Source organism: Eubalaena glacialis, chromosome 1 (assembly GCF_028564815.1).
Source record: "Eubalaena glacialis isolate mEubGla1 chromosome 1, mEubGla1.1.hap2.+ XY, whole genome shotgun sequence".
NCBI classification, from domain to species: Eukaryota; Metazoa; Chordata; class Mammalia; order Artiodactyla; family Balaenidae; genus Eubalaena; species Eubalaena glacialis.
In genome coordinates, this window is record NC_083716.1 from 36591052 (window position 1) to 36663140 (window position 72089).

The following is a 72089-nucleotide window of genomic DNA, read 5'->3' on the forward strand; positions in this document are numbered from 1 at the left end:
TACTTCTACAGCTTCGTCTTAAACCACTTTTTTTTTTTTTTTAACATCTTTATTGGAGTATAATTGCTTTACACTGGTGTGTTAGCTTCTGTTGTATAACAAAGTGAATCAGCTATACATATACATATATCCCCATATCTCCTCCCTCTTGCGTCTCCCTCCCACCCTCCCTATCCCACCCCTCTAACCACATTTTTACCTCTTGACCCTGTTTCAGCTGCACTGATCTCCTTTGAGCTCCTTTAGTTCACAGGTCCTTTCCTCCCTTGGTACATCCTCTGCGCTTGCCCTCAGTCTGGACTGTCCTGCCTCCAGCTCTTCACATGGCTGCCTGGCCCTTCTCATCTATCAGGTGTCAGTTTACCTTCCCTCCTCAGCCAGGTCTTCCCTGAAAATCTCACCTAAGCTGGTCTCTGTCACAGGATTCTCTCTACCACGTTCATAGCACTTTTCTGAATTTGCAATTCAATATGTGTATTGCTTATTAAAAATCTGTATTTACTATAATGTTTAATACAATGCTGATATTAAATATAAGTATTGCATATTGAATATTTTCAGCTGAAGGAGTTTGAGAAAATGGCAGAGGCAGGAAGGTCACTGACCTTCTCCCCCCATCCCCTCTTTCCCTTCTCCCCTGAAGTAGGTCATAAAACCCTTGTGTGAGGATTGACTTCCCTATAACCTCCCTATAACATCCATATCTACAAAGACAGAGGGACGCCCCAGGGGAATCCAAAGAGGCTTCCCTAAGTTTCCCCTGGTCTGCTACACTTACCTCATACTCTTGGCCCTATCATATTTCTCTGTGCCTGTCCATTCTTCATCAACCCTAGCATAAAAATACCCCATTTAACCATTACTTCAGGTCTTCAGTTCCTTATGAAGGTTCTCACTCATAAAACTTAAATAAATTTTATACTTAAATAATGCAAGCTTTTCTCCTATTAATCTTTGTCAGACCCAGCCAGGAACCCTAAAAGGGTTGAGGGAAACTTTTTCTTCCCCTACAATACCATAAACTGAGTGGCTTACAAACAACAGAAATTTTTGTTTTGGAGACTTGAAGTCTGAGATCTGGGTGCCAGCATAGTCGTGTTCTCATAAGAACCTTTTTTGGGTTGTTGACTGCCGCCTTGTGTCCCCACGTGGTGGAGAGCAGAGAGGAGCAAGCTCTCAGGACTTTTATAAGAGCACTAATCCCATTCACGAGGATTCCATTCTCATGAATTCATCTAATCCTAGCTACTTTGCAATGGCCCCAACTCCCAATACCATCACATGGGAGGGTGGGCTTTCTGACATGAATTTTGGGGGGACACAAGCATTCAACCCATAACACACTATCTTTTTAAAGGGCAAAAATGAGAGCAGCTTCCTCAGTGGGGGAGTAATCAGATGATTTGGCCACCGGGCAGTCTGGATTTTAGTGCTGGCTATTTTAAAGGAGTTGTCTGGGAAAGCCAAGTGATCAGTTCCTGAGGATCTTGCAGCCCATGGGAGGTTATAGCATCCTCTACTGCAAAAGGAAGCCCCTGGTACCATAAGGAGTTAAGTTCAGGTGTAACCCCTTCTGGGGAAGCAGACTCTTTTGTCTCAATTTGCTTATTGTCCAGACAACCTAGAATGAGCTCCCTGGATCACTTGGTTGATTCTGCTCATTGCATCAATGTATTAGAGTGACTGGGATATAGAAATATTACACAATTTTTTTTCCAATACATGAAACAACTAATGAAGGAGCCTGGAGACTGCACGGAAATTAGAGTTTTGGATTACTCATAAACCAACAACGTATCATTCCAGAGTATCCACTAAGTAAGGATCCTAATTTATATCTCTGCAGGAAGATCTGTTTATGGCACATGGCCTGAACATGATGGAATTTCATGGTTTCCTGGGAACTCATGGTAACAATCTCTTCTCCCCAGGGATCAGGAGGCATCCTGGAAGCCATGTTATGATACGGAATCTAGAGAAGTAGGGCCTTGAGATATTTGGCCCAAAGTATCCACACTTCCCAGAATGCATATGATGAAAAGGATGTGTGGAAGACCTCATTTACTTTCTGAATATTGCCTCTTTGGCCCTTAGAATCCACATGGCTTCCAGATCCTCTCAGGGCTGGCAGGATTGGTAGATAAGGCATACTTTGCCTAAGGGCACCTCAGAAATGGATCACTGGAAACTTGGAGATGCATAGAATCCTTTCACCCTCAGCTCAGCCTCCTAAAGACAAAACAGCAGAGCTTCCCAGAGCCAATGATAGGATACTGCCAAGTTAGCACTTAGGGGGAACAGGAGACAGGGAGCCAGGGAACTAGAAAGACATGGGAGATAAGTATCCATGGTGAGGGAGGGGAGTAGAGAGGAGGGAGTAGGGGAGTGCATTTAGTCAAGGGGAGTGATTTCTAAGGAGGAGACAACAATTCTAGCCAACATGAACAAAAGGAGGAAGAGACAGGGGTATTTCATGGACAGAAATGGCTGAAAATAGAAATTAGTAATTCAACCGGGAATCTCTCCAGCTCGTTCTCTGTACATCCTTTTTCATTCTCCTCTCAGCTCATCAGCTTTCTCTACTTCCTAGTCTGCATGGAGGAGTAGGATTGTCCCGTAGTGACTTAGTTTTTGGTTTTTAACTTAACACTTCAAGCTACAGCTAAGACTGCCTAGCTCTTTAACTTGCTCTTCAGATCCCTTCAGTAGGATAGAGGACTCGTCCACCTTGGGTCAGAGGTCCAACTCCAGTCCAATCACAAAAGGTTAGAGATCTGGCTCATGTAGTAAACAGCTCCTAAAAGTCCATCCCTGTGGGTGGGCAATTGGGGTGTAGGGGGGGTTGGTGGGGAATATTGGGTCTCATCAAGCCCTGGATATCTACCTCTAGGAGTGTCATTTCAGGCAGAAGATAGACTTCCGCAGGGGTTGGAGTAGGGAAGGAGGGGAACTAGAGGGAACTTGATAGATGAGCTGGTATGCTCCCCAAGTTCTAGCTGTCTTTATTCATCACCTGTTTTTTATAAGAGTTAGTCTTTGAGTGAAACTTTCCTAGAGATTAGGAGAGGAAGCAACTGGAAATGGCTGGCTAGGGTGAAAAAGCTGGAGTAAGAGACTGGACAAGAGTTTCTTTTCCCTTTTTTTTTTTAAACTACTTTATTGAGGTATGAGTGACATAGAAAAAGCTGTACAGATTTTTTTAAAATTAATTTATTTTTATTTACTTTTGGCTGTGTTGGGTCCTCGTTTCTGCATGTGCGCTTTCTCTAGTTGCAGCAAGCGGGGCCTACTCTTCATTGCGGTGCGCGGGCTACTCCTTGCGGTGGTTTCTCTTGTTGCACAGTACGGGCTCTAGGTGCATGGGCTCAGTAGTTGTGGCTCACGGGCTTAGTTACTCCGTAGCATGTGGGATCTTCCTGGACCAGGGCACGAACCCATGTCTTCAGCATTGGCAGGCGGATTCTTAACCACAGTGCCACCAGGGAAGTCCTGTACAGATTTAATCTACACAACTGGATGAATGTAGAGAGAAGTATATACCTCTGAAACCATCACCACAATCTGTGCCATAAACACATCCATCACCTCCAAAAGTTGCCTCCCACCCTCTTATTTTGTGATAAGAACACCTAATATAAGGGCTACCCTCTTAGTAATTTTTTTTGTAATACAATACAATATTGTTAATTATCTGATATAGATTCATTTACTGGTTTAGGCAAAGACATGGTTTTAGACTGTCCTGTGTACCCTTTTTCATTCTTTCCTATCCTTTCCTGTCCTCTGTGACCAAAGGAACACACTTGAAGATGGTTTGGGTGGGATTAGAGTCGTCTTCCCAGAAATAGAAATTGTTCCTTCAGGAGCTTGAATGTGATCTTTCTCCTGACCTCATTAAGGATGGGCTGTGCCGACCATGTTAGGCGAATCCTGGAGTTACATGGGACTTTCTTTAATCTCCTGGCCCTGGGTCTTTTCTACATAAAACTTTATTTTATCCTTTATTCTGTGACATTTGCTTTGGATATTATCTCCAGAAGTTAAACTACGTCAAAAGGTTTTTGAAAAATGAGTGTATTGCCCTCACTGACTCATTGTCATGAGAATAGACAACTTCAAAGGCTGCAGCAGGTATTAAGACAAGGCCTTTTTTTCCCCCCCTGAATCTAGGCTGGTGAATCTTAATCAAAATGTTCTTCTTTTTCATAACCTCCACCCATGTTTCTGAAGTGCCTATCAAACAATTTATTTTAGAATCTTTGTGTTTTATTAGGTCACTATGGACATCACGCATTAAATTTAGAGAAGTACTCTTCTTTCATGCCCTCCCCAAGGCAGTTTGAATTCCTCTCCTCATACTCAAATTTCCCCAACACAGTTTTCTCCATTCCCTTGTTTAGTGTTGTTTTCCACTAGGGTTTTCCCTTAAGACCTAAAGAAAATACGGAAGTAAGTGGATGTATTGGCTTGTTGGTTATTTAAGGGGGTAGGGAGTTCCCTAGAAGGTTTCTTCTCTAGGAATAAAGATCCGGATGTGATGTCCACTTAATTTCTTCCTCTTAAACCATCTGAACTAGGCTTCCCTACTTTTGTGAGTAAAAAGGGGATTTATTATTAGAACAGAAAAAGATAAAATAAAAAAAGAAAAAGGGCATATGTAAACTGTAATCATGGTGATATTTGAACTTATCTGGTACTCATCTTGGCTTTCCTCAGCGGCTCTTTCCAGCCCTTGTGGTCTGGCACCTATCCTTGGGATGCAGTCAAAGTAGGATCAGAAGTAGAGTCCCTACTGGGCAAAGTGAAGGTATCTGTTCCCCAACCTTGGATCTTGCCTGAAGAATTTGTGGGACACTGTTTCACAGTTAGAGATGTGAAGTTTTTGAGCCCATTATTGACTAGAGAGCTTGGACCATGTTTGCCTTAAGTGGAAAATAAATTGCAATTGCAACATATTTTGGTATCGCAAGCAGGAACGATGTAACAGAGGCATGTGGGTGTCAAAAGCAATCATCTTCAATGGCCAGGACATTTTTGCAAGGGAGGAAAATATATGGGAGGCACCAGGGGGCAAAATCAGAGATGAGGTAGGCCTAAGGAAAAGTCTCAGGATGCATGGAGTCTCCTTCCTCTAAGATTGCTGATTACTTTCTGTCTGATGTTGAGCTAGTTTTCCAGGTTTGATCTGGAACAAAGGAAGCTGTGATAATATTATGCTAACGTGAATGTATAAAATACGAAAGGTCTCCTGCCAAAAACATCATTCATACTTCCTTAGACACCTTCCATGTTCTTCTCCCTTTTATACCTCCTTCCGTAAGTTTATGGAGGTCTGTGCTTTCACCCATCCCTATCAAATATTACTCCCAAGAAAGGAGCTTATCAACTTGATTATACTGAAGACAAAAGTCTTGCCTCTCCCCTATCCCCTACCCCAGGGCATTTGTCATTCAACAGAAAAATTTAAGCCAGAGAACCATGGAACATTAGAGTCTCCATATTTCAAGTTTTCTTTGGCTGCCTTTTTCTGTTTTCCATGTGCCAATATGGAAAAATCTGCTGTCTAAAGTTTTAGCTTTTTTTCTTAGCAATTAACTTACGTCTTTGGTCTACCTTTTTTATCCCATTAGATGGCAACTAACAGTTTAATTAAAAGAGACTACAAAGTTAGAATTTGATAGGTCAAAAAAAAAGCCTGCTTTTACACATAGTAGCAATTCTTCTACACAGCTGCCACCCTAAAGATAATGAGCGCCTCTTTACATACCTAACTCCTCTTACTGCCATATCTACCTGCTTAGTCTTGTGGGAGAGACTCAGCATCTCCTTGGGTTGTGTGGTCAGTGCCTTCTCCCAATTCCAGACCTCTCCCCTAGTGGCCTAGTGCACTCTGCATTTCTAAGTAGGGAATTGTCAACAGGGCAGTGCTGTTTATAGGTAAATATTGGATAGTTCTCTCTTCTAAAAAGTGATTTGAGGGTTCTATGTTATAAAGATAAAATACCAAAGAGGAGACAGGCATCCAAGATGGGAGGAGGCTGACTGATTGCTAGGGTAAGAGAAGGGAAGCAGCTAGATATTAATGGAAATTTAAAGGAATGATAGAATTTTCTGGTAGCTGAGTAAGTAAGGTAGAAACCAGTGGCCCTCATCTCTGGCTGCACTAAGTCACCTGGTACTTCTTGAAATACTTATGCCTGGGCCGCATGCTCGGGGGTTCTGATTTAAGTAGTCTGAGTAGAGGCCTGAGCATCTGTATTATGAAATGTACAGCCAGAGTTGAGAAACACTGATCTAGGACCAGAAGAGTCTTCAGATTTTTCAGTGTTTTCAGAAATGGCTTCTCAAACTGAGGGATATATTAAGATTGTGTCTCCTGCTATACAAATCTGGATTCTCAATGGAGGGGGTCCTAGAACCTGATTTTTTTTTGTAGAAGCCTCTCTGATACTAATTCAGGTGGTTCATGGACCATCCTTGGAAAAATACTTTAGAATGGAAAGAGAAGAGAGTGTTTCCTTTCTATATACTAATTGTTTATGACGAATATGTTTTATTTCAGCTTCATACGGATCCTATGAGGAAAGCAATATTATCCCATTTTACAGTTAAAGAACTGGTAAAAGAGATGAAGTAACTTGTCCAACAACACAGAGCTAGTAAATAGCAAAGTCTGAAATCACTCATGACTGTTGAGTTGAAGTGCTAAGGACAACAAAAGCTTTAACCATGAATTAATTTTCCTACACTTTGCTGTGCTTCCTGTTGGTACACTAACTGAGCCCCAAGGGTCATCAGCTCTTGGCTCAAAGAGGATGGATGAAAGGACCTGGCTAGGAAGCAGAAGCACAGCTGTTGACATAACTTGGCCCAGGCAGGGAGAGGTTCTAGGGAAGTGCTAGGGTCAGAAAGATGTTCCAGTGCTGCAAATTCTGAGAAATTGTAAGCTTGGCCAGCCTTGCATGTAAGAAAAAGACAATAGTTTTAGAGAAAATTAGAAAGCCTCACTGCTTTAATTCTTGTTTTTTCCTGTTGTCTGTCAAATGCCAACACTTTTTGTCCCCCTAAGGAAATAAGCCCTCTACCAGTAAAGAAGGTCTGAAAGCTCCGTTGACAGCCATTTGTGGCTATAAATGTAATGGGCAGAAGGGCAGCATTGTCAGAGCTGTGAAGGTTTATGAATGGAGAAGGGAGTGAACTCACGGTAGTGATCTGGTCTTTGCTGAATCTGGCTTCTGAGGAGGAGAGAAGCCCATTTTCTATTAGTTATTCTCTCTCCCTCATCAGAAGGGACCATCTCCCCTGAGTTCTACACATTTTAGCCTAAAACAAATACAGCTCAGATGTGGTTCAAGGTTCTCTGTATTCTGGACTCTGTATACCACTGCTTGCTCAATACTTCCATGTGGATTCCTCAGTTGGTTAAACATGTTCGTCTTCTAGCACATTCTCAATGTCAGAGACTCACTCCATTGTCTTCCTAGTTACTCCAAGCGGAAACAGAGCGTCTTCCCCTCTCACCCGAGAGCTAATCTAGCACCAAGTTCTAGGGCTATATCCTCACAAATACGTCTTGGATCTGTCTACTTCTCACTATCCTCGTTGTCACCTGCTCCTTCAAACTGCCATTATAACCCGCCTGGACCACGATAGGAGCCCTCCCTTTCACTGCTTTTCCTGCATCCATGCATGCCCCTTGAATGCATTCTTCCATTGTGTCAGATGAGTGATCTTTTCAAAATGTTAATTTTTATTTTAAACCTGTAGATTTTTAACATACTGTTTTTAGAATAAAGATCACAACCTCTGACTTGGCTGGTCAGGCTTGGCCCCTGTCCACTTCCCCAGCTGCCTCCCCCTTGCTTTCTCAGTCCCATTCACGCTCATCTCCTTTGGTCTCTTGAATGTTTCATATTTGTTCCTTCTTTGGGGTCTTTGTACTAGTGTTCCTGCTGCTGGGATTCCCTCCCCTTTGCACGTTAATGCTTTCTCACCCTTCAGATCTCTACTTTAAATATTATTTCCATGGGTGTCCTTTCCTGCCCCTCCTAATCCTCTAGCAGTGCACCCTGCCTTCCTACATACACCTTCCAACTGCTTATACGAGCATGCAGGGCCAGGGCAGGGGCTCAGCCTGTTCTGTCTACACTCTATCCCCACCATAACTTGAGTGACTAGCACATAGCAAGTACTCGATTTGTAAGTGAAGAAATAAAGGCATAATAAATAATGGGCATGACAACACCCACCTTCCCCTATTCCCCCCCCCCCCAATTCTTATATATAAACACTTTTACATTTCCTCTATCTGAGCTACAGAGGATTCCAGGATTTCACTTCTTAAAAACTTCAGTTGCTCAACTCACATTTTTAATATGATCACCTGGCTAGAGTTGAAAAGACTATGATCAAAGACTATTTACTAAACACCCTCTACTATTCTATCCCACTTGATCCTGTTAAGGACTTGGTGAATTGGGTAGGGCTGCTGTAACTGTCTGCAGAAGAGGAACCTGGAGCCCAGTGATGTGGACAGTTGAGCACAAGGTCAGACTGAGATGAGGCATGAAAGGGAAAAGAGTCCTTGTTAGGATTTCTTTCTAGCGCAAGTGATGATAATGTTAGTAAGAATAATAGCTAACTTACTGAGTGTTGGAAATATTTTGACACCGTGCTCCTAGCTTTGTATAAACTGTCTTACAGGTACCATAAAACCCTGTGAGGTAGTATGATGGAAGCTGAGCCTTAGAGGGGGTAAAATGACCCACTGTCAGTGAGGTACAGAGAGAACTACGCCCTGTGGCACCAGCTCTCTGCTCCTCTGTCTCACCGACATTCACAGGGGCTCCTGGCTTCCTAGATGCCATTTCTATCATGTGAAAAAAAAACAAAAACAAAACCTTCAGTTAAAAAGTCTTGTTGTTGTTTTTCTTTTTGCTATTCATTGGTTCATTGGCCTTCCTTTAGTGGTTCCCTGTTTCCTTTGTACCACATCCTGTTTTCTCCTGGGACTCTTCATTCTTCATGGAATGTAGGAAGTTGGGTTGTTGCTGAAGTAGCAGCCACAACAAAAAACAAAGCTTGCTGAAGAATGCCTCCGAAATATACATCCACATATTTTTCTTGTTGAGGATGTGATGGTCTTTTGCCAAAAAAAAAAAAAAAAAAAAAATTGCTCAGTTTTTCTCATTTCCAATCTTGGGTGAGAGAAACTGCCAATGATGATATTATGTGTGCTGGGTTGAAGCCTTTGTAGTTGCTCAGGTAAACTCATTGGTGGAGTGAAAAATGTTCTGAATTTCAAATTCAGAAGACTTGGCTTTTAGGCCCTGCTTTGTCATTTAGTCGTGTGATACATGGCAAGTCACTTAACCTCTCTGAATCCAAGTCTCTTCATCTATAAAGTGAGATAATAGCTTTGTCTTGTGGACAGTCATCTTGAATTGTAAAGCATCTTTCTATAATAAGGGAATTACTGTGTTGTACTTCTTTTAGGAAAAGGAAAGAACATGAAATAGAACACTTTCATTAATACTTTAAAGTAGAGTACTAAAGAAACAGACTCTTTTCTCAAATTAGCCAGCTGGTGCCATTGAATACCCTGAGTAAGTTGCCAAATGGCCAATGTGTGATGGGGCTCAGGGAAAGGAGGGGTGGGGGTGGGGTGAAGGAGGAGGAGGAAAAAGTGAATAATGTCTCTTCTTTAGGCTTTGAGTTGAACACGCTGGCATGGCCAGAGTTGAGGGGTCACGTAAAGATTGTTACTCTTTCTCTGTTCTCAACAATCCTTAGGGATAGGAAATTGATTTTTTTTCTTATGTTTCAATTTAATGCCTGCCAGGAACACTTTGTTGAGGCCATATCAGGGCTCTCTGGGAAATGGGCCACGATGGATCTGCAAGCTTAGGAGGGCAAGGTGGCCTCACTTAACACGAATTTGCTATCTCTTCCCTAGATCTAAGTTAGGATGATGGGAAAGATATCCAGTGTAAGGGGGATTTAGAAATCTTAGCTTGGGGACTCTCCCTGCCCACCTGTGTTTATGCAGTACAAAGCGCCAGGGTTGAAAGATGGCTTTTCATGGTTAGGGACAAAAGTTATAACCAGCTAACTCACAATGCATACTCACCAGCTTATATTAGGTATAGCAATTTGTAAAACAGGCCCTGTTCTTCACGATTATTTCTACACCTGCCTTTCAGGGGCTTATTGACTTTGGAACTCAGAAGCACCAAGGGCCTTTGGAGATAACCCTTTGAACTGTCGGATGTTGAACAAAATCTGGCTCCTTGGTCATCTTGGTGACGTGGCTGTCTGGGAATAGGCTGGACCCAGGTGAAGGTCTTTAGGACAGAGATGGACCTGCTAGTAAATTCTCCCTTGCACTAGTACAGATTTATTTTCAATTTACACCATACACAGGCCTGTGAGACAGCTTCACTGGTAGCTGACTTTTTTTGTTTATTTCCATTCATCATCTAGTACTGTGATTCTTTCTTGCTCTAGGTCTAAGATGAAGGTTTGGTAGTTTGGACCTTGCTGCCTCTGAGACCAGATTCACGTTCATCTAACATTTGCTTAGCCTTTATAATGTCTTGGGCCCTTCCATATGTATCAGCTCATTAAATTTGTTTCATGCAGTCCTGCAAGGTGCCTATTACCATTTTGCTCTTTCTACTGAGAAAACTGAGGCAGAGAGGGGATTAACTAACTGCCTAAGCCCTACAGCCAATGACTGGCTGATTGGGGCTTATGCCCAAGTGTTCTCAGGCTCATTCCTGTGCTCTCTCCTTAAGCCCCAACTGCCCAGTGGATGATGCTGCTGACCTTGTCGCCAGGATGTCCTGTGCAATTCAACTTTGTGCAGCCGAAGATGGGGGGCTCTCCACTCTCATCTGAGTCCCTTTCTCAGGACTTGTTCACTGACCTTTTGACTATGAGGTGCCCTTGAGGTGGTCATATCCCAGAGCCTGTCATCTCCTGGCCCTTTAAACATGCTGTTCTTGTGAGAAGTTACTTTCTATGCATCTGTTGCCTTCCGACTCCAGCACTGCACTGAGGATTGAACAGTGAACAGAAGTCAAAGTTCATGCTCTTGGGAAGCTTTTTCTAGTATAGGAGACAGCAAAGAAATACTATCACGTCAGATAGTGATAATCCCTCCAGGATAAGCAAAGTAGGACATGAGGATTATGAATAATGGGGATACTATGTTAGATGGAGAGATAGAGGAGAAGAGGCAGCATTTGAGATTAAACTTGAATAATATGAGCAGTGAGTCTTATGGATATCTGGAAGGAAAGTGTCAGAGGAAACAGGCAGTGCAAAGGCCCTGAGGTAGAAACACACTAGATGTGCTCACGGATGAACAAGAAGCCTGACTGACTGGGGTGGGTGAGGGAAGAGTGAAAGGAAATGATAGGATTGGTATCTGGGAGAAGTGGGCACAGCAATTAGACTGTGGTAGGGGCTTTGGATATTCAGTGTGATGGGAATCTACTGGAGGGTTTTTGAGCTGGGATGTGATACACTGTTTTTAAAAGATGCTGTATTGGTAAAAGACTATGGGGGGGTGTGGGGGGACAGTAGAGCTGACAACCCAATTAGGAGGCTGTCACCAGGTTAGGCATGTTGGTGGACTTGGGTGGTCAGAAGTGGCTGAATTTAAAATGTATTTTGATGGCAGACAAGATGAGATTTGCATGTGTATTAGATGTTGGGGTTAGTTCACTCACTCTGGCCCAAGGCCAACACTCTCATATACATGCTTGGAACTGGTGGCTACCACCGTGAGAACTGTCAAAGAGGCAGAATGGTGGGCACTTGTTCTCAGCCTCTTACCTTCATCCTGGGGTATTCGATCCTTCCATTATGGAGGGGTGTCCTCTAGAGGTACATGTAATTTTGCTGTGTCTTCTGTTATGCATTGCTGTCTCCTGTACCTGGGAAGCTGAGATGATTAAAATATACATCAACTGTTTACTGTCCTCAAGGAGCTCTTAATCCAATGAGAGAGGTTACATTATAAGATGGAGTGAAAAAAATGCTATAAAGAGGTAAAAAGTGCTCTGAGGGAACAGGGATGTGAGTGACCGATTCTAACTTTGGTCAGAAGACTAAAAATCAGGGTTTGATAAGGGGAAGTGGCAAGGGATCTGAGCTTTAAAAGAGATCCTCCAATTTCATGTTCATGTCTGTTCATGGTCAGTTTCCTAAATTTTTCCCCTTACCCTTTCTCCCTCTGTGACTATTTGCTCCTTTGTATTTATTGTTCCATAAATGAGTAATCCTCCTTCAGTCTGGAGGCAGGGGTGGAAGAAGTGTGCATTTGTCTCAGTGACTAAGACCACACGCCAAATTAGAATGGAGACCCAAGGCTATTTTGTCCTGTGGTCATAGTCATCAGGTTTCAGAGTGAGCCTTGATTGCCCAGTGACCCATCAAAGCCGGGACAGTGAGGGAGCTTGTTAGAACTTTGTAACATGAAACTTGTGAAATCCTCTACCCCAGGGAGCTTGTGCCTCCGGGCCTAGAGAAGGCCTATTAACCTTGCTCTGCGGGCCACCTGATAGCTTTCTGACCTGCTAGGGAAGAGCATTTCCAGTCATTACCCATCTCAGGCTGAGGCAAGTTCTGTGAGGGTTTGCTTCTGTCCTGCAGAGCTCTTTTTCTCTGGCTTGACCAAGTATTCTTTCGTAATACAGATGCAAACATCATCATGACAAAAGGCCTAAGGGCCTTTTGGCCTAAGGCCTAACGGCCTAAGGGCCTGACGCTGTCAGGGCGCTGATAGATTCTCATGCAGAATTATTGTAGATCTGTTTATAATGTCCATGCTTCCTGAGGAGTATGAATATGTCACTATATTGTCAAGTGTTATTAGCTGACACTGATAGGAGAGACTCCTATTATTGGGGGGGGGGGGTGTGGGGGGGAAAAACAGTCTGTCTGGACTTTCTCTGGAGCACTTGCCAGCTAAGCTTGTGAGTTGTATACATGTGTCTCCCGTACTGAACTCTAAGCTCTTGGAGGACAGTGTGTCTTACTCATTTTTTTTTCCTGCCAGGATTAGAATAGTCATGAGCAGACCATGCTTCAAATTGAATATTAGTCAAGTTGTTGAAATCTTCTGTGCCTTAGGTCCTTTAGGTAGGAAATGGAAAACATAAATAGTTACAAAGTTATTGAAATATTAAACAAGAGGATGCAACTATAAACACAGTACTGTGCGGAATTCACAGTAAGCACTCAATAAGCAGGACTACTGCTGTAGTATGGTAAGTGCTCAGTACTTTATACTGAATGGCTGGAGGCTGTTGGAGATGAGAGGGGTCTGCTGGAGGAAGTGAAGTCCTATGACTGGCACAGGGGAACAGGCAAGAGCTAGTGGCCCTCGTCCCAGGCCCGCTCCTTTCCTAATAGGTCAGAGCTGGGACTGTGGTTGGTGAAAGATGTCACAGTTTGTTTTGGGTGTGCCCTAGTAAACCAGGACACTAGCCTATGGAAGGCATTTGCCAAAGGTTGAGGACCCCCTCCTTCGAGTAGCATAAGGAATGTCAAAGGCTGGAACTGGACTAATGTTTGGGCCACTTGTCTGGGAGGCAGCCCGACTCATGGGATGGAGCGGAATGGATTGACACCCGGTTCTAATCCATTTCTATTTCACCGACTTACACCTTCGTTTAATGTTGACTTTTGCTGAGTAATATCTATCTAATGACATGGGATGAAGTGTCATGAGCAACCGTATGGGACAGAACACACCTCTTCTGGTGTGAGGGGTGGGTCTTCGGGGTAGACCTCTAGTGACTCTGGGGTGTGTTTGGGGAATTCTGGATCAAAATAAACCAACTCCTGTGGTTGCCTCTCTAAGCATCCCAGGTACTACACATGTTCTAAGTGTGTGTGAGTGCTTGCCTATCTTGACAGGACCAGAACCCAAGAGTTTCCAGATAGCTTCTCATATCAGCTTTACTCTAGGCACAATTGAATTGGAGATAAAGATGATTCCCAATTGTAGATTTCCTTCTTGATACCTTATCTTGTTTAATCCTCACCAAAAGCCTGAAATAAGTATTGTTATCTCCATTATTCACATGAAAGTAGAGATTTAAGTAACTTTCCCAAAGTCATAGGATAGGAAGGATTTAAATCTAATCTTTTAAGCTTCAGCTATACCACTCACCTCCCAGTAGGTGTCTCACTTACTAAAAAGTGAGCTTGCAGTGTTACGTGAAAATAATTTTAACTTATTAGTAGAATGTTGAGCCTATTCTAGTGCTTTAACCATTCTCTGGTCACTAATTTAATAGCTTTTGTTAATAAAGGAAATAAAGTGTTAATAATTTCAGAACAATTTTCTTAGACTCGTCTGGTAAACTGAGTAGTTTTTTCTTTTGTACCATGCAATACTGAAACATTCTCTAGTAATATAGGTAGGTACTTGTAGAAGTATTTTAAAAATTCAGTGCCTTTCACCCTTTTTGAGCTGTGATAAAAGAATTTTTATGTATGTGAGCATGTATTGTCCTTCAAAGTATACACTGTAGGAGGTCAAATATTTATTTCAACTTATGTCACCATTGGTCCCTCACTTTGGGAATTATTTTCAGACTGAGTTAACAAGCTGTGAAAGAATCTGTCCCATTTAAAAAATTTCTTCTACTATTGAGATTACAAATACATGTGTAACATTCACTAAATTAAAGATCTGTTGCCCAGCTCATTTATATTCAAGATCATATGCTTTAGAGATGATGTGGGAAATTGAGATCTGTTGTTTAAGATTTCTTCATTTACTACATACGGAGTGCCCAATTAAAAATTGGAAATATTTTTATCCGTTGAAACCCACCCACCTTCCATTTTTCATGACATTGTCAAGGGTGCTTCACCTTCAGACATGTCTAAATATAGTTTAATTGGACCCAGTGTGGAAATCTACAATCTGCACTACCGCTTATGAGCAGTGCTCCAAATCCTACTTTTGAATTTTTATAAACATCATTAATATTAGTTCAATTTTGTATTTGCTAAAAGACACACATATGGTTTTTCTCAAAATTGCAGTTCTTGAATTATTGAGAGAAATAAGATTTTTTTCTTCTTTATAAAGATGAGATAAAGACAACTGTCTAGGATATTATTCAGAAAGGGGCACTGTAGTGTTGACAAATGTGAAGTCAGATGTCTAATTCCTGACTGTGCCACTACTGGTTATCAGTCTTTATGGAGCAGACCTGACCTCTCTGTGACTCAATTTCCTCATCTCTTTCCTAGTGTCTGTTTTGCTGTCGAGAACTCTATCAGTGTATTCCTTTGCTGGGTAATCTGTCTTTTTCTCTTCTGGTAACTTCTAAGTCTTTATTTTCAATATCTTTGATATTCTGCTATTTCTCTACTATGAATGTAGATGTAGATATTTTGTTTAATTTGCTCAGGACTTCTGGTGCTTATTCAATCTGAGATTTCACATATTTTTATTAATTCGGGAAGTTTCACAGCCATTACCTCTTTGAATATTGCTCTCCTTCATTCTCATTTTCTAATATTCCTAATAGACAAATGTTGGATGCTCTCCTTCTGTTCTCCATATCTTTCAACATTTCTTAAAATTGCATCACTATCATTCAGTGATACCTCTTGGGTTATTTCCTCAGCTCTTTGTTAATTGATTCTCCCATTGACTATATTAGTTTTCTCAATCAATTGGATTTTAAATATCAATGAAAAATATATTCATTTCTAGAAGTCCCATCTTTTCTAGATTTCTTGGTTTTTTTATGGTTCTTTACATTTCTTATTTCCATTCTTTTATCTCTTTAGGCATTTAAAATATTCTAAGCTTGTTCAGATTATTTGTCATTCTTAGGGGCTATTAATCTTACTTATTCTGTCTGCTGATTATTTTCTAACATGTCTCATAATTTTTGACTGGGAACCTCTTGTATGTCATTTTTCCCTCTTTAGACATTTCACATGGCACTGGTTCAGCCCAGTTTTTCATTTTCTTGTGCTGTGTGTCTCAGTGGTGTCAGCTTGGATTTTCATCACTCATGGGCATTGTAAACTGTACTCAAAACCCCAGATGATGTCGGCTTGAGGTTTTGACTGAGGTAATTTTTTTTTTTTCTTATCCAGAATCCAAGATAGTGAAAATATTATTGAGATCTCACTGTGAAAGTAGGCACATTTTTATCTGTTCCCCATTTTCTTAGGGTGTAGCACTTTGAGGGTCCTGGCTTTATCCAGGGATTTACATTTCAATTCCTGATCTCACACAGGTCGGATCACCCACATGGGCATTAGGATCTGAACCCCTAGCAATTAGAGGAGACCTCCTGGGTTCTGTATCCTCCTGCATACCACTCATGTTGACCCCCTGGCTATTGCAGTGTCAACTTGTGTACTTTCCACTATTTTAGTTCCTGATGCCCACGGCTTCTGCTGCTTTTTCTAGCTACCTCAATAGTGTATTTAAACATGCTTTTTAAAAAATGCTTTTCTTTTATTCAGAATTTCTAAGCATTTGCAGTGGGAGTAGTTATTTATTAGTTCAGTCCATCAAGGTTACACCATATGGGTTTTTGTTTTTTTTTTTAAACATCTTTATTGAAGTATAATTGCTTTACAATCGTGTGTTAGTTTCTGCTTTATAACAAAGTGAATCAGTTATACATATACATATGTTCCCATATCTCTTCCCTCTTGCATCTCCCTCCCTCCCACCCTCCCTATCCCACCCCTCTAGGTGGTCACAAAGCACCGAGCTGATCTCCCTGTGCTATGCGGCTGTTTCCCACTAGCTATCTATTTTACATTTGGTAGTGTATATATGTCCATGACACTCTCTCACCCTGTCACATCTCACCCCTCCCCCTCCCCATATCCTCAAGTCCATTCTCTAGTAGATCTGTGTCTTTATTCCCGTCTTGCCACTAGGTTCTTCATGGCCTTTTTTTTTCCCCTTAGATTCCATATATATGTGTTAGCATACTGTATTTGTTTTTCTCTTTCTGACTTACTTCACTCTGTATGACAGACTCTAACTCCATCCACCTCATTACAAATACCTCCATTTCATTTCTTTTTATGGCTCAGTAATATTCCATTGTATATATGTGCCACATCTTCTTTATCCATTCATCTGATGATGGACACTTAGGTTGCTTCCATGTCCTGGCTATTGTGAATAGAGCTGCAATGAACATTTTGGTACATTATTCTTTTTGAACTATGGTTTTCTCAGGGTATATGCCCAGTAGTGGGATTGCTGGGTCGTATGGTAGTTCTATTTTTAGTTTTTTAAGGAACCTTCATACTGTTCTCCATAGTGGCTGTATCAATTTACATTCCCACCAACAGTGCAAGAGTGTTCCCTTTCCTCCACACCCTCTCCAGCATTTATTGTTTCTAGATTTTTTGATGATGGCCATTCTGACCGGTGTGAGATGATATCTCATTGTAGTTTTGATTTGCATTTCTCTAATGATTAATGATGTTGAGCATTCTTTCATGTGTCTGTTGGCAATCTGTATATCTTCTTGGGAGAAATGTCTATTTAGGTCTTTGCCCATTTTTGGATTGGGTTCGTTTTTTTGTTATTGAGCTGCTTGTAAATCTTGGAGATTAATCCTTTGTCAGTTGTCTCATTTGCAAATATTTTCTCCCATTCTGAGGGTTGTCTTTTTGTCTTGTTCATGGTTTCCTTTGCTGTGCAAAGCTTTTAAGTTTCATTAGGTCCCATTTGTTTATTTGTGTTTTTATTTCCATTTCTCTAGGAGCTGGGTCAAAAAGAATCTTGCTGTGATTTATGTCATAGAGTGTTCTGCCTATATTTTCCTCTAACAGTTTGATAGTGTCTGGCCTTACACTTAGGTCTTTAATCCATTTTGAGTTTATTTTTGTGTATGGTGTCAGGGAGTGTTCTAATTTCATACTTTTACATGTATCTGTCCAATTTTCCCAGCACCACTTATTGAAGAGGCTGTCTTTTCTCCACTGTATATGCTTACCTCCTTTATCAAACATAAGGTGACTGTATGTGCGTGGGTTTATCTCTGGGCTTTCTATCCTGTTCCATTGATCTATATTTCTGTTTTTGTGCCAGTACCAAACTGTCTTGATTACTGTAGCTTTGTAATATAGTCTGAAGTCAGGGAGCCTGATTCCTCCAGCTCCATTTTTCGTTCTCAAGATTGCTTTGGCTATTCGGGGTCTTTTGTGTTTCCATACAAATTGTGAAATTTTTTGTTCTAGTTCTGTGAAAAATGCCAGTGGTAGGTTGATAGGGATTGCATTGAATCTGTAGATTGCTTTGGGTAGTAGAGTCATCTTCACAATGTTGATTCTTCCAATCCAAGAACATGGTATATCTCTCCACCTATTTGTATCATCTTTAATTTCTTTCATCAGTGTCTTATAATTTTCTGCATGCAGGTCTTTTGTCTCCTTAGGTAGGTTTATTCCTAGATATTTTATTCTTTTTGTTGCAATGGTAAACGGGAGTGTTTTCTTAATTTCACTTTCAGATTTTTCATCATTAGTGTATAGAAATGCAAGAGATTTCTGTGCATTAATTTTGTATCCTGCTACTTTACCAAATTCATTGATTAGCTCTAGTAGTTTTCTGGTGGCATCTTTAGGATTCTCTATGTGTAGTATCATGTCATCTGCAAACAGTGACAGCTTTACTTCTTCTTTTCCGATTTGGATTCCTTTTATTTCTTTTTCTTCTCTGATTGCTGTGGCTAACACTTCCAAAACTATGTTGAATAATAGTGGTGAGAGTGGGCAACCTTGTCTTGTTCCTGATCTTAGTGGAAATGGTTTCAGTTTTTCACCATTGAGGACAATGTTGGCTGTGGGTTTGTCATATACGGCCTTTATTATGTTGAGGAAAGTTCCCTCTATGCCTACTTTCTGCAGGGCTTTTATCATAAATGGGTGTTGAATTTTGTCGAAAGCTTTCTCTGCATCTATTGAGATGATCATATGGTTTTTCTCCTTCAATTTGTTAATATGGTGTATCACATTGATTGATTTGCATATATTGAAGTATCCTTGCATTCCTGGGATAAATCCCTCTTGATCATGGTGTATGATCCTTTTAATGTGCTGTTGGATTCTGTTTGCTAGTATTTTGTTGAGGATTTTTGCATCTATGTTCATCAGTGATATTGGCCTGTAGTTTTCTTTCTTTGTGACATCTTTGTCTGGTTTTGGTATCAGGGTGATGGTGGCCTCGTAGAATGAGTTGGGGAGTGTTCCTCCCTCTGCAATATTTTGGAAGAGTTTGAGAAGGGTAGGTGTTAGCTCTTCTCTAAATGTTTGATAGAATTCGCCTGTGAAGCCATCTGGTCCTGGGCTTTTGTTTGTTGGAAGATTTTTAATCACAGTTTCAATTTCAGTGCTTGTGATTGGTCTGTTCATATTTTCTATTTCTTCCTGGTTCAGTCTCGGAAGGTTGTGCATTTCTAAGAATTTGTCCATTTCTTCCAGGTTGTCCATTTTATTGGCATATAGTTGCTTGTAGTAATCACTCATGATCCTTTGTATTTCTGCAGTGTCAGTTGTTACCTTTCCTTTTTCATTTCTAATTCTATTGATTTGAGTCTTCTCCCTTTATCTCTTGATGAGTCTGGCTAATGGCTTATCAATTTTGTTTATCTTCTCAAAGAACCAGCTTTTAGTTTCATTGATTTTTGCTATTGTTTCCTTCATTTCTTTTTCATTTATTTCTGATCTGATCTTTATGATTTCTTTCCTTCTGCTAGCTTTGGGGTTTTTTTGTTCTTCTTTCTCTAATTGCTTCAGGTGCAAGGTTAGGTTGTTTATTCGAGATGTTTCCTGTTTCTTGAGGTAGGCTTGTATTGCTATAAACTTCCCTCTTAGCACTGCTTTTGCTGCGTCCCATAGGTTTTGGGTCGTCGTGTCTCCATTGTCATTTGTTTCTAGGTATTTTTTGATTTCCCCTTTGATTTCTTCAGTGATCACTTCGTTATTAAGTAGTGTATTGTGTAGCCTCCATGTGTTTGTATTTTTTACAGATCTTTTCCTGTAATTGCTATCTAGTCTCATAGCATTGTGGTTGAAAAAGATACTTGATACGATTTCAATTTTCTTAAATTTACCAAGGCTTGATTTGTGGCCAAAGATATGATCTATCCTGGAGAATGTTCCATGAGCACTTGAGAAAAATGTGTATTCTGTTGTTTTTGGGTGGAATGTCTTATAAATATCAATTAAGTCCATCTTGTTTAATGTATCATTTAAAGCTTGTGTTTCCTTATTTATTTTCATTTTGGATGATCTGTCCATTGGTGAAAGTGGGGTGTTAAAGTTCCCTACTATGATTGTGTTGCTGTCGATTTCCCCTTTTATGGCTGTTAGTATTTGCCTTATGTATTGAGGTGCTCCTATGTTGGGTGCATAAATATTTACAATTGTTATACCTTCCTCTTGGATCGATCCCTTGATCATTATATAGTGTCCTTCTTTGTCTCTTGTAATAGTCTTTATTTTAAAGTCTATTTTGTCTGATATGAGAATTGCTACTCCAGCCTTCTTTTGATTTCCATTTGCATGGAATATCTTTTTCCATCCCCTCACTTTCAGTCTGTATGTGTCTCTAGGTCTGAAGTGGGTCTCTTGTAGACAGCATATATATGGGTCTTGGTTTTGTATCCATTCAGCCAGTCTGTGTCTTTTGGTGGGAGCATTTAATCCATTTACATTTAAGGTAATTATCGATATGTATGTTCCTATTCCCATTTTCTTAAATGTTTTGGGTTTGTTATTGTAGGTGTTTTCCTTCCCTTGTGTTTCTTGCCTAGAGAAGTTCCTTTAGCATTTGTTGTAAAGCTGGTTTGGTGGTGCTGACCTCTCTCAGCTTTTGCTTGTCTGTAAAGGTTTTAATTTCTCCATCAAATCTGAATGAGATCCTTGCTGGGTAGAGTAATCTTGGTTGTAGGTTTTTCTCCTTCATCACTTTAAGTATATCCTGCCACTCCCTTCTGGCTTGCAGAGTTTCTGCTGAAAGATCAGCTGTTAACCTTATGGGGATTCCCTTGTGTGTTATTTGTTGTTTTTCCCTTGCTGCTTTTAATATGTTTTCTTTATATTTAATTTTTGATAGTTTGATTAATATGTGTCTTGGTGTGTTTCTCCTTGGATTTATCCTGTATGGGACTCTCTGTGCTTCCAGGACTTGATTAACTATTTCCTTTCCCATATTAGGGAAGTTTTCAACTATAATCTCTTCAAATATTTTCTCAGTCCCTTTCTTTTTCTCTTCTTCTTCTGGGACCCCTATAATTCGAATGTTGATGCGTTTAATGTTGTCCCAGAGGTCTCTGAGATTGTCCTCAGTTCTTTTCATTCTTTTTTCTTTATTCTGCTCTGCAGTAGTTATTTCCACCATTTTATCTTCCAGGTCACTTATCCGTTCTTCTGCCTCAGTTATTCTGCTATTGATCCCATCTAGAGTATTTTTAATTTCATTTATTGTGTTTTTCATTGTTGCTTGGTTCCTCTTTAGTTCTTCTACGTCCTTGTTAAATGTTTCTTGCATTTTGTCTATTTCCAAGATTTTGGATCATCCTTACTATCATTATTCTGAATTCTTTTTCAGGTAAACTACCTATTTCCTCTTCATTTGTTAGGTCTGGTGTGTTTTGACCCTGCTCCTTCATCTGCTGTGTGTTTTTCTGTCTTCTCATTTTGCTTATCTTACTGTGTTTGGGGTCTCCTTTTCACAGGCTGCAGGTTCGTAGTTCCCATTGTTTTCTGTATCTGTCCCCAGTGGCTAAGGTTGGTTCAGTGGGTTGTGTAGGCTTCCTGGTGGAGGGAACTAGTGCCTGTGTTCTGGTGGATGAGGCTGGATCTTGTCTTTCTGGTGGGCACGTCCACGTCTGGTGGTGTATTTTGGGGTGTCTGTGGCCTTATTATGATTTTAGGCAGCCTCTCTGCTAATGGATGGGGCTGTGTTCCTGTCTTGCTAGTTGTTTGGCATAGGGTGTCCAGCACTGTAGCTTGCTGGTCGTTGAGTGAAGCTGGGTCTTGATGTTGAGATGGAGATCTCTGAGAGATTTTTGCTGTTTGGTATTACGTGGAGCTGGGAGGTCTCTTGTGGACCAGTGCCCTGAAGTTGGCTCTCCCACCTCAGAGGCACAGCCCTGATGCCTGGCTGGAGCACCAAGAGCCTTTCATCCACACGGCTCAGAGTAAAAGGGAGAAAAAATAGAAAGAAAGAAAGAAAGAGGATAAAATATAGTGAAGTAAAATAAAGCTATTATAAAGCAAAGCTATACAGACAAAATCTCACCCAGAAGCATATACATATACACTCACAAAAAAAGGAAATGGGAAAAAATTAATATATCCTGCTCCCAAAGTCCACCTCCTGAATTTGGGATGATTCGTTGTCTGTTCAGGTATTCCACAGATGCAGGTGCATCACGTTGATTGTGGAGTTTTAATCCGCTGCTTCTGAGGCTGCTGGGAGAGATTTCCCTTTCTCTTCTTTGTTCGCCACAGCTCCCGGGGTTCAGCTTTGGATTTGGACCCGCCTCTGCGTGTAGGTCGCCTGAGGGCGTCTGTTCCCCGCCCAGACAGAACGGGGTTAAAGGAGCAGCTGCTTCGGGGGCTCTGGCTCACTCAGGCTTGGGGAGGGAGGGGTACGGATGCGGGGCGAGCCTGCGGCGGCAGAGGCCGGCGTGACGTTGCACCAGCCCGAGGCGCGCCGTGCGTTCTCCTGGGGAAGTTGTCCCCGGATCATGGGAGCCTGGCCGTGGCGGGCTGCACCGGCTCCCGGGAGGGGCGGTGTGGAGAGTGACCTGTGCCCTCACACAGGCTTCTTGGTGGCGGCAGCAGCAGCCTTAGCGTCTCATGCCCGTCTCTGGGGTCCGCGCTGATGGCTGCGGCTCGCGCCCGTCTCTGGAGTTCGTTTAGGCGGCGCTCTGAATCCCCTCTCCTTGCGCGCCGCGAAACAAAGAGGCAAGAAAAAGTCTCTTGCCTCTTCGGCAGCTCCAGACCTTTTCCCGGACTCCCTCCCGGCTAGCCGTGGTGCGCTAACCCCTTCAGGCTGTGTTCACGCCGCCAACCCCAGTCCTCTCCCTGGGATCCGACCGAAGCCGGAGCCTCAGCTCCCAGCCCCCGCCCGCCCCGGCGGGTGAGCAGACAAGCCTCTCGGGCTGGTGAGTGCTGGTCGGCGCCGAGCCTCTGTGCGGGAATCTCTCCTCTTTGCCCTCCGCACCCCTGTGGCTGCGCTCTCCTCCGTGGCTCCGAAGCGTCCCCCCTCTGCCACCCGCAGTCTCCGCCCGCGAAGGGGCTTCCTAGTGCGTGGGAACCTTTCCTCCTTCACGGCTCCCTCCCACTGGTGCAGGTCCCGTCCGTATTCTTTTGTCTCTGTTATTTCTTTTTTCTTTTGCCCTACCCAAGTACGTGGGGATTTTCTTGCCTTTTGGGAGGTCTGACATCTTCTGCCAGCGTTCAGTGGGTATTCTGTAGGAGCAGTTCCACGTGTAGATGTATTTCTAATGTATCTGTGGGAAGGAAGGTGATCTCCGCGTCTTACTCTTCCACCATCTTGCCCTATCACACCATATGGTTTTATTAATATGAAGATTAAATGAGATTTTGCATGTATGGAATTTAGTACCTGATGGTAAACTTGACATTTTCAGTATTAGCAAACTGACAGGACAGTTTTCATAGAGTCAGAATGAACCTCAGGCTACTAATGAGAGGAGGAAGAAGTAACTTGAACATATATTTTTGGTTATTTCCACATGAAATCCTTTGATAAATCATAGGATTTGGTATTGATAAGCATATATCAATTTGCTAGCACTGTTCTTGGAAGATCTCCATTTCCTCATCATAGCCTCCCAATAGAGAGCTCTCTAGTGGCTTCTTGTTTTTGTCAGCCTTCTTTTAACCATTTCACCATCGTTTTCACAAGAGTTTTATGGAGAACATGGTTTAATTCTTTGCCTACAATGATACATAATGCCAAGTATATCCTTCACTAGGCTACTAGTAAAAGTAACATGATTTGCAAAGGTGACAGAGTTTTTTCCAATAAAATGAAACCCGAGACCATCTCAGGGCAATGAACAAAGAAAAGCATTAATGTTAGCCCTTCTTGACCAAGTCTGTCATTGACCACAGTTAGTGTCCCAGGTCTTTGATGCTAAACAGATGGTGATATTTTTCTTTGGCAATTAATGAAAACATACTACAAATAACATGAAAATAGTATTTAACTCTGTAAGTCTGGGGGCATTAAGAAATGTATTCTAGAGTCTTTAGTGCAAAGTGTCCTTTTAGCTTTTATGAATTTTTCTGGTTTTTATAATATGTATTACTATACCCACTAAAGTCATATTTTTAACAAAATAGAATTATTTATAATTAACCAAAAAAATTGAACTAACCTACAAGCAAAACTGAGAATAGTTAATATGTTTAGTCTTTTCAAAGCATAGAATATTTCATACTCATTAAATAATTATGCAAACAAAAATGATGTAGTATCACCAAGCTATATTCAGAGCAATATGATTCACTGCAAATGGTTTATTAACAGCAAAGAATAAAAATCAGGTATTCTATTCAAGAATATAGACAAACTAAAAGCTAAGGAAAATAGGAGATGGAATCAATAAGGATAAAAACATAAAAATAAAGCCATGAATAGGCTTTTGGAAAGACCAGTAAATAGCTCAAACCCTGGCAATGCAAATAATGGAGAGACCACACATACATAGTATTAGAATGAGAGGATATAACCAGAAACCTTAAGGCAATTAAAAATATAGGTAAAAAAATAGAAAATGGATAAAATAGAAAATCTCAGTGAAATTTTAAAAACATCAACTAATAAAAAATCTTGAGTAGAACATATAAACAGTGTAATGATCATGCTAGATTTTATAATTTATTAAGGATGCACTATTAGGCTTCAGACTGGAGTACCTCACAGGTTAGTTCCTTCAGATCATTCTTAAACAGTTAAAACTATTCCAGATTTCTGGTAGAAATATTCAAGTTAAAACATGTTTATTCCCCTCATCTTCTTAAAACCTGCCAGAAACAGCAAGAAAAAAGCATAACTCATCTACAATGATAGAAGGCAATGATGTCTATTACAACCTCAAAGTACAAAGCACTGGCCAGAGATACTCACATATCTCAGGGAAGAGACTTTGCTGAGAGCTGAGAGGTGCTCTTGACCTTCTGCAAGATAAGGAATGGAACACTCATGGGAGATATAGAATGTCCCTGAAGAGACTTGGTTCAAAACCACAAAAAGTCAAGGAAGTACAATTGAACAATATACCTTGTTATGGCATTTCTACTGTCTCTGACCAGCCCTTTTAATTGAAGTGGGTACTTGGGGTAGGGTAGAGTGACCCAAGAAAAGGAAGATAGCAGTTGCAGATTGAAGCAGAGAGGTCATAGAGCCATATAATAGTTAATAATGTTAACATTTAATCTAGAGCAGCTCCTATCACATACTAATTATTATATAAAGGTTATCTTGCTTAATTTTCATAACCTATCAGAGTTTACTATCCTCATGTTACAGATGAAAAAAACAAAGACAGATTTAAAATTACTAGTTCTTGGATCTTAAGCTAGTAAGTGGCAGCACTGAGATTTTAATCCAGTGAGTGGCTTCAGAACCTATGTTTTTAATTATAATCCTCTGTGCCTTGCCTCCTCCTCCCTGCCAATTTTACTACTTGTTTTTCCCTAGGTCAATAAAATATTTAGTGAGAAGGTAAAGGAGATCAAAGAGGAGGCTGCAGGTTGCCACATCACATCCTCTTCCTCCATAGAATGTTCTTCATCTGGAATGTGACAGATGAATCATACAAAGATGGGTAAAAGTATTAAACAAAAGGAAATCAACAATATACGTTGTAAAATGAATTGCCCAAAGAAACATAGGGTTCAGTTCAGTAATTCTCTATATTCTCTTTTGTTATTCCAACAAAGTATAGATAATACAATTCTAAAAATAAGAAAAGCTCAGGGAGAAGGTTTTATGATAACAGGATAATCTGAAACCCCAGTAGGAAAAGCTAAGAAAAGAAATGGAAGTGAAACTTTAGATATTACAGAATGAAAGCAACAAAAACTAGAAAAATAACAAACTCTAGCAAAGATACAATGGATGGCTTGGAAGATCATCTAAAATGAAAAAAACTAAAAGAGTAAAGGTTTTATAATATATACAGAAGGTAAATAAGGGAGGTCTAATATATGTACAGCTGGTATTTTTGAAAATGAGAACAGAGCAGATGGAACAGATTCAAACATTCAATGCCAAGGAGGGTGAGTTTCAAGAATGCCAAGAGCTTCAATATTAGAAAAAATAGCTAGATGTTATATTATCAATAAAAATATATTGGTAGATGCTAAAAAGGCACTTAAAGTATGAAACACATCTTGATTTAAGTATTAAGTTTAGTAAAATAGGATTAGATGAAATTGATATGGTTAAAAGCTCAAACTACCAGACGTGTTTAGTTATTGGAAGACTAGATTTATTCTCATTAAAACCAGGATAAGAACAAAGGTTCTGTTATTAATTACTATTTAACTTCACTCTTTAATGTTAGCCAGTTCAATTAGATGAGAAAAATAAATACCAATATTAAAAATATGGAAGATAAAGGAGTAATATAAACTCATATTTTTAAATGGTTACAATAACAAATAAGCATATCAATAAAAGTTAAGCCTAGAAATAGAAGAAAAATATAGTCAGTAATTCTATGAAAACTTATTTCGCCTTGATAGTAATCAAAGGGATTCAAATTAAGACAATGAGAAATAATGTTTTTCCTACTGGATTAGAAAGTTAAACTTAGTAATGGTATTCAAAATTGCTAAGAGTGTGTGAAACAAACATTCTTAGGTACTTTCAGTACAACTGCATATTTGTACAACCTTCCAGAAATCTTGGAAATAGTTTTTAAAATGTTACTACAGTTTCACTCGGCAATTTCACCTCTAGACATTTCTCCTGAGGAAACAATTGGACACATGTCCAATATAAACAAGGATATACCTTAAAACATTTTAATTTCAGTTTTTTAATAACAAAAAATTAGAGATACCTAGCATGTTTATGATCTATTGTTAAATAAGAAACTGGTCAGAAGGTTTTGTATAACTTTTTTAAAAAGCTTGGATGTACATAGAACAAAAATTTGTATACTAGGTGGCAGGATGAGTTTTTATTATTTCTTCAATGATCGTCTATTTGTATGATATAAAAGTTCATAAGAACTTTTCAATATCACATTACATGGAGAAAACATTTCTTATTCAGTTTGATTCCAAGTGCTAACCAAAATGCTTAGAAAAAAACGTGAAATTAAACTAAAATGTTAATGGCAGTTGCTTCTGGGAAATGAAATTATGAATGATAATTTTTCCTCATGTATTTTTCTCTACTTTTCCAAAAATTTTTTTGTAACTTATTAAAAAAAAAAAAAAGCAGAATGCCAAAAACAGGAAGAAACATGAAGGAAAGTAACCCTTATCCTATTGATTAAATTAAAATTTGCTCTTCCTTTGCCTTATTTCGTTAATAAGGGGCTTCAAGTGTGGCCCCAGTAGGGGGCTCATTTGAATTGCACCACTTTCGCATCCATATTTTACATTTCCTCCAGGCGGCTTCTTTTGAGGAAATATACAAATTAAGACTATAAATGAAGAAATGGAAGTAAAAAGAGCCCTACCTCATAGTCCCATGCTTCTGACCATTTCAATTTTCTGTTCTTTTGGCTCAGACACAGGACTGTCTCTGTTCATGGGTTTCATTTCATTACCTTGAGGTTGAAGTAATTAAACGGGGACAAAAAGATAATCTGTTTATACTGAAATAAAGTTTAAAGGAGCTCCACATTCTTTCTCCTCTATTTTCTTCTTAAATTGTAATGTTATCATTTATCTTAGTTTTATAAAAATAAGCTTATTTAAAATTCAAGCAATAGAAAAACATGGGAGATGTAAAATATCATTTAAAATTCCAACACAGAAGTATATTGAGTGATGTTCACCAATTGTTAATGATACCTTCTCTGGATGTACTCAGAGGGGAAGATGACTAGATCAATAGCAAGAAGTAATTTAAGAAAAAAGGCATCAGTCGATACTCCTTAAAAAAATAAAAATAAATTACTGAATTTACCTTGAACTAAACCAAAAGAAGAAAATGAAATGGAGTTAATTTGTAGTTTAGAAATTATTATTTCACCAGCAGAAGACATCATAGGTCCTTAAAAGACAATGCTAAAGTTAAGGAAAAACAGATTAAGAGAAACTTTATAAGAATAAAGTCACACATATATAAATATATTCATATATGTATGCATGAATATATATATACATCGTTTAAATATTTTTATATTTTAAAATGTATATTTTTAAAAATTTAACTTTTTTCTTATGAGTGCCTTTTTATCCTTTGTTTATCTATCCCACTAAAATGTGTAGAGTTTGGAGTTGAGCTGAAGGAAGCCACTGTAATATTAACCATTGGAGGCCAACAGATTAATTTATATCAACAGTGAAAAGGATGAAAAACAGGAAAGATGTGCCCATCAGTACGCACCACCACTGCTGGATTCCAATATTCCTGTTTCTGCAATTCACAGGGATACCAGTCAGCAACTCAGTGTTCACACCACACGTGACAGTTGTCAGGGCTGACCTTACAATACATCAGAGGTGGCTTACACTTATTTGCACATGAAATCTTAGGGAAAAGAAAAGTAAGAAATCTCCCATTCCTCTCACCCTCTTTCATGGTCTCAAACTAGCCAAACAGATGTAGGTTTCCCACCTGCAACTCCAGTGTGGTCATTCATCACTTTCCAGGCAGACCCAGATTTCTCTAGTAATTCATAGTCAAGGACTGCGTTTGTAAATGAAAGCTGGTAGGCTGGTGGAGCAATAATGGGAGACCTTGCTTGCATTCATGGAGTCTTTGTAAAAGACAGAATTGAAGCATTGCCTAGACAGTAGTTTCTCATGTTAATACTTTGACGGACTGTGCTTCACATGATGTAATGTATACTGAGATTCTTTGCTGGTTCCTCTCATCACTTTCCCTCAGTACTGGAAATATGGCTTCAAATGGATCATAGATATGCCTTCCACTGAAATTGCCCTCAGCTGCAGGAAACTGCCTCACCCAAGGTTATACTCCTTGGAAGACAAGGCCTGTGGTCTATGACTGAGGCAGGACGTGAAGACGCAGCCCCAAGGCTCAATTTGGGATAACTCTGAAGAGTCATTCCAGGTCCATTGCTCCTTGTAGGATTGAATGAGCTCAACTACAATCCTTTTTTTTTTTTGGTCAGCAACTGGACTTTAATGAGTAAGAAAGTATTTTTGCAGATATGCAGGTATAAAACACATATAAAAAAATGAACAAAAATTCCTTCTCTCCTTAAGTGTGTCTTAGAACAGCCATGACTAAGTTTAACGTGATGTATATTTCAGAGCTTAAAACCCAAGAGACTAATTTTTGCACAGTTTAACTTGAGGCACATGCATTTATTGTCCTAACACTGGAAATACTTTCTTGACATTTGATGTGATGCTCTTAATGGTAAGCTTTTGCCTTTTAAAAGTTTTCCTAGGAGAAAATATAAAAAATAAAAAAATGAGGTCAGCATTGTAAGTCAACTTCACCCAGTCTTGCCTTCCTCACTTTATTACAGCTGTATCTTTTGAGGGGGTTCCCCAAAATACCTCTGCAGAAATTGTAAGACAACATTCTCACTATGAGAGGCAAAAGGTGGAAAATAAATATAATATATAGTAAGTTTTTCATAAAGCTAAAATTTAAAGGATATCTTTTAACCTTTCTGGTGTGGGTTAAAATGTTCTTTTTAGAAAAACAAATCCATAGTGATGATAGATGGTAATTACAATGTATGACCTCAGGTCTGGAGTTTGCTTCCAAGCAGTAATGCCAACAGGCAGACAGGGAGTGCAATGAAATCATAAGTTCACATTTTTTTGTCCTGGCTGTGACCATGCCAGAGGGAATAATGACAGGTAACTATGTGTCCAAGATGATCTCAGCACCCAGTCTAGGGGTTTCCCTTTGAGCGACCAGCTAATCTCTTCCCCTCATGATTTTACTCTATGCCCCTCCCCCAAAGCTCATTATACTGTCATCCGCATGGTAGAGTTACCATGTAAGCGGGGATGGGGAGGGCAAACTGGAGGGGTCCTGTGAGTCTCTGTTCACCTGGCCAAATGCCAACTGAGTTGGTTGCACAGGTGACTATTAGAGCTGAATCCAGAACAGACCCTTCTGCCTTCTCCTTCCTGTGTCTTCATATATAATTGTGAGTCTGGCATGGTCTACCAAAACACGCACTTCGTACATTCTAGTTCAATTGACATAGCGTACAACGTATTTTCAAGCACATAAAGTAACAATTGAACACACAAATTTTTCAGTGACTGTATTTTATGCATATATTAACGAATACATTTCTTCCCAGGCCAACAGGCTGCCAGATCTGCTCCTTTCCACTAGGCCACTGTCTTTGTGCAGACAATCTCTTCCAAGCTCACCCCATCTCTCCCAGCCCAGGTCACCCTCACTTAGTCTGGGGAGTCGATGCCTTCCACTGTCTTCCCAATCTATTGTTCTGCCCTGCCTCTTTCAGAGCTTTCTCTTTGATTCTTAGAGTCTTTACTTCTTTCAGCCAAGCCCTCTCGTGATTGAAAACTTTCACAACTATTGCTTCTGTTAATAGATAAGAAAATCTATTTTAGGAATAAAAATATCTTAATATTTACTGTTTTTCTTGGTTATCTTGCTGTAAGGAATTTAATTCTTCTAGAGACAATGTGAATGCTCTGACCCACCAGGAGAGAGACCATCGGATCTAAAGGAGTACAGAAAACAATTGTAAGGTACGTTGGGCAGAAGAAATCAAGCATTTACAAGGCTATAATGTATCCCTGTTCTCATTGCTGAGTCTTGTGCTTGAAGAGACTGCTGCCAGGTGTTAAGTCACTACCTGTGATGCCACTACTCACCCCTCTCATAGCTTATTTATCAAAATCTTTCCCAATACTTTTCCCCATTGTGCCGAGACACATCTTCTCACAATCCCATTCTTTTCAGTCCCTATCATTTGATCAGTGTTAAGCTTAATCAAGATTAAATCTATTACCTGTCACCTTGGTCTTCTGGGTGTATGTTTTAAATAGGGTTTGGGAAGGGAAGCATGAATACAAATGCAGGGGCTCTCTTGGGATATCTCTCTCCAATATCGCCTAGGGGTGGTGATTCGTGGAACCCACGGGTTTTGCAGAATGGATTCAAAATCACTATCTTCCTTAACTCAGCACATAGAGGGTTTAAAAAAAATCTATAACAAAGATGTAGATGAAGTTTTGTAACTAGCTACAGAAAGCCTTGTTCCAACTAAGCTGCTTTCTATTTCTAATTAAACCCTAATTAGAACTCATAATTTAACTGAGCTGCGTTAACATTCCTTAAGATATGAAAGCTTACTATGGTTGTTTAAAACCCATGGGTCTTGAAATAACAGCAAAGCTGTCTCACCTGGTTGTGGAGAGATTTATATATAGAATAAACGCCTCCATTTGGTAGTAATTTCAAGACATGTTTCGTAAAATGTGCTTCCCATAGGCTATCAGTTCTTTCCCCTCTTTAATCCATCTTTCACTCTGTTCAGTTACCATTTTAACACATAGCTCTGATCTCACACCTTTGCCTCCATCCATGTCTTAAAACCTCTGTTGGCTACAAGATATGTATTGTCCAAAGTTGTCACCTGACACATGGGACCCTGCCTAACCTCCCAACCACTCCTCTCACAAATGCCAGCACTCTCCATATCTCTCTCCACCAAGCTTACTCTTGGACCACATGTAAATGTTTGCCATGCCAGGAACCCAGAGATACAGTTTCTTTGTGTTTTCACACCCGCTGTTTTCTGGTTGGGCTGTTCTTCCTCTCTTTTCTGTACTACAACTACTAATCATCTTGAAGATGACATAGCGATGAAGTGTGGACTCTGGATTTAGACAGTGTTGGTTAGGTTTGAATGTCCGTTTGCATGCTGCTTACTAGCTGGATGACATTCTACAAGTTACATCATTCTCTCCTACCCCGTGAGAAAACTAGTTCTTGTGTTCTCAGATGAAAAATAAAAGCAAATAGAGGCAATTACATGTTTATTGTCATGATCAAAGGGGAGGAAATTGTGTGAAACTGGAGATTATTACTTACAGTTTTGATGTGGGGTAGTAGTCAGTATTTCAGCTTCCTTTTCTGTACTTCAAAGTGGTAGGCATAACTATTTGAACAGCTTGAGAAACTGTGATTTCACTTCAACAGGTAATTGGCTTTCTTGAAGATAGGTGATGGCAAGTGTCAATGCCCTCCAGCCAAACACCACCAGGAGTATACCTGTAGTTGAAGTTGGGTTTATTACTCGTTGCAGTGAGAGAAAGCGCACACATAAGGAATTGTGGGGCCTCTCAGTAAGAGGGTGTTAGAAAGATCTATTATAAGATTTGGGCTTTGGATGGGTGATTTTTAATTTTATTTATTTATTTATTTATTTATTTATTTTTGGCTGTGTTGGGTCTTCGTTTCTGTGCGAGGGCTTTCTCTAGTTGCGGCAAGCAGGGGCCACTCACTGTCGCGACCTCTCTTGTTGCGGAGCACAGGCTCCAGACGCGCAGCCTCAGTAGTTGTGGCTCACGGGCCCCGTTGCTCCGCGGCTTGTGGGATCCTCCCAGACCAAGGCTCGAACCCATGTCCCCTGCATTGGCAGGCAGACTCTCAACCACTGCACCACCAGGGAAGCCCTGTTGGGTGATTTTTAGAAGGGTCTAAGGAAGTGAAGATTGCTCTATATTGGGTGCTGTCAAAAAGCAGAGCAATCCTATGATAAGACTGATTGAGATAGGCTATCTGTAGGAAGGGCAGAAGAGAGCAAGGATAATGCTGTAATTGGTAAAGAAAAGCAGTCACTCATACCAGCCAGGAGATGGGTATAGTTGGTCTTTAGTAGGTTACACAGTGATTGTGCATTTTCCTGTGCTTAGACAAAGTTATGAAGTGGCTTTGTTTTGTCTCAATTTATCATGGACTCAGAGTGATTATATCTAATATTGGTGTTCCATAAGATTGTTTATGTCCAACATGAGAATAACAGCTTAGCTTGAATGCCAGGCCAGCTTCAAACAACACAGAAGCCTAGTTGCAAGTGTCAGACCAGTTCCCAGATAGCAGTATTTGGTGGTGGTGGTTGTTTTTGTTTTTTTGGTTTTTTCTTTTCATGAGACAGAAAAGTGAGAGATCCTATAAAAAGTACCTCTGTAGTTTGTGGCCTTTTTGGATCCTCTGTATAGGAATCACGTAGAAATATGATCAACTGTCTGGAGCCTTCTGGATGAGACTTGAATGCAGAGATGATTGGAGGCAGCGGGTAGGGGCTGAAATCTGACACAAGTTTTACCCTCCCAAGTGAGAGTGAGAGCTGTCTTTGCTGCAAGTGTTGCCAGAGGATGTCAGCCTGGAGGGATCAATAGTAAGAGTCCGGGCAAGCAGTCATTTCCTCTGTTTTGTCCATTGACTTCCAATCTACCCCCATCTGTGTATTTCTTGGTAGTGCTCTAAGTCTGGGTCTCCGTGGATGACTGTAAGACTCCAGATGGGCATGCTTCTGTTCCTTAGTGTCATTTTCAGTGCTGACTTTTCTCCCTCTGTGTCAGGTCTTGCTTATGTCTTTGAAAATGTCAAACTTATTATACAGTATTAAGACACCTGAAAGTCTAAAAAAAAATATAACAAATATTAACATACCTACTACTGTTTTATTTTGACAACCCAGCTTCCACGTCTATAGCCCTCTCTGATCACCCTACCTTTCCCCTTCCCTGAGGTAACCATTATCCTGAATTTGGTGTTTCTTTCTCATACATTTATTTATACTTCTATACCTATTTATATCTCAGAAAGCAATGTATTGTGCTGCTTTGAATGGTTTTAAATTTCATATGAAGAGCTTCATACATATTCAACTTACATCTTTTGTTCTACATGTTTGAGATTCATCCATGTTGAAGAACATGCAGCTCTAGTTCACCCAGTTTTTTGTTATATATCAATGATTTTTTTGAATATGCTATAATTACTGACTTTCTGTTTTGGATATTATAATAGTTTTCAACAACAAGAAAACTATTTTGTTATGAATATTTTCATATGCATTTCCTGCTATATAGGTAGGTGAAATTCGCCAGAATGTACATGTAGGAGTGGAATTTCTGACTCATAGATTGTGTCTCCAACTTTAATTCTTAAAATTGATCACATCGCTTTACCCACCCACGAACAGTGTAGGAAAGTTCCCCAATCTCCTTTTACTGCCAGTGTTTGTTATTGGACTTTAAAGTTTTTGTGATGTGATAGAGTGAAATGGTATCATTTTGACTTTCATTTATATTTTCCTATTTACTGGCTAGATTAGATAATTATTCACATGGTATTTGCCATGCTAGTGGTATTGGTCACCTGAATTTCTTGTTCATATCATTTGCCTATTCTTCTACTTGGTTGTTTGCCTTCTTATTAATTGGAGAAGTTCTTTGCCTGCACTGCATATGATGTTTGGTATGGTTGCAAGTATTATTTTGTAATCTGCAGATTATCTTTCCATTCTTTATGATATTTTGAATGACTGGAAGTTTTTCAATTTGAATATAGCCAGACTGTTCCAGTTTTTAGTGCTGTATAAAGAGCATCCCATAGCTTCGTGGCTTAAAACATTAACAGTTATGTTATTACATCCCATGGTTTTTCTGGATTGGAATTTGGGAAGGGCTCAGCTGAGTGCTCTGACTCAAGATCTTTTGTGTAGTTGCAAAGGGATGGTGATCGGAACCAGAACAGTGGGAAGCTGACTGGGCATTTATTTTTTCATGTAGTCCCAGAAATTCTCTATATGACGCATCTGTAGGATCTTGTGTGGGTTTCTTCATGGCATGACGGTGTAGGGTAGTTAGGCTGCTTGCTTGGCAGTCCAAGGCTCCAGGGTGTATGCTTCAATCAAGAAGGAAGCTGTTGTGCCTTTAATGACCTAGCCTTGGGATTTTGTTGTCAATTCTGCTGTATTCTTTTGTCAAAACAGTCACAGAATCCCACCCATTTTCAAAGAGAGGAGATATAGACCTCATCTCTTAATGGGAGGAGTGTCAAGGTCACATTGTAAGAAGAGCATATGGAATGGAAAATATCATTGTGATCATCTTTGGAAAACATCTGCCACATAGATTTATCAATATTTCCCCTTACAGATTATTTTTAACATCTTGATTTAGAAATCCTTCACTAACTGAAAGACAAAAATTTTCTCCTATCTTTGGCTTTATAAGTTTGAGTTTGCTTTACACAATTATGTCTTGAATACATCTGGAATTCTGTGCATTGTATGAGGAAATAACCTAACTAAATTCTAATTATTCTAGCATGGATTAATTATTTTTCTTCTCACCATTGATCTGAAATGCTAGATTTGGTATAAGTTTTTCACGTATGCATGATTCTACCTCAGAGCTTCTGATTCTGTCACACTGAATTTTTATTAATTGCTATCGCTTTAAAAAAAATTCTCCCCACATTGTTCTTAAAAACTATTGTGTGTTCATTGTCTTTTAGTTTTTCATAAAATTTGAGTCAGTTTAAGAACCCAAAACACCCTGTTGGAAATTTCTTTGTAATGGAATGGAATTTATAGAATAGTTTGGGCAGAATTGTCATCTTTATAATACCTTGTCCTGTTATATATAAGTATAGTTATAGTTCTCATATATTTATTCTATAATTCAAACAGTTCTATATTTCTCCTTGAAGATCAGACATATCAAATTATTTCTAAATTGTTTATTTTTAAAAATTTTCTATTTGTTCTAAGAAACAGAAATGCAAATGATTCTTTTAAGTTGATCTTGTATACAAGATCTTTGCTGAGCTCAATTTCTAATAAGTCTAAAATGTCTATGTGAAGAGAAATACTGCATGATACCACTTTTATGTGGAGTCTAAAGAATAATACAAATGAATGTATATGCAAAACAGAAACAGACTCACAGATATAGAAAACTAGTGGTTAACGAAGTGGAGAGGGAAGGAGGAAGGGGCAACTTAGGGGTGTGGGATTAAGAGATACAAACTACTATGTATAAAATGGGTAAGCAACACGGGTATATTGTATAGCACAGGAAATTACAGCCATTACCTTGTAATAACTTTTAATGGAGTATAATCTGTAAAAAAAAAACAAAACAAAACAACAACAACAAGAAAACAACACCTCAATCACTATGCTGTACACCTGAACCTAATATGATATTGTAAATCATCTGTATTTCAGTAAAAAAAAAAAAAGTCTATACATTCTCTTGGGGGTTCTAGTGAAAATGAAAGTTTCTTTTCCTTTTCACTGTATATATCCTCTTATTTTTCTTGTCCTATCCCAGTGGCAGAAATCTCTAATAATATTGGAAAGAAGAGGTAATGATGGGCATTCTTGACTTGTTCTTGATTTTTAAAGCAAGTGGCTCTAAACAGTTCCCCATTAAGTAAGGTAGTTGACATAGGTTTTTGGTGTATACTCCTTATTTGGTAAAAGAAGTTTCCTTCTATGCATAGTTTATTAAGAGCTGTTAATTATGGTATTGACTTATATGGAATTCTTTTCCAGCATCTATTGTATTGATGGTAGGATTTTTCTTAGTGGCAGTTTATATTACTCAGCTTTCTGTATTTAATCTCATCCTGTATTTATATCTGTTATAAATACAAAGTTATTATAGTGTGTATATTTATTGCTATCTTTTACAAACTAGTATTTCATTTAGGTTGTTTGAGTTCATGTCACTGAGATTGATTGGGCTACAATTTCCCCTTCTTGTGTTGTCCTTACTTGGTTTTGTTTTTAAGATTATACTGTGATCATAAAATTATGTGAGGAGGGTGATGTCAGCGAAAATAGCAGAATAAGGAACCCCAAAGTACATTCCTCTATAAAAGCAAAGCAAGAAACTAGCAAAAATGGCCAGAATCAAAATTTTTGGAACTCTGGAAACTAACCAAAAGCTTTCAGCAATCAGAGGAACACTTAATGAAGAAAACCTAATAAATCTTGGTAAGAACAGTGCTTTGTGGTCTTTTAACTTATCTGGGTCCCATACTTTACTCCCTAGATTAGGAGTGGCATCAAAGATCATACCCTTGTGCAGATATCTGTACCAGAACGAACTTTATTTACAAACAATTGTGGTTTTATCTGTGTTTTTCAAGAAATGTGTCCATTTGATATAAATTGTCTAATTTATTGGCTTAAGTTTATAATATTCCTTTTTTACCCTTTATTATCTGTAGTAATATCACCTCAATCAATGCTGATACTTTTATTTTACGTATCATCTTTTTTCTTCAGTACCCCACCTAGGGGTTTATCAATTTTATTGGTCTTCTCAGTGAACTAACATTTGGCATCATTGACTTTTCTCTACCATTTTTCTGTTTTCTGTTTCACTGAGTTCTATTCTGATTTTTATTTTCTTGTTCTTTCTGGCTTAATGTGTTCTCTTCTTGTTTAAAAAGGTGAATATGAAATTGCTGCTTTGAGATCTTTCTTATGATACATATTTAGTGTTATAAATTTTCCTCAATGCACTGCTTTAGCTGCATCTTGCAGATATTATGTTGTACTTTATTTTTATTCAGTTTAAAATCCCTGAATTCCTTTTTTCCTTAAGCTTTGAGATATAATTGAGATATAACATTGTGTAAGTTTAAGGTGTATAGCATCATTATTTGATACACATATATATTGTGAAATTATTAACATAATAAGGTCAGTCAATATCTCCATCTCACATAATTACTGTGTGTGTGTGTGTGTGTGTGTGTAGAGAACATTTAAGATCTACTCTCTCAGCAATTTTCAAGTATATAATACAGTACTATAAATGATATTTACTGTGCTGTACATTAGAGCCCTAGAACTTATTTATCTTATAACTTGAAGTTTGTACTCTTTACCAACATCTCTCCATTCTCCCCCACAACCAGCCCCTGGCAACCACTATTATACTCTGTTTCTGTGAGTTCAGTTTTTTAAAATTTCACATACAAGTGAGATCATAAATATTTGTCTTTCTCTATCTACCGTATTTTACTTAACATAATGTCCTCAATTTCCATCCATGCTGTCACAAAAGGCAGGGTTTCCTTCTTTATTATGGCTGAATAATATTCCATTGTGTGTATATAACACATTTTCTTTTATTTTTCCATATTTAGTATGATATAATTGACATACAGCATTGTATAACTTTAAGGTGTATAGCATGACCACTTGACTTACATACACCATAAAATAATTACTACAGTAAGTTTGGTGCACATCCCTCTCATATAGATACAAAATTAAAGAAATAGAAAAATTTTTCCTTGTGTTGAGAACTCTTAGGATTTACTCTCATCAACTTTCATGTATAATATACAACAGTGTTTATTATATTTATCATGTACACTACATACCTAGTACTTATCTATTTTATACCTGGAAGTTTGTAACTTTGACTGCCTTCAGACAATTTGCCCTCTCCCCACTCCCTGCCTCTGCTAACCACAAATCTGGTCTATTTTTCTATGAGTTTGTTTGTTTTTGAAGTATAATTGACCTACAACACTATGTTAGTTTGTGTTACACAACATAGCGATCCAATATTTCTATGTGTTTCTTCAAAATGATTACCATGATAAGTCTAGTAAATGATCTGTCAACATACAAAGACACTACATAATTATTGACTATATTGCCCATGCTGTACATTTCATACCTGTGACTAATTTATTTTGCTATTGAAGTTTGTACCTCTTATCTCCATCACCTATTTCTTCCTCCCCTCTGGCAATCACCTGTTTTTTCTCTGTATCTATAACTCTGTTTTGTTATGTTCATTCGTTTGTTTTTTTAGATTCCACATATAAGTGAAATCATACAGTATTTTTCTCTCTATTCATGACTTATTTCACTTAGCGTAATACCATCTAGGTCCAACCATGTTGTTACAAATACCAAGATTTTATTCTTTTTTATGGTGGAGTAATATTCTATTATAAATATACACACAGACATATACACATGTGTGTATGTATGTGTGTATATACATATATTTATATATATATATGTCACATTATCTTTATCCATTCATCTGTTGATGGATACTTTGGTTGCTTCCATAACTTGGCATACTGTAAATAATGCTGCAATGAAGGTAGGAGTGCATATATCTTTTCTAATTAGTGTTTTCTTTTTCTTCTGATAAATACCTAGGAATGGAATTGCTGGATGATATGGTAGTTTTATTTTTAATTTTTTGAGGCGTCTCCACACTGTTTTCCACAGTGGCTGCACCAATTTACATTCCCATCAGCAGTGCACTAGGTGTGCCTTTTCTCCACATCCTTGCTAACACTTGATATGTGTTGTCTTTTTGATTATAGCCATTCTGACAGATGTGAGATGATAATCTCATTGTGGTTTTGATTTGCATTTCCCTGATTAGTGATATTGAGCATCTTTTCATGTGCCTGTTGGCCATCTGTATGTCTTCTTTGGAAAAATATCTATTCAAGTCCCCTGCCCAGTTTTAAAATCAGTTTGTCTTTTTTGATGTTGAGTTGTATGAGTTCTTTGTATATTTTGGATATTATCCCCTTGTCAGATAGCATTTGCAAATACCTTTTCTCATTCAATAGGTGGCCTTTTCATTTTGTTGATAGTTTCTGTCACTGTACAAAAGCTTTTCAGCTTGAAGTCCCATTTGTTTGTTTTTGCTTGTGTTTTCCTTTCTTGAGGAGACATATCCAAAAACATATTGCTAAGACTAATGTCAAAGAGTATACTGCCTAGGTTTTCTTCAAGTTTTATGGTTTCAGTTTTACATTTAAATCTTTAATCCATTTTAAGTTTATTTTTGTATATGATGTGAGAGAGTAGTCCAGTTTGATTCTTTTGCATGTAGCTGTCTACTTTTCCCAACACAATTTATTGAAGAGGTATTTTCCCCATTGTATATTCTTGCCTCCTTCATTGTAGATAAATTGACGATGTAAGTGTGGATTTACTTCTGGACTCTATTCTGTTCCATTGATCTATGTGTCTGCTTTGTGCCAGTACCATACAGTTTTGATTTCTGTTGCTTTGTAGTATAGTTTGAAATCAGGGAGCATGATAGCTCCAGTTTTCTTCTTCTTAAGATTGTGTTGGCTATTTGGGGTCTTTTGTGTTTTCATACAAATTTTAGAATTATTCTAGGTCTCTGAAAAATGCCATTGAATCTATAGATGGCCTGGAGAGTAAGGTAGTGAAGTCATTTTAACACTATTAATTCTTCCAATCCATGAGCATTGTATACCTTTCTATTTGTCTTTTCTTTAATTTCTTTCATCAGTGTATTATACTTTTCTGAGTACAGGTCTTTAACATACTTAGTTAGATTTATGCCCAGGTATTTTATTCTTTTTTGATGTGATTGTGAATGGGATTATTTACTTAATTTCTCTTTCCAATAGTTCATTGTTAGTATATAGACATGCAACTGATTTCTGTGTATTAGCGTTGTATCCTGCAACTTTACCAAATTCATTGTGTTCTAGTAGTTCTGTGGTAGCATCTTTAGGGTTTTCTGTGTATAGTACCATGTCATCTGGAAACAGTTGACAGTTTTACTTCTTCTTTTGGATTCCTTTTGTTTCTTTTTCTTGCCTGATTGTTGTGGCTGGGACTTCCAATACTATGTTAAATTAAAATGGCAAGAGTGGGCATCCTTGTCATGTTCCTGATCTTAGAGGAAATGCTTTCAGCTTTTCACCATTGAATATGATGTTAGCTATGGGCTTATCACATATGGTCTATATTATGTTGAGGTATGTTCCCTCTATACCCACGTGGAGAGTTTTATCATAAATGGATGTTGAATTTTGTCAATAGCTTTTTCTGTGTCTGTTGAGATGATCATATGATTTTTATTCAATTTGTTAAAGTGGTGTATCACACTGATTGGTTTTGCAGATATTGAGCCATCTTTGCATCTCTGGGATAAATCCCACTTGATCATGGTGTATGATCATTTTAATGTTTTGAATTCAGTGCAAAATAATTTGTAATTATTTTGTCGAGGTTTTTTGCCTCTATGTTCATCATATTGGCCTATAATTTTCTTTTATTATGATATCTTTATCTGGTTTTGGTATCAAGGTGATGCTGGCCTTGTAGAATGAGTTCAGAAGCATTCTTTCCTCTGTAATTTTTTGGAATAGTTTGAGGAAGATAAATTTTAACTCTTCTCTAAATATTTGATAGAATTTACCTGTGAAGCCATCTGGTCCCAGAGTTCTGTTTTTTGGGAGTTTTTAAATTACTGATTCAATTTTGTTTCTGGTGATTGGTCTATTCATGTTTTCTATTTCTTCATGGTTCAGTCTTGGGAGATTGTACATTTCTAAGAATTCATTCATTTCTTCTAGGTTATTCATTTTATTGGCATAAAATTGTGTATAGTAATCTTACAATCCCTTATATTTCTCTGTGTTGGTTTACCTTTACCATTTCTGATTTTATTTATTTGGGCCCTCTATCTTTTTGAGTCTGGCTAAATGTTTATCAATTTTGTTTATATTTGCAAAGAAACAGCTTTTAGTTTCATTGATCTTTTTCTAATTTTTTGTTGTGTATTTTATTTATATCTGCTCTGATCTTTATGACTTCTTTCTACTCACTTTGAGTTTGTGTGTTCTTTTTCTAGTTCCTTTAGGTATAATGTTAGGCTGTTTCAGATTTTTCTTATTTCCTGAAGTAGTCTTGTATGCTATAAACTTTCTCCTTTGGACTGCTTTTGCTGCATCCCATAGATTTTGGATTGCTGTGTTTTCATTTTCATTTGTCTTCAGGTATTTTTTAATTTATTTGATTTCTTCAGTGATCAGTTGGTTGTTTAGTAGCATATTGTTTAGCCTCTCTTTGCATTTTTTTTGCAGTTTTTTCTTGTAACTTATTTCTAGTCTCATAGCATTGTGGTTGGAAAAGATGCCTGATATTATTTCAATTTTCTTAAATTTACTGAGACTTGTTTTGTTGCCCAGCATGTGATCTATCCTGAAGAATGTTCCATATGCACTTGAAAATGTGTATTCTGCTGCTTTTGGATGGAATCATTTATATATATATATAAAATCTATCTCCATGTGGTCTAATGTGTCCTTTCAGTCCAGTGTTTGCTTATTGATTTTCTGTCTGGATTATCTGTTCATTGATGTAAGTGGGAGTGTTAAAGTCCCCTACTATTATTATACTGTCAGTTTCTCTCTTTACGTTGGTTAATGTTTGCTTTATGTATTTAGGTGCTATGTTGGATGCATATATATGTACAATTGTTCTCTTCTTCTTGGATGGATCCCTTGATCATTATGTAATGTCCTTCTTTGTCTCTTGTACAGTCTTGTTTTTAAATCTATTTTGTCTGATTGTTGCCCGGGCTTTCTTTTTGTTTCCATTTGCTTGGAATACATTTTTCCATCCCCTCACTTTGGCTATGTGTGTCTTTAGATCCGAAGTGATTCCCTTATAGGCAGCATATATATGGGTCTTTGTTTTGTACCCATTCTGCCACTCTTTTGATTGGAGCATTTATTCCATTGACATTTAAAGTAATTCTTGATAGGCATGTACTTATTGCCATTTTGTTAATTGTTTTGGGGTTGTTTTTGTAGGGCTTTTTGTTCCTTTCTTCTTTTGCTCTTTCATTGTGATTTGATGACTGTATTTAGTGTTATGTTTTTCTATTACAGATTCTTGGTTCGTGGTTACCATGATATAGATATATAGATTCAGTTCCTGATGTCTGCATTTCAAATGTACTTTAACCACCCTACATTTTTACACCCCCCATGTTTACTGTTTTTGAAATTTTTTACATCTTTTGTGTATCCCTTATCTACTTATTGTGGATATAAATGATTTTACTGCTTTTGTCTTTAAACCCTCCTACTAGCTTTATACATGGTTGATTTACTACCTTTACTATATAATTGTCTTTATCAGTAAGATTTCTTTCATATTTGTTTATATTTCTAGTTGTGGTCTTTTCTGCTTAGACAAGTCCCTTTAACATTTCTTGTAAAGCTGGTTTTGTAGTGATAAACTCTTAGCTTTGGCTTGTCTGTAAAACTTTGATCTCTCTTTCAAATTTGAATGAAAGCCTTGCTGGATTTTCTTGGTTTTAGGTTTTTCCCTTTCATCACTTTATATATTTTGTGCCACTCCCTTCTTGCCTACTGAGTTTCTGCTGAAAAGTCAGCTGATAGCCTTATGGGAGTTCCCTCGTATGTAATTTGTTACTTTTACCTTGCTGCTTTTAATATTCTATCTTTAATTTTTGCCATTTCCATTACAATGTGTTTTGGTGTGGTTCTCTGTGGGTTGATTGGACTTTCTGTGCTTCTTGGACCTGGATAACTGTTTCTTTCCCAGGTTAGGGAAGTTTTCAGCTATTAGGTCTTCAAGTGAGTTCTCTGCCCCATTCTGTCTTATTTTTCTGGAACCCCTAAAATGTGATTGGTAGTATGCTTGATGTTGTCCCAGATGTCTCTCATACTGCTCTCATTTTTTTTTTTTTTCTGTTCAGCATTACTTATTTCCACTACTGTCTTCCAGTTCACTGATCCATTCCTCTGTATCATTTAATCTACTGTTGAGTCCTTCTAATGTATTTTTTCAGTTTAGTTTTTTCCTTCATCTCTCTTTGGTTCTTCTTTATATTTTCTAACTTTCTGTTAAAAATGTCTAACTTCTCACTCTGTTCATTCATTCTTCTAAGTTCTTTGAGCATCTTTACAATCATTACCTAGTTCTTCTTCTGGGGGTTTTGTCTTTTTCCTTCATTTAGTACATATTCCTCTGTTGCCTCATTTTGCCTAATTAGCTATTTTCTGTTTTAATTTCTATGTACTTAGGTTTATAATATTTCCCAGTGTTGGAGAAGTGGCCGTTTGTAGGAGATGTCATATTCATCCCAACAGCGTACTCCCTCTGGTCACCAGAGCTATATGCTATATGGGTGCCTCCTATGTGGGCTGTGTGGGCCCTTCTGTTGTAGTGGGCTGACTGCTCTGGGCAGTCTGGTAGGTGTGGCTGGCCCCTGGTCTGGTTGGTTGCCAGGCTTTTCCTTGTGCAGAGCTTGATGTCCACTGATGGGTGGAGCCTGGTCACGAGGTGGCTGGTTGCTGAGCCCTGGGGGTTCCTGGGGCTAGTACTGGCCCACTAGTGGGCAGAGCCATGTTCTGGGGGTGGGTGGTTGTGAGCCAGTAGTCTGAGATCTAGTGTCAGCCTGGTGGTGGGTGGGGCCAGTTTCTGACATGGCTGGCTATGGGGCCTGGGGTGTCTAAATACTGATGTTGGCCCACTGCTGAGTGGGGCCACATTCTGGGTCAGCTGGCTGAGGGGTCCAATGGCTGAGGATTCCCAAAATGGTACTTGCCAGCACCAGTATACTTGTGGTAGAGTAAGCTCTCCCAAATAACTGCTGTGTACCCAGAGTGAGCTCTGATTGTCTCCTGCTTCTCTGGGAGGCTAAGATCAGCAGGTGGGTTTGACTCAGGCTTCTTTCCAACTACTGCTTCTGCCCTGGATCCTGGAGCATGTGAGATTTTGTGTGCCCTTTAAGAGTGGAGTGTTTATTTCCTATGGCCCTCTGGCTCTCCCAAAAGTAAGCTCTGCTGGCCTTCAAAGCCAAATATTCTGGGGGCTCATCTTCCCCAAGCAGGACCTCTGGGCTGAGCCCTATGTGAGTCTCAGACCCCTTGCTCCTTGGGGAGAACATCCACAATGTTATTACCTTCCCATTTGTGAGTTACCCACCCGGGAATATGGGTCTCGATTATACTGTATCTCCACCCCTCTCACTCATCTCGTTGTAGTTCTTTCTTTGTATCTATAGTTATAGAAAGTTGTAGAAGATCTTTTCTGCTAGTCTTCAGGTGATTCTCATCATTAGTTGCTCTGTAAATAGTTGTAATTTTGGTGTGTCCGTGGGAGGAGGTGAGTCAAGTTTCTTCCTACTCTGCCATCTTGGCCACTCCCCCATAACACATTTTCTTTATCTATTGAACTGTTGATGGACACTTAGTTTGTTTCTATGTCTTGTCTATTATGAATAAGGCTGCAAAGAACATAGGCGTGTAGGCATCTATTTGAGACACTTATTTCATTTCCTTTAGATACATACCCAGATGAAATTACTGGATCATATGGTCATTTTGTCTTTTACCTTTTGAGGAACTTCCCTACTGTTTGCCATAATGGCTGTAAAATTTACATTCCCACCAAAAGTGCACCAAGTTTCCCTTTTTCTTCACTTCCTTGCTAACACTTGTGTTGGAGGAGGTCATTGAGAGGATGTGACCACCAGCTGACTCTTGAGCTGGACCTGGGCAATCGGAGGCTCCTTAGCCCAACCCCTTGGGGATGATATCTTTTTATCCTAGGCTGCCTGGGTTTGGGGGAGGTATGACAGGTAATTGGAAACCATCTTTCCTATGTTCTTCAGTGTGTCTTTTATTTGTTTCACCCAAGCACTGTAATCCCTCACCTTGGATCCTTAACTTTTGTGAAGGTATTTTTGTGTGTGGATAGTTATTCAAACTGATGTTTCTGGGAGGGGCTGAGTGCTAGAAACTCATATACCGTCATCTTGCTGACATCACTCCTGAATTCCCTTTTGACTTATTCTTTGACCCATGGGTTATTGAGAACTGTTTTAGTTTCCAAATATTTGGAATTTTCCCAGATATCTTTCCATTCTCTATCTCAAATTTTTTGTTGTGGTGGTGGTTTAAAAAAAAAAACAAACTTTCTATGACTTGAATCTTTTAAAATTTATTCAGAATTTCGAATGGTTTATCTTGATAAATGTGCCAGATATACCAGAAAAGAATGTATCTTCTTCTGTTTTTAGATATTCTAATAAATGTCAATTGTTTGTTGTTGAAATGTATGTCCTTACTGACTTTATTATATTAATTATTCAGACAGTGGTGTTAATCTGTAAATTTGTCTATCATTCTTTGTAGTTTTACAAGTTTTTCATGTATTTTGAAACTCAGTTGTTAGATGAATGAACATTTTGAATTATCTCCCCCATATTCTGAATTATTGTGTTCAATAATGTGTTATTATTGTGTTATAATTCTATGTTTCAAATCTGTTTAAACCACACATTATGTAGACATGTTTTCATTTATGTTTACTCACATATTTCCTTTCCACTGCTTTTCATACTTTCCTACATTCCCATGTTTTCCTCTGGGATCACGTTCCTTCTCCCTGAACAACTCTTTAGAATTTGTTTTAGAGCGACTCTGCTCAAGATAAATTATTTCAGATTTTGATTTCTGAAAATATGTATGTGAATGATATTTTTGCTCACTATAGAATTCTTGATTAGTAGTTATTTTCTTTCATAAATTTAAAGATGTCATTTCATTGTTTTCTGGCTCCTACAGTTTCTGTTAATTCAGGTGTAAGTCTTATTGCTACTCCTGTGAGGATAATGTGACTTTTTTTTTTTTTTTTTTAAATGTTAAATGGAGCATTTAGGGGAAGAACATATGTTGTTACTATTCTTGCAAATTTTCGAAGGTTTCAAAGTAGGTTTTTTTGTTTGTTTGTTTTTGTTTTTTTAACTTTTGGGTTTTATTTATTTATTTATTTATGGCTGCGTTGGGTCTTCGTTTCTGTGCGAGGGCTTTCTCCAGTTGCGGCAAGCGGGGGCCACTCTTCATCGCGGTGCGCGGGCCTCTCACTATCGCGGCCTCTCTTGTTGCGGGGCACAGGCTCCAGACGCGCAGGCTTAGTAATTGTGGCTCACGGGCCTAGTTGCTCCGCGGCATGTGGGATCCTCCCAGTCCAGGGCTCGAACCCGTGTCCCCTGCATTGGCAGGCAGATTCTCAACCACTGCGCACCAGGGAAGCCCGATAATGTGACTTTTTAATCTGGCTTCTTTAAAAATCTTAATTTATGTCCTTGGTTTTCAGTAGTTTTACTAGGATGTGTCTAGGTGTGGTGATTCTTCATATTTATTTTGCTTGGGGTTTGCAGAGCTTCTTTTATCTGTGGACCTTTTATTAGTTTTAGAAAATTCTCTTCAAATATTATTGTTTTTGCTCCATTCCCCTCTCCTTCTGGGATTCTAATAAAAATGTATATGTAATACATGTATATATATATATTGCATATTTCCTTTTCTTTCATTTCAAATATTTTCTATTGACCTGTCTTACATTTCACTAACCCTATATTCTGCTATGCATAATCTGCTATAAACCTAACATTGTGTTATTAATTTCAGATGTAGTAATTTTCATTCCAATATATATTATAAATTTCAGTCTGTCATAATTCTCCATGTTTTCTTCTATTTCTCTACTTAAAACACTCTAAGTCACTTATTTAAAACACTCTATTAAGTCACTTATTTAAAAATACTTTCTGCTAACTCCAATATATTGGTTTCTGTCTTTCTTCTTCTGCTTTTATGGTTCTGCCCCTAGGCATGCCTAGAAATTTTTATTAAATATAGGACATTGTGTATAAAAATTATGAAGACTCTAGATGGACTTTTGGTTAAGTTCCATAAGACAGGGTTCACTCTTCTGTTAGATACAGACAGAATGTGAAATGCTTTAATGTAATCAAGGGCTGAATAGCGTTGACCATGAGCTTGGATTGGAGTTTTGGTAAGGCTCAGTTAGTTTCTGTTTAAACTCCCATTCTTTGGGTATAGGCATCCAGTGTTTTCAACTGATAGAATGGTGTTTATTCTGGGGACCCCTTCTGATGAAGATTCCCCTTCCCTGTCTTGAGAATTTGGCAAATGTCTTGAGAGGAAAACCACCTGCGCCTGAGACATTAATTTTCTCTCTGCAGACTCTCAAACTGCTGAAAGCTCTTCTAGTTTCTCACTAGCCTCAGCAAATTTTATGTTCTGTGCACAATATCATCAATAACCGCAGTAAAAAGTGTCTTTATGTTGTCACTCATCTCTTTGAAGCTCTCCTTTCCCCCAAATGTTTACCTCTTTACTTCTCAATTTTTTTGTAGCTCTAATACTATTAGTTACGTGGTTTTTTTAATTTATCTAGAATTTTTAGTTCTTAAAGAGAGCACTGGCCTGCTGCAAGTTATTCCCATCCTTTGAGCTTTTAATTTCAATTATTATTTTCTTTTCACAAGTTCTTTATTAGATCTATCTGGCCATTATTTATAGACTCTTGAGTCTTCTTATCAAATTTCTCCTTTATTTTCTATAAACATTTTAACCATACTATTTTTTTCCTGTTCTGTACCCAATAATTTCATAATCTGAAGTTCTTGGAGGTATAATTGTTACTTGTTACTCCACCTGACACTTACTGATGGGGGCTTGTTTCCTCTTGTAGTGGGTAAATATTGTTAGTGAACCTATGCTTACCTGATTATGTTAAAACTTAATAGGCCTATGCATTGAGGGGCTTATATTGAAGGTGTACTCTTCCAGAGAGGATTCATGGTGGCTTCTGTCACTTTAAGTTCCTGACTCACTGTCCCCTGGGCCATTCTAAATTCAACCCTCAGATCCAACTCAAGGCTAATGTACTGGCTTAATAATGGTCCCCAAAGATGTAAACAACCTAATCCTTAGAATCTGTGAATATGCTACCTTATGTGGCAAAACTGACCTTGCAGATATGATTCAGTTGAGGAATGTGAGATAGAATTGTAAATAACCAGGTGGCCCTGAGAGAATCACAATAGTCCTATTAAAAGGGAGTCAGGAGACCAAAAAGAAGAGATGATGCTGGATTTTAAGGTGAAGAAAACCATTAGGAGCGGTGCCTGGAAGCTGGCAGAGGCAAGTAATGAGTTCTCCCCTGCAGCCTCCAGAAGGAACACATTCTTGGTCTTAGTTTGATTTTAGCCCCAAAAGACCCATTTTGGACTTTGGACTTCCAGAACTCTATGAGAATAACTTTGTGTTTTAAGCCACAAAATTCATGGCCATTTCTTATGGTAGCAATAAACTAATACAGCTAGCTTGTGATTACAGATTTTCTGGGAGATCCCTAATTTTTTCCCCCAAGCAGAGGCCTGGGATGGACAATCTTCTTGCCATTCCTCCTCCTATGGTCCTGGATGCCTACAGAAGTTTCATTCTAACACCTCAACTTGTGAGGGCCCAAGATTTTGTCTTCTATTCCCCTGTTACTGTTAAAACAAAATATTTAGGTTTTTTTGTGTCCGCAGATACTCCCAGGCAGCCTGGCAATCCCATGTTCACTTCTCTCTCATGTTTTTAATTGTGTCTTATCCAGAATTTCTAGGTATTGGTAGAAGGAGAGAGTCAGATTCTAAGCTAAATTGCTTTGTGCTGTTATTTTTTTTTAAACCTATAAAATGAACATTGTCATAGAAATTACATAATAGAATGAAACATTCAATAAATATTTCAGTGATAATAGAGATTATTATGATGACTTATGGCTTCTCCAAGCAAACTGAATTAACCATTTTTTCCTTTGCTTCCATACCAATTTATATAAATATATAAATCTATTTTGTGACAATATATGACACACTCTGACAGGCATTGCATTAAAGACTATATTTTATATGGAGTGTTTTCAAATTGGTCTGGCTTTGTTAGGAAGCAAAAACTTAATTGAAACTATTATTTGTGGTATGCCTATTTCAGATTTCTACCTTGTAATAAAAATATCTGAAGCAATTGCTTCCTTAATTTGAGACTTTAGAACACAAGAACAAAAGATTGACTTAGAAGGATGGAACCTGCATTTTATTTATTTATTTATCTTTCCTTTCACAGTATACTATTTTTTTTTAAACATCTTTATTGGAGTATAATTGCTTTACAATGGTGCGTTAGTTTCTGCTTTATAACAAAGTGAATCAGTTATACATATACATATGTCCCCATATCTCTTCCCTTTTGCGTCTCTCTCCCTCCCACCCTCCCTATCCCACCCCTCTAGGTGGTCACAAAGCACAGAGCTGATCTCCCTGTGCTATGCGGCTTCTTCCCACTAGCTATCTATTTTACATTTGGTAGTGTATATATGTGTATGCCACTCTCTCACTTTGTCCCAGCTTACCCTTCCCCCTCCGCATATCCTCAAGTCCATTCTCTAGTAGGTCTGTGTCTTTATTCCCGTCTTGCCCCTAGGTTCTTCATGAACATTTTTTTTTTTTTTTTAGATTCCATATATATGTGTTAGCATACGGTATTTGTTTTTCTCTTTCTGACTTACTTCACTCTGTATGACAGACTCTAACTCCATCCACCTCATTACAAATACCTCCATTTCATTTCTTTTTATGGCTGAGTAATATTCCATTGTATATATGTGCCACATCTTCCTTATCCATTCATCTGTCAATGGACACTTAGGTTGCTTCCATGTCCTGGCTATTGTAAATAGAGCTGCAATGAACATTTTGGTACATGACTCTTTTTGAATTATGGTTTTCTCAGGGTATATGCCCAGTAGTGGGATCGCTGGGTCGTATGGTAGTTCTATTTTTAGTTTTTTAAGGAACCTCCATACTGTTCTCCATAGTGGCTGTATCAATTTACATTCCCACCAACAGTGCAAGAGGGTTCCCTTTTCTCCACACCCTCTCCAGCATTTATTGTTTGTAAATTTTTTGATAATGGCCATTCTGACCGGTGTGAGATGATATCTCATTGTAGTTTTGATTTGCATTTCTCAAATGATTAATGATGTTGACCATTCTTTCATGTGTCTGTTGGCAATCTGTATATCTTCTTTGGAGAAATGTCTATTTAGGTCTTCTGCCCATTTTTGGATTGAGTTGTTTGTTTTTTTGATATTGAGCTTCATGAGCTGTTTGTAAATTTTGGAGATTAATCCTTTGTCAGTTGTTTGATTTGCAAATATTTTCTTCCATTCTGGGGGTTCTCTTTACGTCTTGTTTATGGTTTCCTTTGCTGTGCAAAAGCTTTGAAGTTTCATTAGGTCCCATTTGTTTATTTTTGTTTTTATTTCCATTTCTCTAGGAGGTGGGTCAAAAAGGATCTTGCTGTGATTTATGTCATAGAGTGTTCTGCCTATGTTTTCCTCTAAGAGTTTGATAGTGTCTGGCCTTACATTTAGGTCTTTAATCCATTTTGAGTGTATTTTTGTGTACGGTGTTAGGGAGTGCTCTAATTTCATTCTTTTACATGTAGCTGTCCAGTTTCCCCAGCACCATTTATTGAAGAGGCTGTCTTTTCTCCACTGTAAATTCTTGCCTCCTTTATCAAAGATAAGGTGACCATATGTGCATGGGTTTATCTGTGGGCTTTCGATCCTGTTCCATTGATCTATGTTTCTGTTTGTGTGCCAGTACCACACTGTCTTGATTACTGTAGCTTTTGTAGTATAGTCTGAAGTCCAGGAGCCTGATTCCTCCATCTCCGTTCTTCTTTCTGAAGATTGCTTTGGCTATCAGGGTCTTTTGTGTCTCCATACAAATTGTGCAATTTTTTGTTCTAGTTGTATGAAAAATGCCATTGGTAGTGTGATAGGGATTGCATTGAATCTGTAGATTGCTTTGGGTAGTATAGTCATTTTCACAATGTTGATTCTTCCAATCAAACAACATGGTATATCTCTCCATCTGTTTGTATCATCTTTAATTTCTTTCATCAGGGTCTTATAGTTTTCTGCATACAGGTCTTTTGTCTCCTTAGGTAGGTTTATTCCTAGGTATTTTTTTCTTTTTGTTGCAATGGTAAATGGGAGTGTTTCCTTAATTTCATTTTCAGATTTTTCATCATTAGTGTATAGGAATGCAAGAGATTTCTGTGCATTAATTTTGTATCCTGCTACTTTACCAAATTCATTGATTAGCTCTAGTAGTTTTCTGGTGGCATCTTTAGGATTCTCTATGTGTAGTATCATGTCATCTGCAAACAGTGACAGCTTTACTTCTTCTTTTCCAATTTGGATTCCTTTTACTTCTTTTTCTTCTCTGATTGCTGTGGGTAAAACTTCCAAAACTATGTTGAATAATAGTGGTGAGAGTGGGCAACCTTGTCTTGTTCCTGATCTTAGTGGAAATGGTTTCAGTTTTTCCCCATTGAGGACAATGTTGGCTGTGGGTTTGTCATATATGGTCTTTGTTATGTTGATGTAAGTTCCCTCTATGCCTACTTTCTGGAGGGTTTTTATCATAAATGGGTGTTGAATTTTGTGGAAAGCTTTCTTTGCATCTATTGAGATGATCACATGGTTTTTCTCCTTCAATTTGTTAATATGTTGTATCACATTGATTGATTTGTGTATATTGAAGAATCCTTGCATTCCTGGGATAAACCCCACTTGATCATAGTGTATGATCCTTTTAATGTGCTGTTGGATTCTGTTTGCTAGTATTTTGTTGAGGATTTTTGCATCTATGTTCAGCAGTGATATTGGCCTGTAGTTTTCTTTCTTTGTGACATCTTTTTCTGGTTTTGGTATCAGGGTGATGGGGGCCTTGTAGAATGAGTTTGGGAGTGTTCCTCCCTCTGCTACATTTTGGAAGAGTTTGAGAAGGATAGGTGTTCGCTCTTCTCTAAATGTTTGATAGAATTTACATGTGAAGCCATCTGGTCCTGGGCTTTTGTTTGTTGGAAGATTTTTAATCACAGTCTCAATTTCAGTGCTTGTGATTGGTCTGTTTATATTTTCTGTTTCTTCCTGGTTCATTCTCAGAAGGTTGTGCTTTTCTAAGAATTTGTCCATTTCTTCCAGGTTGTCCATTTTATTGGCATATAGTTGCTTGTAGTAATCACTCATGATCCTTTGTATTTCTGCAGTGTCAGTTGTTACTTTTCCTTTTTCATTTCTAATTCTATTGATTTGACTCTTTTCCCTTTTTTTCTTGATGAGTCTGGCTAAAGGTTTATCAATTTTGTTTATCTTTTCAAAGAAACAGCTTCTAGTTTTATTGATCTTTGCTATTGTTTCCTTCATTTCTTTTTCATTTATTTCTGATCTCATCTTTATGATTTCTTTCCTTCTGCTAGCTTTGGGCTTTTTTTGTTCTTCTTTCTCTAATTGCTTCAGGTGCAAGGTTAGGTTGTTTATTTGAGACGTTTCTTGTTTCTTGAGGTAGGATTGTATTGCTATAAATTTCCCTCTTAGAACTGCTTTTGCTGCATCCCATGGGTTTTGGGTCATCATGTTTTCATTGTCATTTGTTTCTAGGTATTTTTTGATTTCCTCTTTGATTTCTTCAGTGATCTCTTGGTTATTAAGTAGTGTATTGTTTAGCATCCATGTGTTTGAATATTTTACAGATTTTTTTTCCTGTAATTGATATCTAGTCTCATAGCATTGTGGTTGGAAAAGATACTTGATACGATTTCACTTTTCTTAAATTTACCAAGGCTTGATTTGTGACCCAAGATCTGATCTCTCCTGGAGAATGTTCCATGAGCACTTGAGAAGAAAGTGTATTCTGTTGTTTTTGGATAGAATGTCCTATAAATATCAATTAAGTCCATCTTGTTTAATGTATCATTTAAAGCTTGTGATTTCTTATTTATTTTCATTTTGGATGATATGTCCATTGGTGAAAGTGGGGTGTTAAAGTCCCCTACTATGATTGTGTTACCGTCGATTTCCCCTTTTATGGCTGTTAGCATTTGCCTTATGTATTGAGGTGCTCCTATCTTGGGTGCATAAATGCTTACAATTGTTATATCTTCTTCTTGGATTGACCCTTTGATCATTATGTAGTGTCCTTCTTTGTCCCTTGTAATAGTCTTTATTTTAAAGTCTATTTTTTCTGATATGAGAGTTGCTACTGAAGCTTCCTTTTGATTTCCATTTACATGCAATATCTTTTTACATCCCCTCACTTTCAGTCTGCATGTGTCCCTAGGTCTGAAGTGGGTCTCTTGTAGACAGCAAATATACGGGTCTTGGTTTTGTATCCATTCAGCCAGTCTATATCTTTTGGTTGGAACATTTAAGCCATTTACATTTAAGGTAGTTATGGATATTTTTGTTCTTATTACCATTTTCTTAATTGTTTTGGGTTTGTTATTGTAGTCCTTTTCTTTCTATTGTGTTTCCTGCCTAGAGAAATTCCTTTAGCATTTGTTGTAAAGCTTGTTTGGTGGTGCTGAATTCTCTTAGCTTTTGCTTGTCTGTAAAGGTTTTAATTTCTCCGTCGAATCTGAATGAGATCCTTCCTGGGTAGAGTAATCTTGGTTGTAGGTTTTTCCCTTTCATCATTTAAAGATGTCCTGCCACTCCCTTCTGGCTTGCAGAGTTTCTGCTGAAAGATCAGCTGTTAACCTTATCAGGATTCCCTTGAATGTTATTTGTTGCTTTTCCCTTGCTGCTTTTAATATTTTTTCTTTGTATTTAATTTTTGATAGTTTGTGTGTTTCTCCTTGGATGTATCCTGTATGGGACTCCGCACTTCTTGGACTTGATTGACTCTTTCCTTTCCCATATTATGGAAGTTTTCAACTATAATCTCTTCAAATATTTTCTCAGTCCCTTTCTTTTTCTCTTCTTCCTCTAGGAACCCTATAATTCGAATGTTGGTGCCTTTAATGTTGTCCCAGAGGTCTCTGAGACTGTCCTCAATTCTTTTCATTCTTTTTTCTTTATTCTTCTCTGTGGTAGTTATTTCCACTATTTTATCTTCCAGGTCACTTATCTGTTCTTCTGCCTCAGTTATTCTGCTTGATTGCTTCTAGAGAACTTTTAATTTCATTTATTGTGTTGTTCATCCTTGTTTGTTTGCTCTTTACTTCTTCTAGATCCTTGTTAAATGTTTCTTGTATTTTCTCCATTCTATTTCCAAGATTTTGGATCATGTTTACTATCATTACTCTGAATTCTTTTTCAGGTAGACTGCCTATTTCCTCTTCATTTGTTAGGTCTGGTGGGTTTTTACCTTGCTCCTTCATCTGCTGCTTATTTCTCTGTCTTCCCATTTTGTTTAACTTACTGTGTTTGGGGTCTCCTTTTCACAGGCTGCAGGTTCATAGTTCCCATTGTTTTTGGTGTCTGTCCCCAGTGGCTAAGGTTGGTTCAGTGGGTTGTTTAGGATTCCTGGTGGAGGGGACTAGTGCCTGTGTTCTGGTGGATGAGGCTGGATCTTGTCTTTCTGGTGGGCAGGTCCATGTCTGGTGGTGTGTTTTGGTGTGTCTGTGGCCTTATTACGATTTTAAGCAGCCTCTCTGCTAATGGATGGGGTTGTGTTCCTGTCTTGCTGTTTGTTTAGTGAAGGGTATCCAGCACTGTAGCTTGCTGGTCGTTGAGTGGAGCTGGGTCTTGCCGTTGAGATGTAGATCTCTGGGAGTTTTATGCTGTTTGATATTACGTGGAGCTGGGAGGTCTCTGGTGGACCAATGTCCTGAACTTGGCTCTCCCACCTCAGAGGCACAGCCCTGACGCCTGGCTGGAGCACCAAGAGCCTGTCATCCACACGGCTCAGAATAAAAGTGAGAAAAAAGAAAGAAGGAAGATAAAATAAAATAAAGTAAAATAAAATTAAATAAAGTTATTAAAATAAAAAATAAAAAGTAATTATTAAAAAAATTTTTTTAAGTATTAAAAAATAAAAAAGAAAGAAAGAAGAGAGCAACCAAACCAAAAAACAAATCCACCAATGATAACAAGTGCTAAAAACTATACTAAAAAAAAGGACAGACCGAACCCTAGGACAATTGGTAAAAACAAAGCTATACAGACAAAATCACACACAGAAGCATACACATACACACTCACAAAAAGAGAAAAAGGGGAAAAAAAATATGTGTTTGCTCCCAAAGTCCACCTCCTCAATTTGGGATGATTCGTTGTCTATTCAGGTATTCCACAGATGCAGGTACATCAAGTTGTTTGTGGAGCTTTAATCCGCTGCTTCTGAGGCTGCTGGGAGAAATTTCCCTTTCTCTTCTTTGTTCGCACAGCTCCCAGGGTTCAGCTTTGGATTTGGACCCGCCTCTGCGTGTAGGTCGCCTGAGGGCGTCTGTTCTTCGCTCACACAGGACTGGGTTAAAGGAGCAGCTGATTCGGGGACCCTGACTCACTCAGGCCACGGGGAGGGAGGGGTACGGATGCGGGGCGAGCCTGCGGCGTCAGAGGCCGGCGTGACTTTGCAGCAGCCTGAGGCGCGCCGTGCGCTCTCCGGGGGAAGTTGTCCCTGGATCACGGGACCCTGGCAGTGGCGGGCTGCACCGGCTCCCGGGAGGGGCGGTGTGGAGAGAGTGACCTGTGCTTGCACACAGGCTTTTTGGTGGCGGCAGCAGCAGCCTTAGCATCTCATGCCCATCTCTGGGGTCCGCGCTGATGCCCGTGGCTCGCGCCCGTCTCTGGAGCTCGTTTAGGCGGCGCTCTTTGTTTCCTGGTGCGAGAGGAGAGGGGATTCAGAGGCAAGAAAAAGTCTCTTGCCTCTTCGGCAGGTCCAGACCTTTTCCCGGACTCCCTCCCGGCTAGCCGCGGCGCACTAGCCCCTTCAGGCTGTGTTCATGCCGCCAACCCCAGTCCTCTCCCTGCGATCCCACCGAAGCCCGAGCCTCAGCTCCCAGCCCCCGCCCGCCCCAGCGGGTGAGCAGACAAGCCTCTCGGGCTGCTGAGTGCTGGTCGGCGCCGAGCCTCTGTGTGGGAATCTCTCCGCTCTGCCCTCCGCACCCCTGTTGCTGCGCTCTCCTCCGTGGCTCCGAAGCTTCCCGCCTCCGCCACCCGCAGTCTCCGCCCGCGAAGGGGCTTCCTAGTGTGTGGAAACCTTTCCTCCTTCACAGCTCCCTCCCCGAGGTGAAGGTCCCGTCCCTATTCTTTTGTCTCTGTTTTTTCTTTTTTCTTTTGCCCTACCCAGGTATGTGGGGAGTTTCTTGCCTTTTGGGAGGTCTGAGGTCTTCTGCCAGCGTTCAGTAGGTGTTCTGTAGGAGTTGTTCCACATGTAGATGTATTTCTGATGTATTTGTGGGGAGGAAGGTGATCTCCACGTCTTACTCTTCCGCCATCTTCGAACCTGCCTTTTAGAATTAAAATTTTGTGGAAACTGGTTTGTGATCTTCACCTTCAGACTCAACTCAGGATTAAAAGGGTATTAAATCAGAGTCAAGACATCAGTGGGGGTAAATGCGCTTTCTGTACACTGGAAATCTGAAGGCAGAGACGTGAATCAGGGACCTGTGGAGAATGACTAATTTCTTTTAGAGCGTAGAGCATAATTTCTGTTAGAGCACCTACTAGGGCATAGGTTTGATGCTGAATTTTTTTTTAACTTGCTGACCTTTTACTTTCTTTTTTCAAATTTATCATGAATATTCTTTTTTATTCAAGTATAGTTGACTTAAAATGTTGTGTTTCTGGTATACAGCAAAATGATTCAGTTATACATACATATATTTTTCAGATTCTATTCCCTTATAGGTTATTACAAAATATTGAGTATAGTTCCCTGTTCTATACAGTAGGCCCTTGTTGGTTATCTATTTTATATATGGTAGTGTGTTTATGTTAATCCTAAACTCCTAATTTATCCCTCCCTCACCCTTTCCCCTTCAGTAACCATAAACTTGTTTTCTATGTATGTGGGTCTATTTCTGTTTTGTATATAAGTTCGTTTGTGTCATTTTTTTTAGATGACACTGAATTTTAAGAACAAAGGAGCCTTCTGTAATTCTCTAAAACAAAAATGATACTTGGTGTTAGTTCTTTCTGAAAAGAGAATTCTAGAGTAAACGATGGCAGTGGGATAGCAAAAATTGAATTTCTTACATTTGGGGAGATCCTAGCTTGTAAGGACAATGTGACTAGCTACTGAATATCTTGTGAGGGTTGAGACCACCCATGATTAGAAATGCTGCTTCTGTTCCTGTCCTGTATTGCCACCGTATATTTGGTATGTTTGTGTAGTCTTGGTTAAACAAATTGGAAATTTAATCTTATGGTAATCTTCGGTCTATGAGAAGAGCTGCAGAGATTTATCTAGCATTCTATACAATTACATTAGCTATAATTACATAAATAATAGCATCTGGCTACTATAAATTATAGTTCTGTATTTTTCTACTATGGGATTGACTTCAAGTCTCCCTTGAAAATAATTGATAAAACCCTAAGCAGTGTGGGCAAATGAATTTTAACTTTTCTGATGTGGTATTTTTATTTTCTATTGCTTTTCAGATATTGCTGTATAACTCAGGGCTAATATTTGCATCTCATGCTATCATTTCTGTTTCAAATAATATATGTGTACCTCAAACTAAATTTTGCAGCTGGGAAGTCCATGACCAAACAAGACTTAGGCATGGCTGCATCTGGGTGCTCAGATGAGGTTGCCCAGCAATTCCCTCCTCTTCCTCTCTCCCTCCATTTGTTTCCTTCCTCTCTGGCTTCTCTCTCCTCTTTTCCTGATTCCCTCCCTCTTTGTCTTTCCTTTTTCTCAGTATGGACTTTGTTTTTATGAGCTCCTTTTTCCCAGATGGCAGGAATGATAGTGACCAGAAACTCAAGATTTAGATGGTACCTAGAGCTCTTGACTCCAGAACAAGACTGATGCTCTCTCTTCAGTTACCTACATGACAAGACTTAGAGATGATCTGATGGGGCCACGGTGATCTGAACAGCGTGGTCAGATGTGTGAAGTACTCTTTGGCTAATCCCAGAATGAATGACCTGTGGAAAGGGGAGAGGCAAAATCAACCGCACTGAAACTACGAGGAAGGTGTTCGCCACAGCCAAGGGGAGATCTTTTATAAGAAGATAGAGAGTCATGATAGATCACAAATAAGCTACACAGTTCTGTGCGTCCCATACTCTTCTGTGCTGAAGTAGCTTTCATATCAGGGCCTTAATCAAATATGCAGAGTTTTCAGCATCTTGGTCTGTATTTGTTTAAAGTTCAGACTTTAAATGCTGTCTCTAATACTCTCATTATTTTCACTAATGTTAGCTCTATAAATATGTCTTTGACTGCGTAGAAGGTAAGAAGGGCATTTCTCCTCTAAAGTACTTTGCAGAAATATCTGCTGATAATTATGGAGTGACATCTCGCTCTTCCCGTTTGTGGGAGGTGAAGTTTGCTGGATGCTTCTCTAGCTAAGTATCTTTTGGCCATCAATTAAAGGTAGATGCAGCTTGAGGCCCAGTGGGCTCTTTGCCATCAATTGATCTGAGGCAAATTGTGATCTTCCCAAGTAGAGTTTGGCTTTCTGCATAATCTCATTCAAATTGTATGCCTTTGTCTTACCTCCATTTAGAGACATTTTTAATTAGTGTTAGTCACGGTAATTACTGGCAATTCTCGTTTTCGATTGATTTCTATTGCTTATAAAGTGCGTCATTAAGTGCCACCACAGTTCAGTCTCTCAATTCTGAGGGTGGACAGAAATAAGCATCTCTGTGCATGAGCAGCATATCATGGGGGAATTGCTAATTTCTGATTGGTCATATTCAATTTTGGTTCAGAATTCAATCAGTGATATACATTCATAAGTTGTAAATTTTGATAGCCTTTTAAAAATAAAGTTGAATTCTTATGATTTATGCAGTGATTCTTACTTTGACTAGCCAACAAAGTTAGATCCTGAAACAGTCTTTTCTCTCTTAAGGTCACTGCGAAATACGTGCACAACGTGTGTGTGAATCAGTGGATACATGTTTGTGTGTAGTAAGCTGCGGTTGAGGGTTGAGACAAGTGGTCCCACTGAGGTGGTGGGAGTGAAGTGGGGTGAAGGGGGGAGTCCTATCATTGCCGCTGGCTCACCGTGGCCCCCTCAGCCTCTCTGTTCAGTTGCTCATCAGTGCATGGGTGTAAGATCCAGTCCTTTTGAGAAAAGGATTACTTTTGTAGTAAGCCAAACTATCTTAGTATTTATCGTTTCATGCCTTCTATTCTGTGGACTACAATAGCGCTTGTAATTCTAATACTATTGGACTTTTTAATTCATGAAGAATATAATTTTGATTATATATTATTTGATATAATTCATATGGTCCATAAAAATGTAAAGGAAGCATAAATCTCCTTTTCAGGTTATCTTGAGAAAACTACCTTTAAGATTTTGATGAGGATTTTTTTTCCTTCTTTTCTTTCCTTCCTTCCTTCCCATAGTTTTACATAAATGGGGTGATAAATGCTGGTTTTTGTCATTATCTGAAAATATCATGAACCTATTCAGTTCATCTACTAAACTTTTTTATGATAAAAATCATGTTTCATAGATTCAGTAAGTTATTTGTGCCGCGATCAAATGTCATTTATTAATCTTTTTAACCAACTGCCATCTATTTCAGTAATTTTGTTTTCCCAAGAGTTTCCTGCTCTAGATTGTCTCTACATCTCTCTATTTTTCTCCTCTCAAGCTGAGTTAGTGAGTGACACAAAGGAAAATGACCTGAGGCTCAGGTAAACAGTTCGGTCAGTCATGCTAGTGATGCTACTAAGCCCAGCAGAATCTGCGTCTTGGGGCTGGCTGCCTATTGGACAGTACCAGCTGCACTAGTAAGCATTCTGTTCTGTCAGTCTCCTCTCAAGGCATCTGACACAGGCCCCTTTGCTTCCCTTCCCATCAGCTATAAAGGCCTGCATTCTCCCAGGTTTATTATATAGAGAACTCAACTTACTTCCTACTTGCTTTGAAGGTCCCCGAAGACCAGAATTCTTCCCAGAGTGTTCATGTAGGCCAGCTCTGCCCTTCCTCCCTGGACTCCTCAGAGCTTACAGGATACGTTCTTTCCAGGAAACTCTTGCTGATCACCCCAGGTCTCGCTTGCACTGGGGTCCACGCTCTTCTGCAGCACAGAGGTGGGAGAGTTCGACCTCTATGTCTGGATTCTGGACCCTGCACCCTCCCTCCAAGCCATACTCAATTTCCAACTCCAGCAACTGTCTGCTGTAGGAGAAGCAATCCACTGGAGTTGTCCTGAGAGGGTGGCTGGGCTTCAAGTCTCCAAAATTCCCAGAATGTTCCCGCACCCAAATACAGGGAGTGTTTTCTTGTTTAATCTTTACAACAACTCTATGAGAAAACATTTTTATCATCACTAATTTAGTTAGTTGTTTATGAATCTCCTCCTTCAGAACTTTGAACTCAAAAAAAAAAAAATGCTGAAGGAAGCAAGAAAGAATAACAGTGATAGAAGATATTTCTTCATTTGGAAGCTGAGTTGAAGTGCCACGATGATGTAATTTCATTAGAAGGTAAAAACCTAATGTCCATTGTCTACTTCCCAAATGATGAGAATAGGTGAAGTTTCAAAGTTGTTTATGGACCTCTGAATGATCTGTTGAGGTGCTCTAGCTAGAAGGCTTCTTTCTTTCTTGCATTTTCCTTCAATAGTCTCTCGCCTAAAAGTAGGAATGTGCCATCATTCTGTTCTAGATATCCTAACACATCACAAAATTCTTTCCTACTGAGTTTCCATAGTGCTATATAATAATTCTCAATACACAACTGGAAGCAGCTGTTACTGTCAGAGTCTGGGTTTGGCATTAGACTCTGCTGTCCTTTGAGGTCTGGTCTCTCAGTCATACAGCTCATTTGAGTATCAGTTTCGTAAATGGTGAGGGTAGACCTGTACGTCCCAGTTTTACTATGAAGATCAAATGAGAGTCCATATATGAAATCATTTTGAAAACTAGACTTCTTTGGCTGGAGAACACATATAACCATTCCATTCCTTATAGACTTTCTCTTGCCTCTCCAGGCTTTAGTGCTACTTTGTATTACATTATATAGCTTTGTCTCCTCCAATAGACTTTGAGGTTCTCCTGGGCAGGGAATGTATCTTACTGTTTCCTGAGAGCCTAAAACTATGCTTGCTTACAAAATGAATGAGTGAATGAGTGATTGAAATTAGATATGTCATGCTTCTGCCAAAACTCCTCCAATGACCTGAACTGCACTTAGAAAAACAATCCAACCTCCCAGTTTTGGTCTACAATGCACCTGGTGACCAAGACACAGCTTATTTTTCCAGCCACATCTTGCCATTTCTTGGCCCACATCACTCTACACCAATTCCTATTCTTTGACCACACCAAGAAGATACCAATCTGTTTACTTATGTGGAAGTTGTATACATTATATACAAATCTTTCCTCCTGAACATCCCAGAATGCTGATCTATGGCTCAAACAAAATCAGCTCCAGACAGCATACAACCATGTCATGAGTTTTGAAATGTGCTTGGCAACAGAGATTCATTTCATGCTTTAAGACCAAGAAAGCACAATATCACCCAAGTCTTCCCTGGAAATTTTGGTTTCTTATCTATAAAATGAATAGATGATCTCCAAAAGGCCTTTCTGAGTCCATAATTCAAATTCATTTTTGAAGGATAATAAGGCTTTAGCTCTCCTTACTGATTAATTCTAGGCAGTATGGAACTAAGGGATAAAAAGATTATACAGTGAGTTCATTATACAGGCCATTTCTTTTTAGTTGACTGAGGCAACCACAGTGCCTTGCATTTAACCTCACAATTGTAATGAAGCTCATCTTATCATATTCTCCATCTTTAGGGGAACTTCAAGGCTCAGAGAAATCAATAATAAAGAGCTTATTAGCAACTAATCTCCTTCTTGGCAGTGAAAATACATATGCCAGCTGGGAGAGTGAGTTTCTTTAATGCTCAACAGTTTCCTCACAGATGTAAGGAAACTTTTCTTTTTCATGATCTGGTACCCATCATGGGGCTCTGACATTTAACTGACTTTGCTTTCTTCCATGCCATCAGCACTTGGCCATTTTCTTTCCTCTTTTTTCTGTAAATATTTGATCAGCCTTGGGTCAGTCTTGTGCATTATGGCCTTCTGAAGAGCCTGCTTGATCATTCACAGAAGCTCTAAATAAGCACCCATCTCATTCTTAAACTTCGTCTTGCCTGGAATGACTAGGGTGTTTTGTTTTTATTTGTTCTCTTATGGATATCATAGCACAAAGAAGCTTGGCTTGGGGTAACAAAGATCTGAGTTTCACTGACGATTTCTGTGACCTTGAGCAACTAACTTAATTTTCCTGAATCTCATTTTCCAATTTAAAAAGTCTTATAGGTAGTTACGAAAACAAGTATTCTGTTCCCTTTCTAGCACCTGGTAAGGACACAATGATTTCAGGTTCCCGGTTTCTTAAAGTCCCTCTCCCACGCTCCTTTTTTAAATTATGAATTCTCAGGCTTCATTTTATCACTTTGAACTTTTACCATCTTTGCATTTATCTTTTTTCCAAATTGATTATCCCAATTCAAATAATATTTCTATAATTAAAAATCTTTAAGCTATTTCTAAGTCTGAAGATGAGGTATACAATAAAAAGGACACTTTATTTAAAAGAAAACAAATTGCTATTTATTATATATTCCCAATCCTAACCACCACTTGTCAATATTTTGGGGTTGAGCTATTTGTTTACTCCTGTTTAAAAAAAAATAAGTTTGAGGGGGTGTTGACTATAAGTTTGCTCTCAGTCAAAATGAAACAGCTGTGATCTACCAAGAGGGAATCTAATAGATGGTTAAGAGCAGAGATGCTAGTGCTAAATGACTAGTGTCTAAATCCCGGTTCTACCACTTTTTTGGTATGACCTTAGAAAAGTTACCTAACCACTGGGCCTCAGTTTCCTCATCTGTCAAGTGGGAATAAAAAATAGTAATTCATAGAATTATCATGAGCATGAAATGTGTGCCTATATGTTATACACACACATACCTAGAAGAGTCCTAGAATGTAGTAAGCACCATATAAGTGTTAACTGTTTTCATCACCAGCATTATTCCTATTACTATTTCTAGTTTACTATGCCCACTGTAATTGATAAAATAGTGTTTTAAACAATATAGAAAGTTTATTTCTGGTTCACATAAAAATCCAAGCTGGTAGGTAGTCAGAGGGGAAGAGATCTCTCTGCTCTAGGATGTTGTCCAAAGACCCAGATTTCATCTGTTTCACTGAACTCCTATTACCTACAGCAGGGGCCAGTAAGCTTTATCTGTAAAGGGCTAATGGTAAATAGCTTAGTCTTTGTAGATCCTGTGTTTTTTGTTGCAGTTACTCTACTCTGCTGTTGCCATGATGATATATAAATGAAGAGGTGTGGCTGTGTTGTTGAGCACCCTGACCCAGCATGATGCTCTCATTGATATGATGAGTGCTGTCTTTGTGCTGCCACAGCCATTCCAGCCTATGGGAACAGGAAAGGAAGAAGCAGAGGGCAACATCCTCCTTTTAAGGGAATCAGCTAAAACTTGCATACTTCAGTTGTCACTGATGTCCCATGCGTTAGAATGTAGCCACATGACCATCCCTGACTACAAAGGAAGCTGGGTGTGTGGCTTGATTGCCATAGTCCCAGCTGAAAGCAGGGAGATTGTTGTATAGGAGCAGAAAGAAAGAATGGATATTGGGAGACAATCATTTCTCCTAGAAGTTGGAGAAATTTATAACTATAAATGTTATAGTGGAAATAAATATTTTCTTGGAGGAAAAAAGTAATGAGCAGTATGGTTCTTTATAGAGTATAATATATATATATATATATATATTATATATATAACGTATATATAAGAGTATTATATATATATTATATATATATATATTATATATATATAATATATATAACGCATAAGAGTATAATATATATAATATATATAACGTATAAGAGTATAATATATATATATATATATTATATATATAATATATATAACGCATGTTCTTATCCCTTTTGAAATCTGATATTTTCAACTGTTCTCTAAAATAAGCGAGTCTTATTATTCTCAGTATCTGAGATAATATTAAACCTCAGAAAAGTTGAGAGTTTTCTCAAGGTCACATTGCTACTTGTTAGTTGAGTCATGGCTTCAGCCACAAACTTCATGTCCTCCCTGCTTCATCTAAAATTCTTTAAAATCTTAAACTATTTTGTTGATTATTATTGGGAAGTTACCAGCCCCTGCTACTCTGTGATGAAACAGGAACAATCATGGACAGGAAAGATACTGGATGTTTTAGTTTTCTATTGCTGTTATAACAAATCACAACAATCTTAGTGGCTTCATTATACAAACTTAGCAACTTACAATTCTGTAGGGCAGGAGTTCAACACAGATCTCACTCAACTAAAATCAAGATGTTGCCTGGGCTGCATTCCTTTCTAAGGGCTCTACAGGAGAATCCATTTACTTGCCTTTTCCATTTTCTAGGTGTGGCATGCATTCTTGATTTGCGGTCCCTTTCTTCTACTTTCAAAGCTAGCAATGGCAGATCGAGCCCTTCTCCTGTAACATCTTTCTGATCAATTCAGATGGGAAAAGTTATGGACTTTTAAGAACTCATGTGAAAAGATTGGGCCCATCAGATAATCCAGGATAATTTTACCATCTCAGGCCCATACCCTTAATCACATTCTCATAATTCCTTTGCCGTGCAAAATAATATGGTCTTTCATGGGTTCCAGGGATTAAGGTGTATGCATATTTGAGGGCCATTATTCTGCTCACCAATTTTGACAAACTTTTCTTTCCACCTTCTTTTCTTCACATCTTAATAATTGCGTCCTAAAAATTGATATGACGGAGTATAATATTTGGTTCACATATTCTGAAAAATTCTGAAAGAACAGGTAGAGTAATAAGACAGTCATCATTAGGGTATGATATTAACACAAAGAAACTAGAAAGGAAAAGAAGATCTGTAGCCTGATGTAGACTCAGATGTAGTTATAAACTTCAGCGTAACTTTATATTACCCATCACCAAACATTAATGAATCAAGGCTTGTTTTTGGCTGAAGTGTATTTTGCCTTATGAATATAAAACTTGTTTTTTTGTGGATATAGGATAAAAAAATAAGTAGAGTTGCAAAAAATACAACTGCAGGCCTATCTCTCATTTTTCCATCCAAACTGTGAACACTCTCTTTAGGCCAAAGCCAATTTTTCTGTTTCTGGGTGCCTCCAAGCTCCTAGTCTATGCCCTCAGTCCCCAGCATGGGGCCAACTGCATGCTTTCTTCCTAAAATTGAAATTTCACATAAACCTCTCTGGTATACAGACTGTAACCCGTGCCTTTATGTTACATGTGTTTTCTACACCAGAACCTGCAATCACAGCAAAAACCCTGATACTTATCATAGTGTAACAAATCTGGATTTTAGCTGTAAATTTGATTAAATAATAATTTTGAATCACTGATTATAATACCAGTAATAAAACCTGTTTGGCTGAGAAGAATAACAAATACAAACATTTATCAACCCTTCAAGGGCAAGCATACAAGAGCACTGGATTTGGTATTTGTGCAGAGGATAAATCCCCAGACACCATCAGGATGAGCTAATTCACCACAAAGGAAAAGAAAAAAAAAGAAAATCTTAAAATGCCTTTCACATAGGAACAGCTCAAAATTCATTTCTGTATTCTATTGGCCTGTACATCCTCTGCAGGAAAAATCAAATTACCTCAGGACGCTATAGTCATGAATTCTTCATGTGAAAGAATGCCTTCAGTTAGAATATCCTTGGAACCAATTACTGTTACCACAGAATAGTTGATAACCAGATTCCTTTCAAATAAGGTAACAGAATAACATCTCCGTTTACAGCCTGCGATTTCTCAAGGATCTGTATTCACAGGTAACGTTTGAATTCCTGTACTAGAAGTGTGTGGCACGTACAACTGTATAGTCCTAAAGGTCTAGATTCAAGGACTTAAAAATATGCAGGGCTGGAAGTGATCTTGGACATTGTAGTCAGGTGTCCCTAAGTCCAGCCGTACCTCACAATCTATGTGGAAGAATTTAAAAAACATGGATCCCTGGGACCAACCAGAGAACCACTGAACCAGAATTTTTGGAAATGAGGCCCGTGGATTAAAATATGCAGCAAGGTCTGCAGATTACTGGTCAAAAACAGTTTCATCTACAACATTCCGGACAGTAGTTTATCTGGTGTCTGCTTGTACATCTCCAGTGATGGGAACTCACTAGCTCCTAAACAGCTGCTTGCATTTTCAGAACATACCAGTGCTGGATATTGTTTCTAGCATTCAACATTCTGTCTTAATCTCTTCTATGTGCTCATCTGTATCACAGAAGTTAGGAAGCTAAAACCTGCCTTCCCAAGATTTCCTTGCAACTAAGGATCCGGACTTGACATAGATTTCACCAAATGTCCCTTCTATGAGATTTGAAGAGAGAATGAAAGAAGAGGCTTCTTATCTCTAGCTTCTGGTTGTATGTGCTAGCCAACAAGAATGTGATTTTTCCAACAGAAGTTTCCAGAGTTCATTTTCTAGTCTTTTGGTTGTCAATAATTAGTGGGTTTAGGGGCATCTGACTGCAATCTCTGGATTGCTGGTCTGGGTGTCAGTTATGCAGCTTGGCCAGTATTCACAGGCTGCTGTGCAGTGAGTGAATGCTGCACAGTGAGATGCAGGCTAGCATAACTCCAGTGGTGGCCTCAGAGGTAGCAGCTTCTTTAGGGGGTCAGTTCTGTGCTGGTCTGGAGACTTTCCAAGAGGCTGACCTGGAGCCTGCTCCTTCAGCCTTCCAACAGCAATGTCAACACTTAATTTCTTGTGCTAAATCCATTTCATTTTATAAGGAAACTAGAGCCCAGGGAGAGAACTGACTTGCTCAGAATTGTACATCTTTATAGTAGAAGAGTTAAGACAAGAATCCAAGCCTTCTCACTCCCATTCGAGTGCTTTTCTACTCAAGCCCGCATAGCCATAGGAGAAAGAGTTCATGCGGGGCTCCAGTGTCACTTCATGGGTGTGAGTGGTGTGTATGTATGTTTCTGTAGACATGCCCAGAGCATTTGTATGTATCAGAAAATGGGAGGAAGTGAGTTTGAGTGTGTGTGAGTGCACATCATTGTCTATACCTTTTATAGGTCAGTTACCCTCTGATATCTTCCTTTAATATAAAAGCCCTGTGGTGATAGAGCATTCAGTCCTCAACATCTTAGTATTATAAATTTATCAGATTGATATTTTTTCTACGCAGATATCAGGGTAGCAAAGGGTGATGGGGAAGCAACTGGGATTTGACTCGGAGAGGATGCAAGAAAAAGATCAAAGAAAGACAGAGCTCCCAGTTTTGACCTCTAGCATCTACTTCATTGCTTCCATTGACCTGTTTTAGTCTTCTCCAAGGCAAAATTGATAGATGAAACCAATCCTGTAATTATCCCAGGTGCACCATAGTACTTTAATTTCAACAAAGCATTAGCACTCCTGGCAGGTAAGAAGAAATGTGTGCCTTAAGGTAGAGGAACATGGATTAATAAAAGAAAGGAAAAAAATCACAAAAAATGGTTCAGTTAATACTCTTTGCAAGCATTTGCCCAATACGCTTTCATGAAGTATCTATTATGTGCAGGATACTGTCAATAAAGATATCATATGAGCCCTTGTTCAATGCGTTGCAGAAATTGAAAGTTTCTGGTGGTTTTCTAAAATGTTTACTAACCCTAGACAAGAAAATCTGGCTGCCCAGCAAGAGCATTTCTAGGTGAACCCCTGATGACCCCTATTGATCACAGCTCTCCATTCAGTTATTCAGTATAGAATTTGGCCGGAGATCAACAACAGAATACATCAGTGAACGATTTACCAAGTATTTCTTCTACTTTTGTAAAAATCAGGCAATTGTCTGCTCTATCTTTTCCTTTTTTAATCCTCTGTTTTTTAATGTTCCCTTTGGGTGGATCAATATACTAATTTGCAAGTTTTCTTAGTACCCTGATTTGTAGTTAAGGAACGAATAAAACACACATTTATTGGGAACTTTGTGCTAAGATAGGCACTGAGGCTTCAACTGTGAACAGAGAGTACAGTGCTTATGCTCAAAGTTTTGACCTTCTACATGAGCAGTAATGAATTACAATAAATTGTGATGTTACAACAAGGTAACCCAGCATGTCGTGGATACCTAAAGCCAGATGGAAGTCCTCCCAGAAACAGCGATAGAGTCACTGAAGCCAGACCTCATGTAGAGCAACCAGAACTCTTTTATATCCTTCTCACTTACTTTCCTTTTCACTGTCCTTATTTCAGTGCTTAGTTCTACCTTTTCTCACTATCATCCTTTAAAGAAGACAGTAGTGAAGTAACAAGTGAGAAGTTTTGATTTTTTTTTTCTTATCATCTAACCCTGTACTATCTTAATCAGTGGCCTATCAAATTTTTATCTCCTTGCTCTGAATATAGGTTACCTCTCCCCACGTCCCTTTTTTTTGTTGCTTTAAGCATTTTTACAATTCTTGCTCATTAGAGAATTTATTTTCCTTGACTCTTGCTACTGGTCTGAGCCATTCCTTTATAGTTGGGTGTTCTGCAGATATTTTTTGAACATCAATCGTGTAGGGTCAGTCACTGTTCTAGGAACCACCAAGGAAGTAGCAGTGGACAAAACCAAGTTCCTGCCCTCCAGGAGCTGACCTATGGGAATAAAAGGCAAAAACAATGTAAAAAATAAAAACATTGCATGTTAGATGATATGATAGGAAGTGCTATGGAGATAAGCAGGAGGGGAAGAGTGAGGGTCAAGGGTGGAAGTTGCAATTTTAAAAAGAGAGCCAGGGAAGCTGACATTGATTAGGTGACATTTGAGAATGACCTCAAGGAGGTGAAGTATTTTACTCACACTCTCATTTTTATCTTTGTTTCTATGCTCTTTCTTTCATCTTTTATACATAAACTAAAAAACAATTAAAAATCATTGTTTATTACAAAACCTTACTATAGAAAACAATAGAAAATACATACAAAGGAAAATTGGAAATACTCATATTCCCATCCTATACCTAGGTGTGTGTGTGTGTGTGCATGTATGTGTCTGTGTGCACATACATAAAAATGGGATCAAAATGTACTTACCCTTTGGAACCTGTGCTTTTCACTGACATTATGCCATGGACATTTGTAACAACATTTTGAATAAGTAAATAATCCTCTATTGTTGGGCCTTAAAAATAACTCAGAGGAACAACCTTGTAACTAAGTCTTTGAATATATCCATCACTAAACATTTCCCTACCAGAAACTTTTAGAATTGTTGAGACAAGTATATACAGTTGGCCCTTGAACAACATGGGTTCAAACTGCGTGGGTCCACTTATATGTGGATTTTTTTCAATAATACTACAGTACTACATGATCTGCAGTTGTTTGAATTAATGATGGGGAACACAGATATCTAGGAACTTTGGATACGGATGTTCTGACTAAGTTATACACGGATTTTAAAAAATTTTTTCTTTTCCATTATGGTTTATTGCAGTATATTGAATATAGTTCCCTGTGCTATACAGTAGGACCTTGTTTATCCATTCTATAGATAATAGTTTGCATCTGCTCATCCCCGACTTCCACTTCATCCCTCCCCCACCCCCTCCCCCTTGGCAACCACAAGTCTGTTCTCTATGTCTGTGAGTCTGAACTTATCTGTGAAACAAACATTTGTGTCATATTTAATGTTCCACATATAAGTGATATAATGGTATTTGTCTTTCTCTGTCTGACTGACTTCACTTAGTATGATAATCTCTAGGTCCATTCAAGTAGCTGCAAATGGCATTATTTCATTCTTTTTTATGGCTGAGTAGTATTCCATTGTATATATGTACCACATCTTCTTTATCCATTCATCTATCAATGGTCATTTTGGATAAAGAAGTTATACACAGACTTTTGACTACACAGAACGTAGGTGCTCCCAACGTCCACATTGTTCAAGGGTCAATTGTATTTTAGCAGCTGATACATACTTTTTAAATTGCTCTCCCTGAGATGAAAGAGCCCAAAGTTGGAGGATGGTGCTCAGACGTAGTTTCTGAGAAACATCAACATGTGGGGCTAGAGCTGCTATGGCCGTATGGACTCCACTTCAAAGTGAAGGTGAGCCTTTAGTTGGGACAGGCAGCTGGAGGTTGAGGACAGGCTGTACATAGCTAAGGAGGCTCAGGCAAATACCTGGAGTTAGGGAAAGGCCAGCAGTTCCTTTAGTCATGTCCTTTGTCTTCTCGTGGTCAGCGAGGCACACCTGCCTTCATGAGGTCATTTTTCAGGGTTTTAGGATATAGAAATAATAATCTTTATAGCTGATTTACATACTTATAGATGCACATTCCCGAAGGCCAAAACCTCCCTGTTCAATCACCTCACTTAAATTGTTAAGCCAATATAATTTCGAATATACTCAGCTTTATGATGTCTTTTAAAAGAAAGCGATTTATTATTCTGAAATTCCTTTGCCATAAAGATGTGAGTAGATTGAAAGTCTTTAAGCCTCAAGAAGGACTTACTTAGAAAGTCTATAATAAGTAATTCATATGGTTCTTGAAACTGCAAACCAAAGCTATCCTGAAAAAGTGCCTTTCAGAAAAATAGTGTATGTCTCTTTTCTACTGTCCTGCTGCCCAGTGCACAGAAAAAGGATGAGGCCTCAGTGCAGAGAATTTGTTGTCATGGTCACTACAGATGGATTTCTATTTGTGAGGACCTGACAAACAGGAAACTGACAAAGCAATATAAATGTCTTAAGAATGACCTTCTGTAAGTGCCTTGAACAGGCACTTGCTAACAAAACCTAACTTCTAAGGGGTTTGGCGAATATAAATAAACTAATGTGTGTGAAGTGCCTAGCACACTGAAATACTCAAATATATTGGTTGTTATTACCATTGTTATGAAGTCGTCATTATTAAGGTATGAATGTGAGCCAGTGTCAGCGATGATGTCTAAATTCAGCACAGACTATTCTGATGACTCTTTTGCAATATTTTTCTCTCTTGAATTTCCATCTCCTCGGTAAGAAAATATGAGGATTGGTCAAGATGGCCTCTGAAACATCTCCCATCTCCAAATGTTGTCTTCCGTTAGCTCTACAATGTAAGAAATGTTTTATGGTGTT